General features: G+C 40.3%; 2 protein-coding genes across 10 annotated transcripts; both read left to right on the forward strand.

Moving 5' to 3' along the window:
- Nucleotides 1-677: 677 nt before the first annotated feature.
- On the forward strand, nt 678-13,824 carry LOC134322144 (protein FAM180A). Its single transcript, XM_063004017.1, has 3 exons — nt 678-759; nt 8,452-8,549; nt 13,501-13,824. Exons 1-3 carry the CDS (start codon nt 678-680, stop codon nt 13,822-13,824), a joined length of 504 nt encoding a protein of 167 aa, XP_062860087.1.
- Nucleotides 13,825-20,230: 6,406 nt separating this feature from the next.
- On the forward strand, nt 20,231-58,340 carry upf2 (UPF2 regulator of nonsense mediated mRNA decay). 9 transcript variants are annotated; one of them, XR_010011524.1, is made up of 23 exons: nt 20,442-20,511; nt 26,482-26,856; nt 28,038-28,817; nt 29,738-29,898; nt 30,921-31,112; nt 31,202-31,348; nt 33,211-33,314; nt 36,471-36,556; nt 36,741-36,849; nt 36,970-37,083; nt 38,002-38,118; nt 38,736-38,921; nt 40,658-40,879; nt 42,223-42,498; nt 44,971-45,154; nt 50,156-50,307; nt 52,422-52,523; nt 52,629-52,727; nt 54,048-54,215; nt 54,446-54,587; nt 56,322-56,442; nt 57,513-57,816; nt 57,939-58,340. XR_010011524.1 is itself a non-coding variant. In XM_062994033.1 (22 exons), the coding sequence occupies exons 2-22, from the start codon at nt 26,483-26,485 to the stop codon at nt 57,520-57,522; spliced, it is 3,846 nt and encodes a 1,281-aa protein (XP_062850103.1). In that variant the 5' UTR covers nt 20,231-20,292; nt 26,479-26,482; the 3' UTR covers nt 57,523-58,340. The 9 variants fall into 9 exon arrangements, 8 of the variants coding, with proteins under 8 accessions (XP_062850103.1, XP_062850113.1, XP_062850094.1 ...); XM_062994033.1 differs by lacking the exon at nt 20,442-20,511 and adding an exon at nt 20,231-20,292 and having other exon boundaries at nt 26,479-26,856; nt 57,513-58,340; XM_062994043.1 differs by lacking the exon at nt 20,442-20,511 and adding an exon at nt 20,243-20,292 and having other exon boundaries at nt 57,513-58,340.
- Nucleotides 58,341-72,089: the final 13,749 nt, after the last annotated feature.

Here is a 72,089-nt window from a genome sequence, read left to right on the forward strand (position 1 = left end):
GTCCCAACTTTTTCTGATTCGGGGCTTCTTTTTTTATTCTTCTTCTTAAAACTGTAATTAAGCTTTGGCAATATGAATGTCCCTATTTGTCATGCCAATAAAACTACCTTTGATTTGAAAAGAGTGAGTGAGTGATGCTCTGTAATGGATTGGTACTCTGTCCAAGGTGTATTACAGCATTAAGTGACCTAACTGTGTGGTTTAGGTTGTGCTTAGTTTTGCCAAGGAAACACAAAACATGCAGGATCACTAAGCAAGTCCCATAATACTCAGCCGCTCCACATGTTGCTTGTAATGTTTTTTTATTCATCTGTAAGCTGATTTAAAGAACCTGCCAGATGAACTAATGTAAATGTAACCAGGCTTTGATTCGATGAATGATTAAATGTATAAGCCAGTAAAGAAAGCAGGCAGGTCTTTTTAGTTCATGATGAGTTCCAGATGAACATTACTCTCCATCTGCTTCCTGAACAACATATCTTTCTCTGACAGAAAAAGAAAGAGAATGTGTGTTGGAGAGGATGAATTGGCGAGCAGGGCAGGGAAAAGGAGGAGGATGGAATTAACAGTTAGTGGTGTGAGTGAACTGCAGGCATAACATGTTTGACGTTGTGGATTAAGGCCCTATAAAGCTGCACTGGTGACAGTGAGTAAATTCTTGAGAGACAGAGGAGAGTATGGAGTCCACAACAGCTCTTGTGATTTTGTCTTTGGTTCTCTGGCATTTTTCCATATCTGCAGCACTTCAATGGAGAAAAGGTAAATACTAATAGAGAGGTTTGTCATATAATGCTGATAAATAATTTGATGTTGTTGTACCAGGTGCCATTCACCCTTAAAAACAAATGTGAAAATGCATTTTTTGTCCTATTAACCAACACATTAAGCATATTATGTATAGCAGCAGGTTTCTGCACTATTTAATTTGAACATAAAAGAAATCTATCTTCTGTTTTTAATATACAAACCCAAAATTCCATAAAAGCTGGGGCATTTTGTAAAATGCATAAACATAATCTGTAATCTGTTAATTCTCTTGCATCTTTATTCAACTTACAAAAGTGGAAGAAACTTGCTTGTATTTTGTATGCAGCAGCTTTCCTATTATTGACTATTTTAATGATTTGGGAACAGTTGTTAATCTGAAGCTTTATTGGTTCTGTTATTTCTGGACCCAGACTTCTAAAGCAATGTAGGTTTGGCTACTTCTTTGGAATGCAAACTGCTTTTCAAAAACACACACACTGTCCCAAATAAACATCTACAAAATGTTAAGCCAATCCTGCACTAACTGACGCTAACTGATTCAGTTTTGCAAGTGGAATTTTTCTCCATGCTTGCTTCTGCTCAACAGTCTGTAATTGCTGTTGTCTAATTGTTCTCATGTTGTACCATACATTTTTAATAGGAGACAAATCTGAACTACAGGCAGGTTAGTCAAGCACATGCACTCTGTCTCTATGAAGTCACGTTGTTGTAGCATGTGTAGAATGAGGGCTGGCATCGTTTGTTGAAATAACTGTGGACTTCCCAGATAAAGACATCGCCTTGATGGCAGCAGGTGTCTGTCTAAAATTCCAATATACACCACTGAGTCAATGGTACCTTTACACATATGTAAGTCACACATGTCATGGGCATTTATGCACCCCTAAACCATCAGAGATTTTGGTTTCTGCACCTTTTGCTGATAACAGTCTGGATGGTCATTTTAATTTTTGGCACAGAGCACTTGTCCATTCCTTCTAAAAGCAAGCAGATGTACCTATCTTTAGTGCAGTGCAATGCCCTCTGAGGGCTTCAAGGTCATGCACATAGAATATGTAATTTGTCATATATACATAAACAGATGTACAGTGCAATGAAATTCTTTCTTCACATACCCCAGCTTGTTTGGAGGCTGGGGTGAGAGCGCAGGATCAGTCATTGTACAGAGCCTGGAGCAGAGAGGGTTAAGGGCCTTGCTCAAGGGCCCAACAGTGGCTGCATGGCAGAGCTAGGATTTAAACTTTCAACCTTTCAATTGTTAGTCCAAAGCTCTACCCACTAGGCTACCACTGTCCCAACACAGACTGAGATTTCTCCAGATTACCTGAATCTGTCTACAATATCATGTACAGTTGATGGTGAAATACCTAAATTATTTGTAATCTCACATTGAGAAATGTTGTTTTTGAATTGATTGACAACCATTTCGACCCATCATTTCTTGTGCAGATTGAGCCTTTGGTGGATCCTCTTTTTATGCCCAATTGTAATTCTCTTACCTGTCACAAATTCACCTGCTTATTGTGGAATGTTTCATAAGGCTGTAACTTATACTTTCTATATACTTTTCACTCTTATTTTGCTTCTGTCAATAAATATTCAAGAACTAACACATTACATATTCTTTTTTATGACATTTAATAAAATGTCCCAACCCAAATCTGTTATTAATCTGAAACTTCATCGGTTCTGTTATTTCTGGATCCAGACTTCTGAAGCAATAGGTTTTGCTGCTTCTTTGGAATGCAAACTGCTTTTGAAAAACACACACACTGTCCCAAATAAATATGTGTACAAAATGCTAAGCCAATCCTATTGCCAATATCTGGTAATGGAAATAAGGTAGTGAATTCCACGGAACTGTTATACATAATGTCTGGCATCTCTGTATGAGGAACCGAAACTAAAGCATTTTATATGGCTTTAATCAAAAGGCTTAGTGCTTTGCTGCTTTTCTTAATCTGGACACAGCAACAAACATTAATTTAGCAAGAACCAACAACAAAGCTAAATCAGATTACTAATGTAAACACTCAGTAATTAAATCAGGTTGAAAATGAGTGCTTTGTTTGTACAGTTCTACTATTCTAGGTTACAACAAAATTACATATAAAAGCAACATTCACACAACAGTAGTTCATCAGTAAATCTGAATTTGGTGATAGCCATTTTTCGGTAAATACTACTTAAGCACAATGATTTAGTCCTTTAGTCTCGGGGTGTTTTATTGGTTTGAAATCTGAATGATACTGCAAGCATTGTAAACAATTGTGTGCTTTTTGGAAAGGCCCTTTTCTATTTTAGTATGACATTGTTTCCCTAAATAAATGACTACAATGTTTGCCAACAGTCTGTATAGAGCATGGACCTCAACTTTATCCACCCAATAATACATTGAAAAATGTATAGTTAGTTAAATTGCACAACATCAGTACCAAACCATACAAATGCTATTGTAGCTAAATGAAATAAATTTAATTTAGTCCATATTAATGCTAATAAAATGTGATTTAGTGCATGCTAAAACAAGCCAAGTCTAATGTCTGAAGTTGCTTTAGCTAAACTTTTATTCAATTTCATACACATTTTATCATTACATTCCACACAACACTATCAGGGTCAAATGATAGCACTGCTTTATATCAAGCTCACTGTAAAAGCAGAAAATGCACAGTATCAACTGCATTCTCATATCTGTGTTTACATTCCATTAAAAAAAAATGAATATTGCAAGATTTGGCTAAAGGCCATGCTGTAACACTGTTTGGACATTAACTCTGAGTGGAATGTTAGTGAGTGTGTGAAAACATGCTCTTGTTGATGATTTCCAAAATGAATCTGCCATACTGTATTTAAATTTAAAGCTCCCTTTAGACTTTTTACTAGTATTTCACTAAGCTTATACAGCATGTATATACACTGACCAGGCATAACATTATGACCACTGACAGGTGAAGTGAATAACACTGATTATCTCTTCATCACGGCACCTGTTAGTAGGTGGGATATATTAGGCAACAAGTGAACATTTTATCCTCAAAGTTTATGTGCTAGAAGCAGGAAAAATGGGCAAGCGTAAGGATTTGAACGAGTTTGACAAGGACCAAATTGTGATGGCAAGATGACTGGGTCAGAGCATTTCCAAAACTGCAGCTCTTGTGGGGTGTTCCCAGTCTGCAGTGGTCAGTATCTATCAAAAGTGGTCCAAGGAAGGAACAGTGGTAAACCTGCGACAGGGTCATGGACGACCAAGGCTCATTGATGCATGTGGGGAGCGAAGGCTGCCCCGTGTGGTCCGATCCAACAGACGAGCTACTGTAGCTTAAATTGCTGAAGAAGTTAATGCTGGTTCTGATAGAAGGTGCAGAAAACACAGTGCATCATAGTTGCAGGGCTGTTTTGGCAGCAAAAGGGGGACCAACACAGTATTAGGAAAGTGGTCATAATGTTATGCCTAATCGTTATATATATATATATATATACTGTATATATATATATATATATATATATATATATATATATATATATATATATATACAGTATATATACAGTGAGGAAAATAAGTATTTGATCCCCCTGTTGATTTTGTAAGTTTACCCCCTTACAAAGACTTGAACAGTCTATAATTTTTATGGAAGGTTTATTTGAACAGAGAGAGACAGAATGTCAACAAAAAATCCAGAAAAAAAAACATTAAATAGAAGTTATTAATTCATTTGTATTTAATTAAGGGAAATAAGTATTTAATCCCCTACCAACCAGCAAGAATTCTGACCCCCACAGACCGGTTATGTGCACAAAAGGCACACAAATTAGTCCTGTCCCTGTATAAAAGACACCTGTCACAGAATCAGTTTCTTTCATTCAAATCTCTCGACCACCATGGGCAAGACCAAAGAGCTATCAATGGACATCAGGGACAAGATTGTAGACCTGCACAAGGCTGGAATGGGCTACAAGACCATCAGCAAGAAGCTTGGTGAGAAAGAGACCACTGCTGGTGCGATAATTCGAAAATGGAAGAAATACAAGATCACAGTCAATCACCCTCACTCTGGAGCTCCATGCAAGATCTCACCTCGTGGGGTAAGAATGATTCTGAGAAAGGTGAGGTCAGCCCAGAATTACACGGGTGGAGCTTGTCAATGATCTCAAGGGAGCTGGGAGCAGAGAAATGCTGGATATGACCCCAAGAACACCATCCCCACTGGGCATTTCTCTGCCTCCAAACACGGTGAGTGGAGTTGATGCCAAAGAGCTCAATTTTGGTCTCATCTGACCATATAACATTCTCCCAAGCTTTCTCTGAATCATTCAGGTGTTCATTGGCAAACTTCAGATGGGCCTGTACATGAGCCTTCTTGAGCAGAGGGACTTTGCGGGCACTGCAGGATCTCAATCCATTACGGCGAAGTCTGTTACTAATGGTTTTCTTGGTGACTGTGCTCCCAGCTCCCTTGAGATCATTGACAAGCTCCTCCCGTGTAATTCTGGGCTGACCTCACCTTTCTCAGAATCATTCTTACCCCACCAGGTGAGATCTTGCATGGAGCTCCAGAGTGAGGGCGATTGACTGTGATCTTGTATTGCTTCCACTTTCGATTTATCGCACCAGCAGTGGTCTCTTTCTCACCAAGCTTCTTGCTGATGGTCTTGTAGCCCATTCCAGCCTTGTGCAGGTCTACAATCTTGTCCCTGACGTCCTTTGATAGCTCTTTGGTCTTGCCCATGGTGGTCGAGAGATTTGAATGGAAGAAACTGATTCTGTGACTGGAGTCTTTTATACAGGGACAGGACTATTTTGTGTGCCTTTTGTGCTGGTTGGTAGGGGATCAAATACTTATTTCCCTTAATTAAATACAAATGAATTTATAACTTGTTTTTTTTCTGGATTTTTTGTTGATATTCTGTCTCTCTCTGTTAAAATAAACCTTCCATAAAAATTATAGACTGTTCAAGTCTTTGTAAGGGGGTAAACTTACAAAATCAGCAGGGGATCAAATACTTATTTTCCCCACTGTATATATACATATGTATATATATACAGTATATGTATATATATATATATATATATATATATACAGTGTATCACAAAAGTGAGTACACCCCTCACATTTCTGCAGATATTTAAGTATATCTTTTCATGGGACAACACTGACAAAATGACACTTTGACACAATGAAAAGTAGTCTGTGTGCAGCTTATATAACAGTGTAAATTTATTCTTCCCTCAAAATAACTCAATATACAGCCATTAATGTCTAAACCACCGGCAACAAAAGTGAGTACACCCCTAAGAGACTACACCCCTAAATGTCCAAATTGAGCACTGCTTGTCATTTTCCCTCCAAAATGTCATGTGATTTGTTAGTGTTACTAGGTCTCAGGTGTGCATAGGGAGCAGGTGTGTAGTACAGCTCTCACACTCTCTCATACTGGTCACTGAAAGTTCCAACATGGCACCTCATGGCAAAGAACTCTCTGAGGATCTTAAAAGACGAATTGTTGCACTACATGAAGATGGCCAAGGCTACAAGAAGATTGCCAACACCCTGAAACTGAGCTGCAGCACAGTGGCCAAGATCATCCAGTGTTTTAAAAGAGCAGGGTCCACTCAGAACAGACCTCGCGTTGGTCGTCCAAAGAAGCTGAGTGCACGTGCTCAGCGTCACATCCAACTGCTGTCTTTGAAAGATAGGCGCAGGAGTGCTGTCAGCATTGCTGCAGAGATTGAAAAGGTGCGGGGTCAGCCTGTCAGTGCTCAGACCATACGCCGCACACTACATCAAATTGGTCTGCATGGCTGTCACCCCAGAAGGAAGCCTCTTCTGAAGTCTCTACACAAGAAAGCCCGCAAACAGTTTGCTGAAGACATGTCAACAAAGGACATGGATTACTGGAACCATGTCCTATGGTCTGATGAGACCAAGATTAATTTGTTTGGTTCAGATGGTCTCAAGCATGTGTGGCGGCAATCAGGTGAGGAGTACAAAGATAAGTGTGTCATGCCTACAGTCAAGCATGGTGGTGGGAATGCCATGGTCTGGGGCTGCATGAGTGCAGCAGGTGTTGGGGAGTTACATTTCATTGAGGGACACATGAACTCCAATATGTACTGTGAAATACTGAAGCAGAGCATGATCCCCTCCCTCCGGAAACTGGGTCGCAGGGCAGTGTTCCAGCATGATAATGACCCCAAACACACCTCTAAGACGACCACTGCTTTATTGAAGAGGCTGAGGGTAAAGGTGATGGACTGGCCAAGCATGTCTCCAGACCTAAACCCAATAGAACATCTTTGGGGCATCCTCAAGCGGAAGGTGGAGGAGCGCAAAGTCTCGAATATCCGCCAGCTCCGTGATGTCGTCATGGAGGAGTGGAAAAGCATTCCAGTGGCAACCTGTGAAGCTCTGGTAAACTCCATGCCCAGGAGAGTTAAGGCAGTTCTGGGAAATAATGGTGGCCACACAAAATATTGACACTTTAGGAACTTTCACTAAGGGGTGTACTCACTTTTGTTGCCGGTGGTTTAGACATTAATGGCTGTATATTGAGTTATTTTGAGGGAAGAATAAATTTACACTGTTATATAAGCTGCACACAGACTACTTTTCATTGTGTCAAAGTGTCATTTTGTCAGTGTTGTCCCATGAAAAGATATACTTAAATATCTGCAGAAATGTGAGGGGTGTACTCACTTTTGTGATACACTGTAAATCCAAATGTTTATGTTTTTGTGACCATAGCTGCATAGCAGCAGGTATTTATTCTGACTAAATAATCTCAATCATAAACAGCAGTTGTTTATTTTTACCTCCTGAACAGAGGTGTGTCAGGATGCGGTTTCTAACACAAAGCGCAAGCTGCATTTGGAGTATATAGGCAGGGATTAGCTGTAGCTTTGTTCAAGGTGTAGGAGCTGTCACACATGTGGTCTTTTACAGTCAAGGTGTAAAAGGGTTTTATGTCTGTTCTGCTTTGACAGAGCAATTTGATATACAGTGCTGTAAAAAGCATTTGTGCCCTTCATAAATTCTTTTGTTTTCGCATATTTTCAAACTGTTTTGTGCTTAATATTAAACTACTTTTAATATTAAATATAGTCTAATTAAACACAATGTTTTTAAATAATTATTGTATTTATTGAAGGAAAATGCTGATCAGCCCTACTTTAACCAGTTAACCAAATAAAATTGACTGAAGTTGTTACTTCACTTTTCTTAAAAAATATATTTTTTATTTGTTTGTAAACTGAGGATACTAATTATTGTAGTTTGCAAAAGAAATTAAAGAAATAAAACTGTCTATGAAATACTTTCTGTATAAAAAGCAATGAGTCCTTAAGGGTGAATGTAGAGCTGTGGGGTACATCAGTCTCTGCTTTTGCAATATTGTAGGGTTGATGTGAAACAGACTCATAGCCAAAGGTCTGTCACACAGATGTCTGCTTGTTTTGAAATGTTAAAGTCATGTGAGAGACATATAAAGTAGACCGTCACTTTTGAGAAAATGAGGCATATGTTTTAGAAACACAACAAGGTTGGTTTAAACCAAACGCTGGCATTTATACATGTCAGGCAACGTACCTAGTAAACATTTTAAACATTCAGTACTGTACTGAATGTACTGTGACTTAAAGAACTAAAGAACTAAAACTGCTGCTTAACACTTATTTTTCCTCAGCATTGTACCCATCTGCCTATCGAATAAAGAGAGGAACACCAGCTCTGCTCAATCCATCTATTCAGAAGTCTGTGGAGGATGCCAACCTGCTTTACGAGGTATGCTTTTTATAACACAGATTTCCTCAATAGTTTGGCAAGCCTGCTATGTTTTGAATGACATCACAACCACAATATGTGAGAAGTATTTAACCCATTTTTTAACTTTAAAAAATATAAATTGCTATATCTGCTCTAATTTTACACACAATGTATTTTGATTATGTACATTTAATCATAAAGTACTATTAACATTTATTAGCATAAACAAATATTTTAGTTTTAAACTGATTTCATGCAAGAATTGAAAATAGTTAAGGTGATGACATTTCTTAAGTATTTTAGGGACAAAGAACACTTGACAGGGAAAAGCTACAAATTCATAACCAACTCCTTAAACAACTATATCAGTACTACCTGTTATCTGGTTGATAATCTGCAAGTTCATAGAATCAAAGGTTTTCAGTGGACATGTGCCAGCTGAGAATGTTTTTACATTAATGACTTGATACAAATTGTTTATGGTAATTGATGTACTTAATAATGTGACGCTAACAGTTCAGTGATTGATTAACCCTCCTATTACCTTTGGGGTCAATTTGACCCCATTCAATGTTTAACGTCTTTAAATAAATGATTGACATAATTTTTTTTGCTTCATATTTGATGACTTTTCCTAATTTAATGGGGACAACTGGGTAAACATAAAATTAACATGATGTTATGTTTTCAATGTCCTGTACACATGTTGTACGCATCGGTGTTCTTTGGGGTCAATTTGACCCCAGGCTGTTTTAGCTGTATAAAACATATAAAAAATATCAACATTTTACACACATTTGTTTTGGTTGTTTAGGAAGATATTGTGGCCCTAACCTCACATAACCATAACTGTAGTAGTGCGAGAACCATTGATAGTTCACACAACATGGGGGAGGGGGAAACATCATCCTCGCAAGATTTTTCATATTTCCCATGCTGTGGGGACAGGAAAATATGGTTTCTGTGAATAGAGGCAGAGGATGATGTTGAGGAGGACCCGGATTATTAGGCATCCTCCTCTGATAAGAATGAGACCCTCAGTGTTGACCCTTCTTTTGTCTCTCAACCACCAGCAAACACACTACCTTCCAAAACTGAAAAGTTATTATGGTCTGTCTCCCCACTGGAATAACAAGGCAGACTTAGTGCTGCTAATGTCAACAAAATGCTTCCAGACCCCACCAGATACGCTGTCAGTCACGTCCAAGACATAAAATCAGCATTTGAGCTCTTCATGACACCATCAATTGAAAAGGATATACTTGAGATGACAAAGTTAGAGGGGAGGCACGTGTATGGGGACAGTTGGAAAGACTTGGATGTGACCCACTTGCAAGCCTACATTGGGTTGCTTATTTTGGCGGGAGTGCACAAGTCAAAAGGCGAAGCAACAGCAAGCCTTTGGGCTGCTAACACTGGAAGGGCAATATTTCCAGCCACCATGTCTCTAAACACATTCCATGTTTTCTCCCGTGTCATACGCTTTGATGACAGAGAAACAAGGCAGGGCCGACGAGAGCGTGACAAACTTGCAGCAATATGGGATGTATGAGACAAGTGGGTTCAGCGATTACCCTTTCTTACAATCCAGGCCCCCATGTGACTGTGGATGAATGTCTAATTGCATTTTGTGGGCTCTGTCCTTTCAGACAATACATGCCCATAATGATGATCTGTTTTACAAATAAAATCCTTCTAAATTTTTGAAATTGTGTGTGTCAAATTGACCCCAAACAGGTTACTATTCCATATAACAGAAATTGTTTTTCATTCCAAATGTTATAGATAACAAAAATATGTCACTCATATAAATCCATTAAAACACCAAAAAGATCTCTACTTCCAATTTTAGGTCAATCAATGAGATTTGATGGTGATCTGCTTATTTCTCCATAGTCGTGCAACAGGTATTCTGGATGTATAAGGGGGTGGGTGGGGGGCTTGTTTATTTTTTAAAAGGCTATTTAGGTGGTCAATGAACAAACAAAAAGTATGTGACATAAATTTGGGTATCAATTTTAATTATAATCATTTTCTGGAGATTTAAATTGCTGGGGTCAAATTGACCCCAAGCATAAAAGGTGTTAGTAAATTTGAAGGTAATAGGAGGGTTAACTTCCTAAACTACTGGATAAGCAAGAGCAGCTTCAATTGCCCTAAAAGATTTAGCTAATATTGCCCCCTATCCGAAGGCTGCCGTAGACCACTGCATCCACAACCCATGGTATGGGCAGGTCGTCCAGCTTAGCCAAATTATTCTACAGCCTGCAGCCTGTTGTTTTACCTGAATGACTGTTAAACATGTTGAGAATGCATTTTACATCTACTTCTAAAATACTGATAGCAGATATAATAGGTTGGTTTCACTGCTTACTTTATCTACAGTATTATTAGTACATTACATTACATTATCATTATCTAGTATTAGGTTAGCATTCTGCTACCAGTGTAAACAGATGTCAGGTACTGTATTATGATAGAGTGCAATGCAGTGGGTCTGCCTAACAGGCTTCATAGAAGCTGATCATTTGTTTGGATCAGCCCTATCATATACAGGGTAGAGATTTTGTCTGCAAAGCGGTTTTGCATGTCCTTCCCAGGTTGTTCTGGGTACCTCATGTGGCTGTAATCTGAATTTGTTGCAAATCTCAAATGATGCAAAAAGGAAGACCTGAAATTATTGACTTTACATCCACCTGAGTTGTTTCTATGGAGAGAAATGGTCTAGACTCCCTGAGAGTGGGAAGGAGAGACCAGTATAACTAAGTCAAGTTAGCAACATGAAAAAAATCATTCAGGTACTTTTTGAGAAGTACTCTTGTGTTCTCAGATGTTCTTAGATGTGATTTAAGAGTTTCCAGGGTGATTAAATAATCTTAATGAAAGGAAGTATTTCCAGGACACCTGACGTTGAGCTTGTTGCACAATGGCATGAATATACTACCACAAGGTATATTTAAGCCATTGTGCAACTATACTGTATGTACTTCTGGCCATATAGTGTATATAAATGGAGATACTTATGAAAAACAGGTGTATATATACATTGACAAGGCATAACATTATGACCACTGACAGGTGAAGTGAATAACACTGATTATCTCTTCATCACGGCACCTGTTAGTGGGTGGGAAGAAGGTGGCCTGGTGTGATGAATCTCATTTTCTTTTACATCACATGGATGGCCGGGTGCGTGTGCATCACTTACCTGGCGAACACATGGCACCAGGATGCACTATGGGAAGAAGGCAACCCAGTGGAGGTGTGATGCTTTGGGTAATGTTCTGCTGACCCTTGGGTCCTGCCATCCATGTGGATGTTACTTTCACACGTACCATGTGTGTACGTACTGTTATGGAAACAGTATTCCCTGATGGCTGTGGACTCTTTCAGCAGGATAATGCGCCCTGCCACAAAGCAAAAATGGTTCAGGAATGGTTTGAGGAGCACAACAACGAGTTTGAGGTGTTGACGTGGCCTCCAAGTTCCCCAGATGTCAGTCCAATTGAGCATCTGTGGGATGTACTGGACAACCAAGTCCGATCCATGGAGGCCCCACTTCACAACATACATGAGTTAAGGGATCTGCTGCTAACATCTTGGTGCCAGATACCACAGCACACCTTGAGGGGTCTAGTGGAGTCCATGCCTCGATGGGTCAGGGCTGTTTTGGCAGCAAAAGCAGGACCAACACAACATTAGAAAAGTGGTCATAATGTTGTGCATAATCGGTGTATAAATGAGGGTTCTTCAAAAAGTTTCAGCACTTTTAAAAACTTTTAATCACTTTTCTACATAGTCAGCTTCCCATGCATTTTTCTCAGTGTTGTACCAACTTTTTAATGCCATCAGCAAAAACTGCTTTTGGTTGAGCGTGTAGACACTGATGCTGCACTGCTTTCACATCATCATCACATGAAAATCTTCTCCTTATAAAGCTTCTCTGAGCGGTCCAAAAAGATGGAAATTGGATGACACTAAATCTGGACTATAAGCTCTCTCTCTCTCTGTCTCTCAGACACGACCAATTACTATTGAAGATCCTTCGTACTTAAATAATATTCCTTCGAGGATCAATATAATCAGTACACATATAAAAAAATTTTTTATCACTGATTTTACACACCAGTGAAAAAATGGACGAGCTCTTCTTGTATAGTAAGAGGAGTATGGTCTTACAGGAGTAACAACCATATTTTGCTGATGTATGAACAGAAGCTAATCATACAGGTACTGCAGAACTACACTGTCAGTAAAAAAGGGACCTCTGTATGTTTGCCCATAACTTTGGAAAATGATGATCAATCAAAATTAAAAATTCCTTCACTGTTACATTCAGAATTAAGTTTGTGACAAAATGATTACTATATTACCACACCTTAAGCGTGTAGCTTCAATACCTTGTGAAGTAATAACTGTCACAATCATATATTCATATTAACTATTCAACTTTAACTGTCAACCATACTATGTTAATTCATGACCAAATTCAAAGTTAAGGACAAAAGTATAGAAATCCCTTTCTGACTTACAGTGTATGTTCCCATAGTTAAAGCATTAGGCAAAATATGGGCCAAGGACAATAGTAACATTCCACCATTGGAGTTTCTTTTTGTTTGTTTAAAACTAAAAAGGAAACCATAATCTAATGAGTTTTTGCATATCCTTAGTTTGTGTTTCTTAATACACTGGTTCATGGAAAGTGTCAAATTATTCAAAGACAACAAGTAAGACAACACAAAGTATCATAGATAAAAAGTATTATACAGTAGATGCAAAAACTTCCACTGCCTACCCATTGTTGAGAAACTTCTGTCTACTAAATGTAATGAAAGAGTAAGTAAGTCATTGCCCCTCATTACCCATCAGTGGTCAATTCTACTGTTCACAAAGGGACAGAAGAAAAACACTTGTATTTTCTGAATAACATTTCAGCCATTATTGATGTCTCTCTCCATCTATGTGTCAGGTGCTGTGGACAGGGCTGTATGAGGAAGAAGGTGTTCTTCACATAGCTGACGGGGAGCTGGCCTCCTTGAGGAGACTTAAGCCTCTCAAGGTGGTGTGCGAAGATGTTTTACCAAGGACACTGTCTGACATCCGCCGCCTCTGCCATCAGTTAGAACAACAACGGTCTCATCTGAGCAGTGAAGACTTTGAGCGGACAGTGCTCACCATGGTCTACACAGTTCAGCGACTAGCAAAGAGCAGTCAAGGCCATCAAAGGGAGCTGTGGGGTGATGTGCTCCTTCAGCTCTATAAAAGCATTAAAAAGGATCTGGGAGCAAAATGAGGACATTACGGCTAAATCCAAAACTGCACAATAACCAAATACGTAATATGTCAAAGCAGTACGCGGCTAAACTAACAAATAAATAACATGCTACTATTTATCTTCAATAAGCACTTCATCCTGGATTGGGTTGTCGTGTGTTCGCAGTCTATCTCAGCAAAACAATAAACCCTGAAATTGTAAGGCATCATTCAACACCTGCCCCATTATGTTGCCCAAAATTATACCAGTCATACTAAATATGTCAGCCAAAAAACTTACATATTGTAAGCCATCTAACAAATCATCCACCATCCTAAAATTCTGTTACAGACTCATTCTATAATAGATTGAGTTCATTTTTTGCCTCAAACATCTACACACAATCACCAGTAATTACGAAGTGAAAACTGGGTTTAGAAAATATGCTATTTTATTTTACAGACAAAAATCTTTTATTCAGGAGGTACAAATCTGTACACACCCTTAGCCTAATACTTGGTTGATGCACCTTTGGCAGCAATTACAGCTTCAAGGCGTCTTGGTAAAAGAAGCTACGAGCTTGGCACACTTGTTTCTGGACATTTTTGCCCATTCCTCTTGGCATATCCTTGCAAGCTCTGACAGGTTGGATGGGAGAGTCGGTACACAGCCATTTTCAGCTCCTTCCACAAATGTTTGATTGGATTCAGGTCTGGGCTCTGGCTGGGCCACTCAAGGACATTCACAGACTTCCTCCAGAGCCACTCCTTTGTTCTCTTGGCTGTGTGCTTCGGGTCATAGTCATGTTGGAAGGTAAACCTTCACCTCAGTCTGAGGTCCAGAGCACTTTGGAGCAGGTTTCCTTCAAGGATCTCGGTGTACTTAGCTGCATTCATCTTTCACTTTATCAGGACTAGCTGCCCTGGTCCTGCTGCTGAAAAACATCCCCACATCATGATGCTGCCACCTCAATGCTTTAGCCAGGTGATGAGCGGTGCCTGGTTTCCTCCAGACGTGACGCTTGGTATTCAGGCCAAAAAGTTCAATTTTGGTTTCATCAGACCAGAGAATCTTGTTTCTCATGGTTTGAGAGTCCTCTAGGTGCCTTTTGGCAAACTGCAGGCGGGCTGTCATATGCCTTTTACCATAAAGGCGTGATTTGTGGAGTGCTGCCTGGAGTGCTGCCCATCTCCACAAGAATACGCTGGAGCTCTGTCAGAATGACCATCGGGTTCCTGCTCACCTCCCTGGCCAAGGCAGTTCAGTTTGGCCAAGCGGCCAGGTCTAGGAAGATTTTTGGTGGTTTTTAACTTCTTTCATTTATGAATGATGGTGGCCACTGTGCTCTTTGTGACCTGTAAAGCTGTAGCAATGTTTCTGTATCCTTCTCCAGATCTATGCCTTGACACAATCCTGTTTCTGAGGTCTGCAGATAATGTCTTTGACCCCATGGCCTGGAGTTTGCTCTGATATGCACTGTCAACTGTGGGACCTTACATAGGCAGGTGTTGCCAATCCCCAATTATGTCCAATCAATTGAATTTACCACAGATATACTCCAGTTACATTGTAGAAATGTCTCAAGCAGTATCAGTAAAAACAAAATGCACCTCAGCTCACTTTTGGGTGTCATATCAAAGGGTGTGCACTAGGGCTGGGCGATATGGATCAAAAATCATATCTCGATATTTTTTCGCTGAACGACGATATACGATATATATCTCGATATTTTTTCATCCCATAAGGTAAAAACAAAAAGACACTTCTGAGACAAAGCTACATGTTCCAAATTTTTTACAGGCACTTTTATTAACATTCAGTCCCACTCACATGTTTGGACATTGTTTTACATCACCGTCGCCAGAACATTAACATTTGCATTATAATATTTTTTTTTACCGTATAAAACTCAGTTCTGTAATACAGGCATAACTAATCGTTCATGTTACTGTGTAACTATTACAACATTTAATGCATTTTAATCAGCGTTCTGCTTAATGCACTTATTATTATTTAACAGCTTTATTTGTTGGTTAATTGCTGTTTGCTCCTTGTTTACTGCAGAGTTTGTTCATGAAATTGTATTAATTTTTGGTTGTTTATTGGCCGACAACAAGAAATATATAATAGAAGATAAATAAATAAATGACGTGTCGGACGTCGGGCGATCATCCAGTATAAACTAACACGTCCACGTACAACATCCAGTACAGAAATCACTTCCCCATAATCTTTGTTTTTTACAGATAGAGCAAATATATGCACGTCACATATACAAACACACAAGTCAGAACAACAGGAGACGCACCATTATGTTATTATTACTTTCTCAACACTTGCATACACTGTTTATATATAAAGTAAATACGTGCATGTCAGCGCGTGCATGCGCTTGTATGTATTTCCGTTTTCCAATATTGGTTTTTGAAACGAATAACGACCCATTTTCTTGTTTTTCAACTTTGGGATTTAAAGTGAAAAACGAATGACCAAAGGTACACAGAGCTGGAACCTTTTGTCTGGACTTGTTTTCGGCATTCTCTACAGAATACATTATTCTGCTGCTCATCTGACACTTCTCCACCACTGAATCCGAACCATCTCCAAATAATTGAGCCATTATTATTATTTTTACTAACCAGCTCCTCAACCGTCTCCATGCTATCATGGGAGTTTTACTCACAGAAATGTGTTCTGAGGGCAGAAAGAATTGGCGGTGGGGAGGGCTGAGTTGTGTTCAGTGAGGGAGAGAGGCGGGGCAGGTGAACATGTGCAGAGACAAACTGGGAGAAGAGAAAGACGAACTGTCGGATCTAACTGGAACGCAACATCTATATCGATATAAGCGATATTGTCTTATCTTATATCGCGTATGAAAATATATCGATATTTTATAAAATCTCGATATATCGCCCAGCCCTAGTGTGCACACTTGTGTACATATGATATTTTACATTTTAATTTTTAATAAATTAGCACAAATGTCTAAAAAACTGTTTTCATTTTGACATTGTGGCTATTTTATGTAGAATTTTGTTATAGAATGAGTTAATTGTTATAATAATTGTTATCTATTATAGAATGAGTCTGTAATGTAATAAAACGTGGAGAAGGTGAAAGCTGTGTGCAGACTTTCCGGCTTGACTGTATGTAACTTTTGATCCTAATGTTTACAGGTCTTCATGCAAACCCCTTTGAGTTACAGCTTGTTTCTCTCTTACCTTTTTTACCATTAAGCCAAGTTTGCATTGTGCAATTTTAGTGAGCTTAAAAGTTGCTAGTTTTCACACTATTTAAATTATCTAGCACAGAGAAGTTGACGTCCCTTTTCCTGAAAACAAGCTGAAGCATGAACTCATCTGACCACAGCACACTTTTTCAATGTCTTTGGGTCTATCTAGGATTAGTTAAGGTCCAGAGAACTGATGTATGGCTTTCTCTTCACAATATAGAGTTTCAGGTTGCATTTATTGATGCAGCAGTGGACTGCATTAAGTGACAACAGATTTTTAAAGTACTTCTGTAAAGTACTTCTAAAGTAAAATGTGGTTATATTTATCACAGCAGTATGACAGTTTCTCAAGCAATGGCTTCTAAAGGCTTGAAAGTCACGCACATTTGACAGTGGTTTCAGGCCTTGCCTTACACTGACTAAGATTTGTATTAGTTCCTTGGATCTTTTGACAGTATTATGTATATTGGTACCATTGGTATGGTTCAACAAGAAATGTTTTTTTTAACTGACTGTTAAAATGTTTCCCACAAAGTGGTAAAGTCTCTCATTAAGTTTGCTACAAAGTGTTGAGCCACGGCCCATCTTTGCTTGCAAGGCCTTTGGTGGATGCTTCCTTAATACCCAATCATAATACCATCACCTGTTACCAGTTCATATGCATATTGTACAATGTTTCAAAATAGTGTTACTTGAATATTCTATGCTCTGTATTATGAATTCAGTAATTAAAGGAATTAACAGAAGTGTCCCAATATTTTTTTTATTTACTGTATGTCTGTGAATGTATTTTATTTGTTTTTTTTTCTATGTCTATGATGTGCAAAAACAATACTAGTGAGTAATAAGACAGTGACGACCACAGACTGCTAAGTGGCTGAAGTCTTATATTTTTAGTTCCCATTCCCAAATCATTAAAAAGTGTATTAATAAGAACACGAGTGCTACACATGCCTCTGTTCCAACAAGTTTGTTGCATGTCAAAGTCAAGTCAAAGTGAACTTTATTGTCGTTCAGACTATACAGCTAGGAGTGCACAACTGAACGAGATTGCGTTTCCCAAGCTCCAATGTGCAGAATATAAAACAAAAAAGAGCATATACAAGACAAAATATACATTAAGTTTTAAAAAAGATATACATTAAGTAAAAAAAAAAAAAAACACTATTGCACATACATTGTAAACACATAAAATACACGTTAAGTAAAGTAAAAAATTTATACACATTAAGTAGGAAATGTTGCACATAATTTGCAGTGATGAGGTACCGGTGTAAAAAATAAATAAAAAAGCCTGGTGTTAAACACTTAATTTATTGCACAGAATATAATAGAAGAGTAGCAGCATGATGTAGGTATTTAAATCTTAATAAATAAATGTGGTTAGAAAGTCCGTAAGTGTGAGCAGGTATGTTGTGTGTGCTGTTATAGGGAGTTGAGTAATCTGGTGGCTTGTGGAAAAAAGCTCTTGCTGAGTCTGGCGGTCCTGCATCGCATGCTGCAGTAGCGTTTGCCAGAGGGCAAGAGACTGAACAGTCCATAGGCCGGGTATGTGGGGTCACCAACTCTTGGCTCTTCTGAGGCAGCGTGACTGGTATAGTTCTTGTATGAAAGGGAGTGAGGTTCTGATGATCTTCTCCGCCGTCCTCACTACTCTCTGAAGGGATTTCTGGTCAGAGGCTGTACAATTTCCATACCAGACTGGGAGGCTGTTGGTCAGAATGTTCTCTATAGCACCTTTCAAAAAGAAAGTTGTGAGGATCGGAGGGGGAAGGTTTGCCAAATTATAAACGTGTAAATATTTACAAGATGCACTTTTCTAGGTTAAATAAAGATATAATCAAGACACGCAAACACATACATAGATACATACACTGATCAGCCATAACATTAAAACCACCACCTTGTTTCTACACTCACTGTCCATTTTATCAGCTCCACTTACCATATAGAAGCACTCTGTAGTTCTCCAATTACTGACTGTAGTCCATCTGTTTCTCTGCATGCTTTTTTAGCCTGCGTTTACCCTGTTCTTCAATGGTCAGGACCCCCACAGAGCAGGTATTATTTAGGTGCTGGATCATTCTCAGCACTGCAGTGACAGTGACATGGTGGTGTTGTGCTGGTATGAGTGGATCAGACACAGCAGTGCTGCTGGAGTTTTTAAATACCGTGTTCACTCACTGTCCACTCTATTAGACACTTCTACCTAGTTGGTCCACCTTGTAGATGAAAAGTCAGAGATGATCACTCATTTATTGCTGCCGTTTGAGTTGGTCATCTTCTAGACCTTCATCAGTGGTAAAAGGACTCTACCAACAGGGTGCTGTTGGCTGGATGTTTTTGGTTGGTGGACTATTCTCAGTCCAGCAGTGACAGTGAGGTGTTTTAAAAAGTCCATCAGCATTGCTGTGTCTTATCCACTCATACCAGCACAACACACACTAACACACCACCACCATGTCAGTGTCACTGCAGTGCTGAGAATGATCCACCACCATGGCTGGATTACTGACCGGGCCAGTGGGGCCAGCGCCCAGGGGCCCTTGAGGTCAGGGGGCCCCGAGGGGGCCCTGGCCCAAAACATTTTGCGATGCCTATCAACATTTATGATACAATATATTTTTATTTCCGAGGGCCCTCCATTTTAAGGATCCTCTGACTATTAGGGACTTTGACCCCAGGGCCTCTTGGGGGCCCTAGCCATGCTTTTGGGGCCCCTAGCCATGCTTTTGGGCCCCTTATGAAAATGGATGAGGCGTTGTGGCACTGCTGACTTCGACTTCTGGCTATTAGGGGTCCTAGGAAAGAGGGGGGCATATTTTTAGAGGGCCCTGGTTATGAGAGCCAGGGGGCCCTAGAGAAGAGCAGGGCATACCATTAGAGGGCCCTAGAGAAGAGCAGGGCATACCATTAGAGGGCCCTTGATCACAAGAACCGCCTGAACTCACTGTCACTTCTGGCCATTGAATCAGATTTGGTCAGACAGCTTAATTTTGATGAATTAGTGGATGACTTTGCAAGAAAGAAGAGTAGAAAGAAACTTATATGAAATAGATTCTTGTGTTAGGGTTAGTTATTGACAGGTTGTTTTATGTATAATTTATTTATGGGTTTTTTTTGGGGGGGCAGACTATCCTTAATCCGTCCTTGTCCACCACCCAAATAATACCTACTCTGTGGTGGTGCTTACCATCGAAGAACAGCATGAACGCATGCAGAGAAACAGATGGACTACAGACAGTAATTGTATAACTACAAAGTGCTTCAATATGGTAAGTGAAGCCAATAATAGAAACAAGGAGGTGGTTTTAATGTTATGGCTGATCGGTGTATGTGTGTGTGCTTTCAGTAAAAATACACATTCCGTTTGGTATTGACCATGCTTTATATAGTGTATGTATGTTGGACCGATTGGGCGACGTACTAAATTGTATCGAATACTCCGACAACTCCTGTACAGTGGACTGGTTACCTGCCATCTTCATAATAAGGTAGAGTACTGTTTTTTTTTATATGTAGGCTGCGTCCCAAACCGCACCACACCCCATACTTGCTAGACGCTCAAAACTGTAACTACACTAATGTTTGTGCACTAACTAGACGCACTACGTAGTCAGATGGTATGAGGTTTGGAACACAAAACAAAAGCGTTTGCATTTTGTTCAGGCGCTAGAGTTGGGGTCCTGTCTGCAAAAAGCTAGTTGAAAGTCAACCATTTTACCAAAAACAATCGTATGTTTTCTATTTCACTTTGTGAAGGTAAGATAAAATGTTCATTTATGTCAATATCAGCTGAGGAATGTGTGGCGTGGTGTGTTTGTTTGTATTCATAATGGCGGAGTTGGTGATGCTGCTCAGTGTTTACATACAAACCGAGTTCAATGGCCTGAGACTGACATCAGCTAAAGCTATCACTAGCTAAAGCTAACACTGACAGTTCTTCATGAGAAACGGTTTTAGAAATTAGCGCATTATTGCTTACCTCTTTTTAACCTAAAATATGGTAACCAATATTTAAAACTTAAAATACATTTGTTGTTAGTTGTAATTTCTGCATTTGTAAATATAATGGCGCGTGAAGTTTCAATACTTATTGATAGCTGTTAGCTAACAAACTTAGCCAACGTTAACGTTATCATGTAGTGCGCAGTATAAAGTTGTTAAAGTAGAAACTATTGAATGAACTCAGACAGATACGCAAACAAAGAGTTTATAGATTTATAATAAGCCATATAAGTCATATCTCACACATAGTAACGTAACTTCGTCTCTACAGGTAGCTAATTTACCTTTACATGTAGATTGTTTGTTTGTTTATTAGGATTTTAACGTCATGTTTTACACTTTTGGTTACATTCATGACAGGAACGGTAGTTTATCTTCACACAAGGTTCATCAGTTCACAAGTTTATATCGAACACAGTCATGTGCAATTTAGTATCTCCAATTTACCTCACTTGCATGTTTTTGGACTGTGGGAGGAAACCCACGCAGACACGGGGAGAACATGCAAACTCCACACAGAAAGGACCCGGACCACCCCACTTGGGGATCAAACCCAGGACCTTCTTGCTGTGAGGCGACAGTGCTACCCACTTAGCCACCGTTTACATGTAGAACTAATTATTACAAAAGGTAACACGTTGTGTGTAGTTACTATTTGATATTTTTATCAGACAAACAAGTTTATGGTAGAAAAAAGAAAAATATAAAATAGTCTGTTTCCTATTGTTATGTATACATTTGTAAGTGTTCTGACAGTAATCTATATGTATCTGTAATCCGTACGTCGCCTCACTTGATCATTGAATTTGATATAAATTTATGTAGATAAGTACATAACAGTGCAAATTAGAGATGGGACGATCGATCGGCTACGAATCGGTATCGGCCGATTTTTAATCAAAATATGCTATCGGCGATCGGCCGATATTTCCTAAAAGTAGCCGATCCGATCGTGTGATATATAAAGACCATGTTAAGTTAACAGCTCAGTGGATTGATCCAGACTTTGAGCTACAAAGCACCAACCATCACGTCACCATTCATCAACCATCGTACAGAAACCACAGTGAAAGCTCTTCATGACCTCTTCGTGATCATTAACGTTGTGCATCATACATACGATGTAATTTTGCTGATTGTAATATTTACTTTAAAAAGATAATTCAACCCGGTCACATCTGAGTCGATTCTATCAGCACGTTATATAAACTCGTGGTTCACTTTGGTAAATCGTGAGCGGTTCTTACTTGTGATGTAGATGAGAACAGAAGACGTTACAGAGCCAATCAGAGGCAAAAGTTTATTCATTAGCAAATTCGTTAGTTCAGGATCATCTGCTGAACTTCTAGGATCAGAAAACTTTTAGCTCCTTAGACGAGTCTGACTCGGTTACAGATCTGTGGTAATAACAGTTTAATTAAGCTTTTTAATTAAGCTTTTTATTGTAAGAGAGTCACACAAAATGTTCTGTAGTAGCTGGTGTTTATTTAAAACCACGACATTTAATTAATAACAGTAAACACGGAGAGATAACTGAGAAGAGAAACTTACGCTTCACATAAAACGAATCAGCTCATGAATCAATGAATCACTTATAGCGATACTGTGAACAAAGCGTCTCTTCTAAAGGCACACACACACATACACACACGCACGCGCTGCTCCGGTTTATCTTCACTGTGAGGCTCTTTTTAAGTTTATTTATTTTATTTACTGCTAAACCTACACCCCCCCCCCCCCCCCTCCCCGATCGGAATCGGCTATCGGCCATCGGCCGATGTCCCTGAGAGGAGATCGGAATCGGTGCCAAAAACCCCGATCGGTACATCTCTAGTGCAAATGCTGTCTCATTTACACTTTTAATAATGAGACAGTGTTGCTCTAATTGTAAAAATTGTGAAATAAAATCAACTGTATGTAACAGGTGCCTGCGTAATATGGCCTCAAAAACAACTGATACTTGTCAGTAAGTTAGACAGTAGCGAACAGTGGCGGCTTCTGCCAAATCTCTCAGGGGGGGGGGCAATTGTTGTGATGATGGCCAAGGTGACCCGTTCAATGGGTAAATTAAAGCTTAAATAATTAACATCTCAAGTCATCTGTCAGTTTGCCCTCACAAATTACATGGAGACAGACCAGCTTTACCATTAATCATAAAATTAAGTAAAGCCTTCACACTAACAATTTAATTCAGTCTTCATCAAATAGCATTTTATTTTAGGTGTAGCAGATCCAGAATAAAGATTGGCATCGGGGCTGATGTGCAATGAATAAAGAAGTACAAATAAACAGTTGGGGAGATACAATAAGTGCACAATTCAAGTGCAAAAAAATCACAATTCACTATTTAAAAATTACATTACTTACTTGTAATTTACTTGTAACTTATATGATTTTCCCCCCTTTGTAGATGCTTGTTGTTTAAATTTGGTCTGGATGGCTCTAATTTTTAAGTTGCTAATTTATCCTGATTACTGAATGCCATTTCCCTTAATGACACGATGGAGTTGCTCCGAACTGAGGTGATGGTAGTCATGGTGACGAGATCGCGACACCAGGTTACGTGTGACGCAAGCACGTAAGTGCGTGCCCTCCCGGAACCCATTCAGAATGTATTGCAGCGCCTGCAGTTCGAAAAAAAGAGCCTTAACATGAGAGTCTATGAGAGCAATCCGGGGCGATTTTCTGTCAGACTGAAATTGCCCCAAAAGGGGCGGTACTGTACGGAACACAACTCGACGCTGATTGGACTACGATATTCAGAGGCAAGACAGACTGTCCAGAACAGTCACAGCTGTGATAGAAAAATTTCTTCCCTTTCGTCCTTTGGTGGTGCGTCGCCCGATCGCCCTAAGCAACGAGCCGCCCCTGGTAGCGAACCGTGACATTTAAATGTGACAAATTGGCCTTATTATTGTTATTATTATTATTAATACTTTTTTGACCTTAAAAATAACATTTATATTCCGAGAATAAATTTTACAATACTTTCAGAATGAAAAATTCTACAATTATACAATAGAAACAAGTTCAGAGAAATCTTTACCTCTGGGGTCATCCTGATGACATTTTCACTTGGAAGCCTCTTCTCTCAGGTGGGGATGACATCCACAGAAAAAATCAATTTTTGGACCGAAAGGAGACTTTAGCTGGGTCTTCTTCCTCATCAGAGTCTTCATCCTCTGGGTTGTACTCTGTGTCCTCTTCTAAAGCCTCCTCACTGTCAACCTGGCTTCTCTCCTCCTGATCACTGTCATGGTCAAATACGAGGTCCACAGCTTTAACTGCAGTTTATCTCTTGGCCATTGTGCTGCCACAGACTGAACTCAGAAAAGCTTTATATACCAGAGCTGTGAGAAAGTTGTATGATTGAAACAATGTTGCATTTTTCTTTTTCAGCAGGTGAGGTTCCCATGGGATAAAAGGAGAGTAGATATGTGCTTGAACTCTGTTTTATACACTTATTGTAGTCTTACCCATTTATCTTCAATGACTGGTCATTTTTGACCGGGAACACCATGGGTGTATACAAGTTCCATAAAACACAAATTTTTATAAAAATATTTCAGATTCATTTTATGTGTTCAAATACAATGTGTGAACAAAGTCATGGAACCTCATGACAAACAAATGAAATTTACTGCACTTTTTTACTTTTACATTTTCAGCATTTAGCAGACACCTTTATCCAAAGCGACTTACAGTGCAGTTACAGTATACAGTATGAGCAATTGAGGGTTAAGGGCCTTGCTCAAGGACCCAAAAGCAGCAACCTGGCAGTGGTGGGGCTTGAACCAGCGACCTTCTGATCACTGGTCCAGTACCTTAACCACTAGGCTACAGCTGGCCCGTGATTTTTTACAGAGGAAAGTTGTGGAACACAACAGGAGGGTTAAATTCTTAGAAGCACTAGGACCTAAAACACCATAGAAAATATGGAAAATCAATTAAACTCTACACCCTCACAGCCACGCAAACAACATCCTAATCCTGGGGTGGGCAATTTAATTTTGCAAGGGGCCAGATGAGAAGGGGCAGGCCGTAGCCTAGTAGTTAAGTACAGGACTAGTAATCCAAAGGTTGCTGGTTCAAGCCCCACCACTGCTAGGTTGCTGCTGTTGGGCCCTTGAGCAAGGCCCTTAACCCTCAATTGCCCATACTGTAACTGTAATGTAAGTCGCTTTTTGGATAAAGGTGTCTGCTAAATGCCAAAAAGGTAAAAGTAAAGAAACTGGGACTGTTGTGAAGGGCTGAACCAACAGGCTTAATCTTAATTTTGCTCTATATTAATTTTATCTCATTATAACAGGCAGTAAATTGTATGTTTTTGATAAGCTGTTACTGGAAGAAGAGATGATACAGTCAGGCAATGAAAATGCGAAGCAGGCAGAGTAAAAACATCAACATCATTTAACTATTTAATGAACTATAACGAAAACAGTTTTGAACAAAATGTGCAGGTTTTAAATTTAAAAACATGTTTTTTAAATGTGCAGGTTTAAAACTTTACACAAAGTGCTATTGCTATTTTGTTTGCAGTCTTGTTTTTCATCCCTATGTTCTTGTTGGATATTGCTTCTTGATATTACAAAGCTGGTCCTGAATGCTTCGTTCTTGGATGTGTAAAACTTAAAAAAAATCCTTGTTGCTTTTGCAGTTCAGATGTAAGCGTTCTGCATTGTACAAGTTCTTGTCCTTCTCTGTGTTTTTGGTACCGTGATAGCGATTTAAATTCTAATCCTTAAACAGTAATCTGGTCGTCACAAACTAAACACACAGCTTTACATCTGCCTTAAGGGCGGCACGGTGGCTAAGTGGGTAGCACTGTCGCCTCACAGCAAGAAGGTCCTGGGTTTAATCCCCAGGTGGGGTGGTCCGGGTCCTTTCTATGTGGAGTTTGCCCTGTGTCTGCATGGGTTTCCTCCAGGAGCTCCGGTTTCCTCCCACAGTCCAAAGACATGCAAATAAGGTGAATTGGAGATACAAAATTGTCCATGACTGTGTTTGACATCGAACTTGTGAACTGATGAATCGTGTGTAACGAGAAACTACAGTTTCTGTCATTAATGTAACCAAAGTGTGTAAAACATGACGTTAAAATCCTAATAAATAAATAAAAAAAGTAAACATGTTCTGATCAAGGAGAGCTGGATCACCACACTGCGTATAAAGTCGGTGGCCACTTATTATTACCAGCCAGTGTTGGGTTTTGTTCATGATAGCACAGGTCTGTGTTGACAGACACACATTCACTTTATATAAAATATACAGTATAACAAATACCTACAATAATGTGCTGGAATATTTCAAACCTGAACTGCTATGATCCAGTATGGTAGTTTGTCTCAGAAACTACTACTTCACACTGGATTCATGCATCTTTATTGGCATCTGCTGTAAATAATGTGTAATTATTTGGGGAATTGGCAATTAAAGCGTGTTCTGTGTTTCAGCAGAATGCCTGCTGAGCGCAAAAAGTCAATGAACATGGACGAGAAAGAGTCAGCCTCCTTCAGTAACAAGGAGAGAGAGAAGGAGAGAGATGGGGATAGGCGAGCCACCTTCTCCAGAGAGAAAGGTAGAGATGAGAGCAAGATGAGCGCCAAGAAAGAAAGCGGAAAATCTGCAGATGAAAAAAAACGAAGAGCGGAGGAGGAGAAAAAGAGAAAAGAAGAAAAAGAGCGCAAGAAGAAGGAAGAAGAGAAACAGAAGGCCGAAGAGGAGCAAAAGAGGAAAGAAGAAGAGGAGCGAAAGCTGCAGGAGGAACAAGAAAAGAAGCTGCTGGAGGAGGAAGCTAAGCGACAAAAGGAAGAGGAGGCAGCACAGCTCAAGTAAGATTTTTTAAGATGCTTGGAAATAAAAGGATCTCCTCTGATGTTGTCTGACTTTACACCTTTCTGAGATTTTGAAATTCGTTAAATAAATAGTTTCTAAAACTTGAAATCAATATACACTATATTGCCAAAAGTATTCACTCAAATATCCATACCCATCCAAATAATTGAATTCAGGTGTTCCAATCACTTCCATGGCCACAGGTGTATAAAACCAAGCACCTAGGCATGCAGACTGCTTCTACAAACATTAGTGAAAGAATGGGTCGCTTTTAGGAGCTCAGTGTATTTTAGAGTGGGGTCAGCGGATGCTGAGGCACATAGGTCGCTACAGACCTCCAAATTTCATGTGGCCTTCAGATTAGCTCAAGAACAGTGCATAGAGAACTTCATGGAATGGGTTTGCATCCAAGCCTTACATCACCAAGCGCAATGCAAAGCGTCGGATGCAGTGGTGTAAAGCACGCCACCACTGGACTCTAGAGCAGTGGAGACGTGTTCTCTGGAGTGACAAATCACACTTCTCCGTCTGGCAATCCGATGGACAAGTCTGGGTTTGGCGGTCGCCAGGAGAGCTGTATTTGTCTGACTGCATTGTGCCAAGTGTAAAGTTTGGTGGAGGGGGGATTATGGTGTGGGGTTGTTTTTCAGGAGTTGGACTTCCAGTGAAAGGAACTCTTAATGCTTCAGCATACCAAGAGATTTTGGACAATTTCATGCTCCCAACTTTGTGGGAAAAGTTTGTGGATGGCCCCTTCCTTTTCTAACATGACTGCACACCAGTGCACAAAGCAAGGTCCATAAAGACATGGATGAGCGAGTTTGGTGTGGAAGAACTTGACTGGCCTGCACAGAGTTCTGACCTCAACCTGCCAGAACACCTCTGGGATAAATTAATTATATCTAAAAGGGCATTTTGTGCATGGCTACCTATAGTTCACTCCTGCTAATTGAGTCAGAGTGGGGTTCAGGTTTAGCAGATGATTCTTTAGGGATGAGAGATGTATCATATCTTTTATCAATAGTCTTTAGTCTTCAGAATTTGCTAAATGAGTACAGTACGAGATATACAAGATGAAGTAATTCAGAAATAATTCTCATATTTAAATAACTCCCGTCATTTTGTGCTGGATAGTGTGACAAAAACTGTTCTAAATGCTGTGATCTCTTGTCTTTAGAGAGAAGGAAGAAGCTCAACAGCTGCACCAGGAGTCCTGGGAGAGACACCAAAGCAGAAAGGAGCTGCGTGGAAAGAACCAGCACGCTCAGGAGGGCCGTCCTGAGGAAGCCTTTTTTAGCCGCCTGGATTCCAGCCTCAAGAAGAACACAGCCTTCGTCAAAAAGCTCCGTACGCTCACGGAGCAGCAGCGCAGCTCGCTCACTCACGACTTCGACACACTCAACCTCAGTAAATACATCGGCGAGGCGGTCAGCTCGCTGGTCGAGGCCAAGCTAAAGATCTCTGATGTGGGCTGTGCCGTACACCTGTGTTCTCTGTTCCACCAGCGCTATGCAGATTTTGCTCCACTCTTGCTGGCTGCCTGGAAGAGGCACTTTGAAGCACGCAAGGAGGAGAAAGCTCCAAACGTAAGCAAACTGCGCACAGACCTGCGCTTTATTGCTGAACTCACCATTGTGGGGCTTTTCACTGATAAGGAGGGGCTTTCGCTCATCTACGAGCAGCTGAAAAACATCATTGGCACAGATCGAGAAACCCATACCCATGTTTCGGTGGTGATCAGCTTCTGTAAGCACTGTGGAGACGACATTGCTGGCCTGGTACCTCGCCGCGTGAAGAGCGCAGCTGACAAGTTCAATCTAAACTTTCCTCCCTGTGAGATAATCAACATAGAGAAGCAGCAGCCTTTCCAGAACTTGCTCAGAGAGTATTTTACCTCTCTCACCAAGCACCTGAAGAAAGATCATAGAGAGCTGCAGAACATTGAAAGACAAAACAGGTAAGCTTTTTGCTCATCTACAAGCAGCTGAAAAACATTATTAGCACAGATTAAGTGTGTGTGAGGGGGCATACATATGAAAAGTAAAAATTTGTGTAATAATAAGAGCTGTAATTTGCTTGCACTGCAGCAGAGTGAAATATAATATATGTATTAAATACTGATCTCTGCTGCAAACTATAACAAGTGTATTTCTGGACCAAACTGGGCCCATAACCATAGCAACACTGTGTTCCCAACATGGCTATTGATGTGCTTAGTCCGAGGCTGATATAAAACTCTGATTCAGAGACAAGAAGCCAAGAACCTACAGTTGCGAAACTACTAGTAACTTCCACGGGCACAGCTCAAAACCAGCAACCCAAGCCTTTAGTCCCCTATGAGGGGACATTGAGTAAGAGAGAAGGAAGTTATTCTTTCATGAAATTATACCCACAAAATACAACGCTATTGAAATAAAGAAGGAAATAATAATAATAATAATAATTTAAGATTTAAGGGCGAATATACTTGTATTTATAACAAAAAAGACCATTTAAGACATTAGAAAGGTTAGGTAAGGGGGGGTTTGGGAGGTCTGGCACCGATTCTGTTTACATTATTTCCTATGGGAAAAATAGGTTTAACTAACGAACATTTTGACTTAAGAACAGCCCTTCTGAACCAATTAAATTCGTAAGTCAAGGGTCTCCTGTACACATGTACAGTACAATACATTTTTTACATATTACAGCCTGTTTGAATTACAAAGAAAATGGCCATATTTAAGTAAGATGAGACTATGTAATCAATGTTTAATGTTACTGTGTTTGTCTTTTTCCTGAGCACACAGACAAATAAGCATTTCTAAGTTAAAATTGCTGAAGTATGGGCTCAAGAAGCTGTTTTTATAGTAAATACGTCTCCCATCTTCTTTCCAGGCGTATCTTGCACTCTAAAGGAGAGCTGAGTGAAGATAGACATAAACAGTATGAGGAGTTTGCAACATGCTACCAAAAACTGCTGGCTAGCACACAGTCTCTGGCTGATCTGCTGGATGAGAACATGCCTGAGCTGCCCCAGGATAAGACTGTGCAGGAAGGTACAGGCACATTTACACATATTTATATGTTTATTTAATGTCTGGTATCTTTTACGTCAAGGTTCCAACTGCTAAACATGTTATTTATATTGTTAGTGATTTCACTTTGTCAAAGTTTCTGGCATAATTTTTAACTTCAGATCGCTTGTCAATATGCCACAATTTACAATTCAAGTAAATTAATCATTTACTACCAACTTGGAAAATGACAAATTGACAGAAATGTAAAATAATAGTAATAATACATAAACAAATTTAAAGGTTTAGCAGATTTAAAGATTTTAATTATTTATGTTTGATTAAAGCATGTTTGATTATATTGACAAATGATTTTATGTAGATGTTTTTATGTTGACTTGCACGAAATGATTCTGCTTGTTGGTTTCCGATTTCTACTATACATTTTAATGCAGTTTCTCTGATGCGAACTTAGCAGGTGACACTGGAGCATTTACATTAGCATTAATTAGGAGAAAAATACAACCCAAACATCAATGCCAGTAGTCAAGTTTTAATAATAACATATAAAACTAAAAAGCAGAGGTTTTGTACACATACAGAATTTCATAATCAAACTATTCTATTAAGTGGCATGCTGTCCGAGTGTACATTGCTGGGCAATTTCCTAATTCCCAATGATTTGTCGTCATTTGTTGGGCCTTTTAAGGGTGCTTGTGTGGCTTAGCAGCCTATTACGCTAGCCCACCACGACTAAGCTCTGATCGTTTGGGCATCTACACAGACATGATTGTCTATGTTTTGAGGTAGGGGGTCGAAACCCTGAGATATACTGGTGCTCTGTTTAGGTATTCCTGCCTTGCACCCAGTGTTTCCCAATGAAACAGGTCATCCAATGTAACAAACATTACAGTTCGTAGTAAAAACCTGTAGTCATTTTTATTTTAATGAGATCTGTTATTTTCTGTTAGTCCATTTTTCTCACCAATCACAGCAGAGGAAAAAGTTTGAAGCACTATAGTTAGGTTAGTAGTTTTTTTAATACTAGTTTGTGTCTTTTGTAGAGCATGGTCCAGGCATTGATATCTTCACCCCTGGAAAGTCTGGAGACTATGAACTTGATGGTGGGATCTGGGAGGATGAAGATGCACGGAATTTTTACGAAAACATGGTGGACCTGAAGGCCTTCATACCTGCCATTCTGTTTAAGGACAATGAAAAGACTGGTCTTAACAAAGACAAGGACGATAGTAAAGGTAAACAATCACCTACAGATCTGGGACACTTTCTCTTTGTTTATTCCTGTTAGGGTATTATTGATTGTTAAGTTTGATTTGCTTTGCAGAAGCTAAAGAAGGAAAAGAAGCCAGCAGCACAGAAGAATTAGAGCTAGAACTCGAGACTCTGGACATCAACGATGACCCTCTGGAACTGGAGGCTGTTGATGAGGCTGAGAGTGAAGAACTGGCCAAGAAGCTTCTTGATGAGCAAGGTGGGTGGATAAAAAGGAAATGCAAATGCACACACTGATCAGCCATAACATTAAAACCACCTCCTTGTTTCTACACTCACTGTCCATTTTATCAACTCCACTTACCATATAGAAGCACTTTGTAGTTCTACAATTACTGACTGTAGTCCATCTGTTTCTCTGCATACTTTTTTTAACCTGCTTTCACTCTGTTCTTCAATGGTCAGGACCATTACAGAGTAGGTATTATTTGGGTGGTGGGTCATTCTGCTGCAGTGATACTGACATGGTGGTGGTGTGTTAGTGTGTGTTGTGCTGGTATGAGTGGATCAGACACAGCAGCGCTGCTGGAGTTTTTAAATATCGTGTCCACAGCATGAAAAGGGGCTAACAAAGCATGCAGAGAAACAGATGGACTACAGTCAGCAATTGTAGAACTTCAAAGTGCTTCTGTATGGTAAGTGGAGCTGATAAAATAGACAGTGAGTGTAGAAACAAGGAGGTGGTTTTAATGTTATGGCTGATTGGTGTATGTTGTCACACAGAACCCAGGGTTCAAAAAACCCTCATCACTTGTCATCTCGAGCCTGGACTACTGCAGCTTCCTCCACCTCAGCATCTTTAAAAGACGATTAAAGAACCACCTCTTTACTGAGCACTTAAAACTGATATGCACTTATTATTCTTCTACACTATTCATTTTAAAACACTACTTATGTATTTGTTCTACCAGAGTTTAAGCATTTTCATTCTATATTCTTAGACCGTTGTCTGCTTAAACTAGAATAAGGAAATATTTATTGAGCAAACATTTCTGTCAAGTCGCTCTGGATAGCAGCGTCTGCTAAATGCCAAATATGTCAATTGAGATTCGAAGAGTAAAAGGAGTACCTCTGCACTACAGTATTGGTGGCACAGCAGTCTAATACACTAAGCCACCACAACAGAGATCTTAAGTTTTAATCTCAGCTGTACGACTGACCTGGCCCAACATCCAACAGGCAAGACTCGACATGTCTGAGGGAGGGGCTTATTTCAAACATTGCTTTTTTAGTATTCTAAACTGGACCTTGACTTTAGTTTAGTTTTGAAGACAATACGAAGTTTGAAGTGTATCTGAAGCACAGTACTCGGTTCCATATTGTATTTGCTTATTTACCAACATATTTACATTTACATTTTCAGCATTTAGCAGACGCTTTTATCCAAAGTGACTTACATCACAGTTACAGTATACAGTCTGAGCAATTGAGGGTTAAGGGCCTTGCTCAAGGGCCCAACAGCAGCAACCTGGCAGTGGTGTGGCTCGAACCAGCGACCTTCTGGTTACTAGTCCAGTACTTTAACCACTAGGCTACTACGGCTTGCCCCTCAATTCGCTCAGCCAATATCAATTTGCTCAGCCAATGTATTTTTTTAAATTTATGTATTATTTTATTTTATTTCCCCCCCCCCCCAATCTAGTTGTATACAATTGTCCTGGTTATATCTCTTTTCCACTTCTGCAGACGGGTCTATACCTGACACATGCCCTTACAGACACGTATGCAAGGAGGATTTACACAGAAATTAGTAAAATTCATTATCTCTGGTATCTGTGCAGACACCATTGACCAGCCAGCATAGGCCATAATTGCAACAGTGATGAGTAATCCCTCTGGCCCTCCCACGCATTAGTCAATCGTGTCTGCATGTAGGCGTCCGGCCAGCCAGACGTAGCACAGGCTGTATCTGTATTACCTGGGGTTATTTTCACACCTTTTAAATTTGTTGTTAAAAGATGTCATTTGCAAGTTCTCTGTTTTAAACAGAATTTGGTCTTTCATAATGAAAAACTGTAAAGGTTCATTTTTATGTGTCTGTCTGGGTGGGTGTGTTTATAGAACAAGAAGACGAGGAGGCCAGCACCGGCTCTCATCTTAAACTTATTGTTGACGCGTTCATCCAGCAGCTTCCCAACTGTGTCAACAGAGACCTGATTGACAAGGTAAACTCCCACCTTACCACAACATTTAACTCATATTTGATAGTGTATGCTGGTTTATGAATGCTGCATTTACATATGTGGCAAACCGGCTGTGCCATTGTTTTCTATGGAATGAGGCGGTGCTTTTTTCCTTTGATTTGCCGCTTGGACACTCAGTTTTTACTGTTTGTCGCTGCACTTAAGATTTAATCTGATTGAACATTGACCGAGTTGAAGCTGACCTTTTAAATACTATGCCAGTGAGACATGTTTATATGACATAAACAGAAGCATTGCGACTTGGCAGGGAGAAACTGATTCTCACAGTTCCACTAAAACCCTGAACTGTTGCATTCAACCTTAAATTTAGCATACGGTAACATTGTGAGGAAAAACGACGACTAGTTATGCCAAGTTCACACTACACGACCTTCAAGTTGTTCAGATCGTTGTACAGTTCATGTTACACAACTAGATCTCTTGCACTCGGGAGTCTTTTCAGTTGTTGTGATTTTCTCACTACACAACTGATCGGCGATTGGGGGTTTCACACTACACGATCTACCATCAGGAGCAATCAATAAATGCGCGTCAATAAAAGTTGTTTGTGCACTGATGTGCAGCGTAAAAGCAAAGTGGAAAAATAAATGAATCTGATTTGATTTGGCTATGGACCAGCATGGATTGTTCTGTGGTGAGTTGGAGGGTAATAAATATTTTTTGCAATGAAACGTTGGTATTATGGTTTGTCGAGAACGATAAGGTCAGAAATACTGTAAAACGTGTGTGTGCCGATGTATTCTTATAGAAACTACAGGGGTTGGACAAAATAACTGAAACACCTGGTTTTAGACCACAATAATTTATTAGTATGGTGTAGGGCCTCCTTTTGCGGCCAATACAGCGTCAATTCATCTTGGAAATGACATATACAAGTCCTGCACAGTGGTCAGAGGGATTTTAAGCCATTCTTCTTGCAGGATAGTGGCCAGGTCACTACGTGATGCTGGTGGAGGAAAACGTTTCCTGACTCGCTTCTCCAAAACACCCCAAAGTGGCTCAATAATATTTAGATCTGGTGACTGTGCAGGCCATGGGAGATATTCAACTTCACTTTCATGTTCATCAAACCAATCTTTCACCAGTCTTGCTGTGTGTATTGGTGCATTGTCATCCTGATACACGGCACCGCCATTGGATGCACATGGTCCTCCAGAATGGTTCGGTAGTCCTTGGCAGTGACGCGCCCATCTAGCACAAGTATTGGGCCAAGGGAATGCCATGATATGGCAGCCCAAACCATCACTGATCCACCCCCATGCTTCACTCTGGGCATGCAACAGTCTGGGTGGTACGCTTCTTTGGGGCTTCTCCACACCGTAACTCTCCCGGATGTGGGGAAAACAGTAAAGGTGGACTCATCAGAGAACAATACATGTTTCGCATTGTCCACAGCCCAAGATTTGCGCTCCTTGCACCATTGAAACCGACGTTTGGCATCGGCACGAGTGACCAAAGGTTTGGCTATAGCAGCCCGGCCGTGTATATCGACCCTGTGGAGCTCCCGACGGACAGTTCTGGTGGAAACAGGAGAGTCGAGGTGCACATTTAATTCTGCCATGATTTGGGCAGCCGTGGTTTTATGTTTTTTGGATACAATCCGGGTTAGCACCCGAACATCCCTTTCAGACAGCTTCCTCTTGCGTCCACAGTTAATCCTGTTGGATGTGGTTTGTCCTTCTTGGTGGTATGCTGACATTACCCTGGATACCGTGGCTCTTGATACATCACAAAGACTTGCTGTCTTGGTCACAGATGCGCCAGCAAGACGTGCACCAACAATTTGTCCTCTTTTGAACTCTGGTATGTCACCCATAATGTTGTGTGCATTGCAATATTTTGAGCAAAACTGTGCTCTTACCCTGCTAATTGAACCTTCACACTCTGCTCTTACTGGTGCATTGTGCAATTAATGAAGATTGGCCACCAGACTGGTCCAATTTAGCCATGAAACCTCCCACACTAAAATGACAGGTGTTTCAGTTATTTTGTCCAACCCCTGTATATTATACTATGTTTTACACTCCTCCCCTGCCAGTCGCCCGACTGATATCCAGATATTTAACATGCTGGATATCTTTCTGCAGTTGGCGAGCACTCGTCGAGCCGCTCGGATCGAGTCGTTGAACAGTTCCCACATAGCGATTGAGAGCCGAGTTTTGATCTCCGAGCAAGCGCCGAGTTGCCTCAGAGCCGGCAAATCTAGCGGCAATCAGTCGGCGAGCAAAAATCAGGGCAAAAATTATGTCATGTGAACTAGGCATAAGCTGTGAAATGTGGAGACCAAAATTTGCATTTTAAATTTCAATCTCACATTTACTAATCCTGGAATTGCTTGTCATTGCTCCGTAGTTTTTCATAACTTAATTTGTCTTAAATTCAATAAGCCATTTTATTTGTTTCTGGGTTTTTATTTTTTATCACATCTCCAAGTAGTAATTGTTAGCTTGTTTTTAAGTAAATACATTTCATACACAACCACATGTTAATAACCTGTCAATATTGTTCAATAGTGCTTATAAATCCAAGCTTGCTGCTTGGTGGCACAGCCAGCTGAAACCGGTTTTGTTGTGTATCATGTGCAAGGAAGGCTTGAGCGCTGTTTTGGCGTTTTGCGCCCAGCCTCGCAGTAAACGCAAGTGATAGCTGCCTAGATAAGGAAGTAGTCAATTAAGCCCTTTTCTAAGCCTTTGCATGACAAGATTTTGTGTCTTGGAGCTTTAAACATACACAAGTGTATCTAATGGTAAATCGTGAAATTAACTTAGGTTAACTTTACTAAAAACCACAATAGCAGACACAGGAATTGATATTCAAATCATCTGTGATTGAAAATGATTGCACATGTCAAATAGAAATTAGGAATTTTGAACGTTAGGTTGTGTACATTTTAGCTAAAAGTCTAAAATGTAGGTTTGGTCTAAGCATTTAAATAAAATTTTAAATGTTCCAAACATTTTGACATGCTAAAGAATAAAATAGCAGTTCAAGTGTCTGTAAACTCTGCTTTCAAATGTATAGTGTATACACCAATTTAATAAAACCAATATAATATAATTCGTCCTAATTGCTGTTCAGGTTTCACTGTTTCAAGCTTTGTGTGTGATGATTTTTCAGGCTGCCATGGACTTTTGTATGAACATGAATACCAAGTCCAACCGCAGAAAGCTTGTCCGTGCGCTCTTCACTGTTCCCAGGCAAAGGTACGTTTCTCTGTTTGTTTTTTTTTTTTCTTTTTTTTTTTTTCTTTCAATGCTTGATAGTAAACACTAGATGGAACTGTTGTTCCCCTCTTTCTGAAGAGCTTGACTGTTGATCTGCTGTTGTCTAACAGTTAGTCAGTCCAGGGTGATTGTGTTTTGAAATGTATTTATTTATTTATATCAGGTTGGATCTGTTGCCGTTCTACTCGCGGCTGGTGGCCACTCTTCACCCCTGCATGTCTGATGTTGCTGAAGATCTCTGCTCCATGCTTAAAGGAGACTTTAGATTCCATGTGTGTAATGACATTTTAGCCGCTCACATGCACGGTCACAGACACACACTCCCCATTATCCACTCACCCTGCTAAAGCAGCCCATATTGCAAATGTATGTTTGTTTTTTCTATTTCACAGGTGAGAAAGAAGGACCAAATCAACATCGAGACCAAGAATAAAACTGTGAGGTTCATTGGCGAGTTGGCCAAGTTCAAAATGTTTTTAAAAACGGACACTCTGCATTGCCTTAAGGTAAGTAAGAAATCTCAACCTTTTTGTAACCCTGAGAGTTTATCCATACAAAGTATTGGGAAATCCCTTCTAATTATTGAGTAAATCAATGTCATAAATTAGTTATATAAAGGAAATGTTATGTTTAAAACTTTATAGCAAAGCTTAGGGAAGGCCATTTTCTGTTCCAGCATGACTGTGCCACTGTGCACAAAGCAAGATCTATAAAGACATAAGGAAAAGCTTGGTCTAAAGAAAATCTAGTAGCCTGCACAGAGCCCTGTCTCCAGCCCCACCAAACAGCTTTGGAAATAACTGGATCAGTCTTGTAAGAAGCCTTCTCAAAAGAGTGGCTGTTGTTAAAGATGAAACGATCACTTTATTTTAATAACATTTGTTATCTCCAACAAGTTCATGGTCATGTTGTATATCACAATCTAAACACGTGCAAGAGCAAACACTGGAGCCACTTTCTACTCTGCGCATGTATATCAAGTCTAAACAGGCAAATGCTGGTCGGCACTTTGATAATACATTAAAGGAAATATGAAAGTTACACTTAGATCTCACAGACTAAGTGGACCTCAAAAATTAAGATCACTGTTTATACATTTGTAATTTTCAGTGGTTTCATTGACCCAATGCTCTAATGCTTCAAATATTGTAGGGCAGTGAAGAAGTGCCCCTATGTGGTCATTTTAAAGTGAAGCTGTAAATGTAGTTTTGGCTTCTAAGGCTAATCTAGCTCTTTTTTTTTTGTCTTTCAAATCTGTTATCATGTTTGTGTTTCCTTTACCTTGTGGAAATCACTGGGTCCTGGGTTTTGTATTCAATGCACCTCGTGTATGCAATCTAGACTAGGCCAGAAATTACATACACAAAATGTATGTTGTTTTAGCCCTAGTAGCACTTTAATGAGTTTTTGTCTGTGCTCTTTAGATGCTGCTGTCTGATTTCTCCCATCACCATATCGAAATGGCTTGCACTTTACTGGAGACATGCGGACGGTTCCTTTTTAGGTCACCTGACTCTCACCTGCGTACCAGTGTGCTACTGGTAAGTGTGCACACGTAGTCATCATGTGTTTTGCTTGGTCAATATACTGTCCATAACAAGAGTACTGTGGTATTAGAACTATCTAATATCTAACTAGTAGCTGTACTACTCCAATTTATTTTATTTTTTTGATTGTCTGGCCTTCTGTACAAGCCATTAACGTAACTGGCTGGCACAGTGGCTCGGTGGGTAGCACTGTCGCCTTGCATCAAGAAGGTCCTGGGTTCGATTCCCTGGTGGAGCACTCCAGGTCCTTTCTGTGTGGAGTTTGCATGTTCTTCCTATGTCTCCGTGGGTTTCCTTCTGGACCTTCGGTTTCCTCTCACAGTCCAAAAACATGCAAGTGAGATGAATTGGAGATACATAATTGTCTATGACTGTGTTTGACATTAAAAACTTGAACTGATTAATTTAATGTAACCAAAGTATGTAAACATTACGTTAAAATCTAAATAAATAAATAAAAATAAACCATTAATGTAACTGAGTTTTAACGGGAATTGACTTAATTAGCAAACAGAAGACTGAATATACTCCTGTAATATAATCTTTTAATGATTTAATATTTTAATAAAATTTTCTTTCTAAAGACTAATAGTGAACTCTGTGAATTTTAGGAGCAAATGATGCGGAAGAAGCAGGCACAGCATCTGGATGCTCGTTATGTGACTATGGTAGAGAATGCGTACTACTACTGCAACCCTCCACCCATGGAGAAAACTGTACGCAAGAAGAGACCACCACTACAGGAGTATATACGCAAACTTCTCTACAAAGATCTGTCAAAAGTTACCACTGAAAAGGTCTGTGCACGTCTGCTTTATTACTTTAAAGTACACCTGTACATCCTGGAAGGCAGTAGTTTCACAGGACCAGCTCAGTTGCTATTGAGAGAGTTTGCAGAATCATGTAACAGATTTTGGCCCAAGGGTGATAGAATCTAAATAAATTAAGAGTTTTATAAGCCAATCACACCTCATGAAGGTGAAGCTTAAATTAATGACAACAGTTGAAGTAGATTGTGTCCCAAATCACGCACACCTCTACCAAGTAGTATGCCTAATTAGTGCACTGTGTTATAGTTACACACTATGTAGCACACACATGCAACTAGGAAATTGCATTATGATTGTCACTTATGTGTGAAATAAGCTTCCAAGTGAGAGCCCTGCAGTTAGTATTATCTAGGGATGTCCCAATCCAATCTCAAAGATCGGAATCGGGGCCGATCAAGGCATTTTTTAAGTATCGGTATCGGCTTTACTAAGGCCGATCCTAAGCCCGATCCTTTGTTTTACGTCAGCATGTCAGCTGTGTGGAAATACTTTAAATTGGAAAGTGAAACAAGTCCAACAGCGAAGTGTAATGTCTGCAATGCGAGCGTTTCACGAGGCGGTAGGAGCAGAGCTGCGTTCATTACTGTAGAATTTTACTATTTATATGGTGTGTGAGTCAAGGATCACTCCGGTTTACAAAACAACGTAGTGATGCACTCGTTTAATAAAGAAATAAATACACTGTATATTCACATATTGTCGGGAGCAAAACACTTTATTAACTTCTTCTGTTACGGTAAGGAATAGCGGACATCTATCACCGTGTTAGCCAAGCACGCTATTCCATGCACTATGGAAGCCCCAAAGAGTCAAAACACACTAACTTTGCGTAGAAATGTCCATCAAACCATTGTCACAATACAACCACAGTAAAGTTTGTTACAGTTATAACACGCATACAAGTACGGTGGCTCATAAGAAACAAACCAGATATCATTTAACCAAACGATTTACAATTACTACCAATTTAATACGGCACCTAAAAAATAAACACTCAGTCGAATACAGCGAGTTTATTATTATATGATGAGAAGAGGAACCGGCTGTCCGCTAACACGGCAGAGATGCTGATTTTCCTCAAAAAAAACCTTTATTTCATTTTGAGTGTTCTAGTTTTACTACTACCATGCTGCACTAAGTTTGTTTACTTTTATTTTGTAAAAATACAAAACATTAAGCAATAGCTTGGATGCAGGCAATTTTTTCCCTACAGCACTGCAGAGCTATTCAGTTGTTAAACATATACATTGGATTAATTTGAATAACTGTAATGTACTTGAAGTGTGCACTGTGTGAACAGTATTATCAAGTTCTTATCTAGACAATATCTAGAAAATACAAGTATCGGTTTGAGACTCGGTATTGAATCGGGATCAAAATTAATGATCAGGATCGGAAACAAAAAACGTGATTGGGACATCCCTAGTATTATCCGTTGTAAAAAATACGGCAGACTGTGGTATAGTATTAAAGAATTTTTTGTACAGGATGTACAAGAAGTAACAGTGCTTTAAATCGTGCCATCACCCATAACAAAGAATGTCAAAAAGTACAACAGTGTATGGAAACACCTATAAGAGGACTAACAAAATAGGAACTCTATTCAAAATCATTTGCTTTTAATAATTGCTTGTTGACCTAAGTCTGAAACACTGACAGAGCTTACAATCAGTACAGTCACAGTCAGTATTAACATAAATTAGTTTTGTGGGGTTTTTCAGGTACTGAGGCAAATGCGGAAGTTGCCCTGGCAGGAAGCAGATTTGAAGAGTTATCTGATCTGCTGCATGGTGAACATCTGGAATGTAAAGTACAACAGTATCCATTGTGTGGCTAACTTGCTGGCTGGTCTGGTTGCATACCAGGAGGATGTGGGCATACATGTAGTGGATGGAGTACTGGAAGACATCCGCCTTGGCATGGAGGTACTTGAGTGCTTGTGCTAATGTTCATACAGAGATTTTTTTTAGGATGCTGCTTATGTTGACAGCATTTTAGCAAAGCAATTTTTCTCATGATTACACAATGATATCCTAGCCTTTTCTTGAACTATAAACTACGATTTCATTGGTTGATACTTGGTACTTGAAAAGCTATACCTGGTGTCTGTGTAAGAATGCCAGCATGGTAAAATATAACACTTCACTCTTGCATAAGAATCATTTAGGTTTGTCAATGTATGGTTTAATCTTCCCTGAGGTTTTGTTACTACCCCATCGACCACATGCTTTGTCTCCATGCTGTTGTTTTGGTGTCATATAAGCACATCAGTCGCTGCTTGAATCCTGAACAGCACAAGCCATATTCTCGGTCTATGGGCATGCATTAACTTGCTTGGGAACTCTAGAAAGAGAAGAACTTGATATGTACATGATTACCTCTGTAGCCAAAACATGCTTATCAGCACTTCTACTACCCACCAGCCTGATGAGCCTATAATAAAATAACTTATTTTTAAATTGCTAAGCTCTGATTTTAACACCCAACACCTTTAAATTACATAACATATATTGTAGATAAAAAACTCAATTTAAATAATGTAGCTAATGGGCACTTAGGTGGGACAGCGGTCTGTGTTTGAACTTGTGAGTTCGAGTCTCAGCGGAGATGTGTTGGATGTGTTTGATGGAGGGAAGGTCGGATGGGGTTTCTTCTTCCTGCTGATGCAATATGCGATATACAGGACTGCTCCGGTAGCCTGCACAAGTAGCAGGGGAGTTTAGCGTGTCTTAGCGTTATGGCTCTGTGTGGAAACCCAACACTGCAGGTGATAAGAAGCGGCCTTAGATGAGCCATGTGTGAGAGGGGACATGTGGTGACCCAGCTTTTCTTGGTCAGATCAGGGGTTGTGCAAGCAGCCGTGGATTTACAACCGGGAATAGGAAATGACTAAAATGATTGGCAGATAAAGGGGGAAAATAAGAAAAAGAATGTAGCTAATAATTTTGTATGGAATGTTTTTGTTTCAATGAGCGAGTTGATTGGATTTTTCCAAATCAGCCCAAGTTGACTTATTATTAAATGTTTGATTTTTTTTTTAATGTTCTTTCAATAAAAATGTAAAAGGAGAGTTGCTCAACAAATACCCTATTATCCACTAGGCATGTAGTTATATGATTGAAAGCTTTAAATAATGTTTAACCCTTGAGTAATGTCAGCATCTACTTAGGTTAATAGACCCGCAACAAGGTAACCCTCTAAATTCTCTATATTTTCCACTGTAATGTCCACATGTATATTTTAAAATGTGACATCTGTTCCCTTTTAGGTAAACCAGCCAAAATTTAACCAGCGGCGCATTAGCAGTGCCAAGTTCCTGGGTGAGCTGTACAACTACCGCATGGTGGAGTCTGCTGTAATCTTCCGCACTCTTTTCTCCTTCATCTCATTTGGTGTGAATCCAGATGGATCACCCAGCCCTCTGGATCCTCCAGAGCACCTATTTCGCATCCGCTTGGTCTGCACGCTGCTCGACACTTGTGGTCAGTACTTTGACCGAGGCTCCAGCAAAAGGAAGCTTGACTGCTTCCTCATCTATTTTCAGGTTAGTATTTCCTCATACCTGAGCTTAGCTGGGATGTTTTATGCATTTGTTTGCACTGGCTTTAAGATGGACAAAAATAACTAATGTGGATAACTGGACATGAGCTTGTTTGTGGGGATCATAGAGTCTCTGTGGGAATTTGTACCCATTCATGTGAACAAGTAGGGAGGTCAAGCATTTTAAAGCATTATAACTGACTGCATTAACGGAACGGTGTTTTCTTTGTGACATCCTTAGACAGAGGATATCTCTTTGCAGGGCCTGGAGTTCCTCCACACTAAACTCTTGTGCCTTTGTTGATACTGTGATTGACCTTTTTTGATTGAATTTGAAAGCTTTCAACTTACTAAAGTAATTTTAATCATTTAGTTAGGTTGATTTTTAAATAACTATTTAGCCGCTCCCCTAAAACAAATGAAACAAATTCACCACACGAAAAATCAATTATAGTAACAGGTTAGTTGTGCTTTACCACAAACTAGTCAGACAACAATGCAAAGGCAGCGTCATGTCTTTAGCATGCAGTTTTATGGTCTGTAAAAATAACTCCAAACCAGTTCCATTTGGCTGAAGACGCACCTAGTTTTCCAGCCCAGCACTTAATTTATAGTTTGTTTGTAGCATGGCTTTGAAAAAAAGTTTTACTGGGTCCAAGCTGGTTTGCAGAATCATGGATCCCCTCCATTGTCCTTCATGTCCAGCCAACTGTAAAAAGCATAAACCCTCTTCTCACAACACATCCATGTCACAGTTGAGCAACTTTTATAGGGCAAATACATGGGTGTCCTTCTGTCAATCTGTCAGATTTTGGGTGGCACAGTGGCTTAGTGGGTAGCACTGTTGCCTCACAGCAAGACAGTCAGGGTCCTTTCTAGGGGTGGGTTTATAAAATCGATTTTTCGATTCGAATCGATCTTTATTTGAACGATCCGATATCGATTCATATAAACGCGAGATCGATCTTTTAAATACGCCCCTTTTTACGGTGCACACGGAAATCTGTTACCTTCTTTAATTTCGCGTGACCAGCCGGTGTTTTTTCATGCAACGAGATCTGACCTGCACATCAGTTTAGCATGGCAGAAGCTCAAGTTATGACCACTACACAACTTTTTGCACTGATTTTCGCTCGGCGACGGGTCGGTGCTGGATTCGGGAGGAACTCGGTGTTCACTCTGCGATCAAAACTCGGCTCTCAATCAATGTGTGAAACAGCGAGGGGAAACACAGGGGAGAGGTTGTAAACACGTGGTGGAGCGCAATATAGTTTCTATCAGAATACATCAGCACACGCAAGTTTTACAGTATTTCTGACCTGATCGTTCTCTACAAAACAAAATATTGATTAACCTCCAATTCACTATAGAACAAGCCATGCTGCTCGTGTTGCCAAATCCACTCAGATTCATTTATTTCATCAGCGCACAAACTTTGATCTCTCGCTACTTGTTGATGTGCATGTTTGGACGTGGTATCATTAAAACTTTCATCACTTCTCACGTGTGTTTTCGTGACAAAACGTAGTTTTGGAGACCAGAGAAGCTCGCCTGTGATTCCCCCTGGTGATAGATGGTGTAGTGTAAAACCCCCCATCGCCGATCAGTCGTGTAGTGTGAACATTACAGCGACCAGGTGTTAATCAGAGTGTCGTGTAGTGTAAACTTGGCATAAGCTGTTCAACAGCCAGGTGTATGTTTACATTACATTTACAATGTTGTAGCGTGTCAGACATATAAAATAATAATAAAAAATGAATGTTACTGTTTTCTGTTTTGGATTAATTATTTATGTAAACAAAATACACAAATATTTTTAATAATAAATGTTCTTTGTACAATTATCACATTCGTTCTCTGAACATCTGTACATATTTAAACAAAACCTGTTAATGTAACTCAAATATGCCTAAATGTGTTGAATCGAAATCGAATCGAATCGAATCGAATCGATCCAGGAAATTAGTGGCGATACCCAGCCCTAGTCCTTTCTGTGTGGAGTCTGCATTTTCTCCCAGTGTCTGTGTGGGTTTCCTCCAGGAGCTCCGGTTTCCTCCCACAGTCCAAAGACAAAATTGGAGACACTAAATTGTCCATGACTGTGTTTGACATTAAACTTGTGAACTGATGAATAAGCAGTAACTACCTGTGCTGTCATGATTGTAACCAGTGTGAAAAACACTTAAAATCGTTAAAATCCTAATAATTAAATAAATCTGTCAGATTTCATATAGACTATATCGTAGACTAATGCAAGATTATCTTTGTCACATGCGCAGTTATATACAGAATACAACCTATACTGAAATGCATAACCTGGCCCAGCTCCTTAGACTGTGCAAGAATGTTCAAAGTTGAAGAGTGAAGAAAATCAGTCTGGAATTCGCCAGAGAAATATGTGTTCAATAATTGGCAAAAGTATAAAGTACCTGTTGGTCATTGTACAAGATTGGAATGTTGTTATTTGTGTTTGCAGAGGTATATCTGGTGGAAGAAGAGTATAGAGGTGTGGACCAAAGAACACCCCTTTCCCATTGATATTGACTACATGATTAGTGACATGCTGGATTTACTCAGGCCCAAAATGCAGCTGTGCAGCTCGCTGGAGGAGGCCAGTCGCCAAGTCACTGAGCTAGAGAGAGAGGTCCTTAACAAGCTAGGTACATTTTTTGTATATTGTTTGTGTGCACGCGTGTGTGTGTGTGCGTGCGTGCGTGTAATTTGTGTAATTTAGTTAAAGAAATGTAAGGCAGCCGAAGTGAACAAGAATGACAATGTAAACATTGAATGACAAATACTGCTGTAAACTACGCTAACACTGAGAAAAGATGGCTGCTGCACGTTTATTAAGCGTGTCACGTGTGCCCAAGTGAAAAATAAATGTGATGTTTTAGAGAAACCAACAGCACTTCTGGATTGCGTATTCCCATGCCAACATACTTAGGGTGTGTTCGAAAACCTAGTGAGCTCTCTACATAGACAGCATTTTACATCATCCTATGCCCACTCTCGAGAAGTAGGCTGTTCGAATTCCTAGATGCCTTAAAATGCTGTCTACTAAGTCACTTTAAATCTGAACTATATTTTGACAGAATAACGAAGGAGCATCCGATGCTGCCTTAATGGTGAAGGCAATCCTAGCATTGAGTGCGGCACAACTTTTCTCACAGAAAAATAAAAAATACGCCGGACAATGCGGAGAAACGAACTTATGTTGTTTTTAAATGTAAATAAATTATTATTGATTTTTAATTTGTAGAAACTTGTCATTCATTTAAAAGTGCCATTTATTTGCAAATGTAACCATTTTCGGTACACAGAGGGAGATGATAGTTGCCATGCTAGTGCGTTGTGCCACCTCATCCCATTGGTTTGAATGGCATGAGGCTAACTGCGTTAGCTTAATAAGCAGAAACTGAAGGAATTGCTGTCTAAGTAGTGTGTTCGAAAAATCTGCCTTATAAGTCGATGACTTATTGGAATCCTCTCTACTTAGGCAGCTGACTATGTAGGCAGTAAGACAGCAAGGCAGCTCACTAGGTTTTCGAACACACCCCGAGTGTCTACGTTCCCTAAATAAAAGGGTAATGTGTTAAAGTGACAGTCCACACTTCATGACGCTTTTGGAACAAAGCCTATCATTGCTACTGCTGTAAATAGGGTTTTGGTACTGTTTCAGCCCTTATCTTTATTCTGCAGGTGCACAGTAGGGGTGCATGCCACTGCTGCTTCTATTAAGCTGTGTATGCCTTCTGTTGTATTGTCAAATAGCGAGCACAGTTTAGGTCAAATGTTTATGTGTAATGGTACATAATGTCCTGACTGCAGAGGTTTAATGATGCCTGCTGCTGTTTTTTGTGGGTTTTTGGAAAGTATTACAACGTCTGCTAGAGGCCTACATATTATACATACAGGAGACCTCTCATTCTAAATCCATAGGCATTAATAGGTAGGTAGTCCCCTTCTCATCTATAACAGCTTTCACTCATCTGGAAAGGCTTTCTACTTTTGGAGTATTTTTGCCCATTTATCCAGAAGAGCATTTAGGTCAGACACTGATGTTGGACGAGAAGACCTGGTTCACAATTTCTGTTTTTGTTAATCCCATAAGTAATTGATGGGGTTGAGGTCAGCGATCTGTTCAGGTCAGTCAAGTTCTTCCACATCAAACTCACCCAACTATGCCTTTATTAACCTTGCTTTGTGTACTGGGGCACAGTCCTGCTTTATGCTAAAGCATTAAGATTTACCTTCATTAGAACTATAGAGCCTAGGCCAACCCTTGAAAACAACCCCAGAGCATTATTCCTCCTCCATCTAATTTTACAGTTGGCACAAAGCAGTCAAACAGATAATGTTCTCCTTATTCTCTTTATTTGCCAAACCCAGACTCATCCATCAGACTGCCAGATAGAGAAGCGTGATTCATGGCTCCACAGAACACATTTCCTTGAACCCAGAGGGAGGAAATTTCATGAACTGACCTGATGCAGAAGACATCAGAGAAGTCAGAGTTTAATATTGAAATGACATGTCCTGTGACATACTCATGACCTTAACAGACCTCTTGAAGTAATTAAGCAATGAAGTAATAAATATTTATGCCTACTTCCCATTTTCTTTGACAAGAATTAGAAATACTGACTATTAAGTGCTGCTGAGGTGGCACAGCAGTCTAATTCTCGATCTAACCACTGCTGAAATTTAAGTTCAAATGTTAGCTGTGCCATTAACTGGCTGGGTGCCTACACACTGGCATGATTGGCTGAACCTGTATGGGAGTGAAAAGGTCAAACATTCTTTGCTGCAGTATAGTTGATGTGTGTTTTGTCTGGTCGAGGCGGAAAAGATAATCTGGAGAGCTTAGCGTGTCTGTACGTAAAGCAGCTTTTTGTGCATTGGAGGTCTCAGCTCTCCAATGCCCTGCCAGCATGAGAGTGCGGTGCTAGGTGTATGATTCCAGTGGGAGGGAATTGGAGACTACTTAACAGAAAGCAAATGGGAAAAAATAAATATTAGCCATGGGGTAGAATAGATTTCTTTATGTTGTCTGTCAAGGTTCAAAAGATGTAAACATTTTACATCTGTTTGTTTATTCCTGAATAGCACCAGTTGTATCATTCACCACTAAGTGATGCTGTTTTAGCTGAAGTTAAATGTTCTAAAATAGTACAATTTACACTGAATTATGAGTCACTGCTTTTTATTTCTCATGTATGGCAAGAAACTGAACACGCCCTACCCTGCTCAGTACTACTACGTGTGTGACGCTATCATGCTAGTTATCCCTGTTCTGTGTTTCTGTTGTCCCTGCTAAGCAGCATTCCTGTGTGTGTATGTGGAAGAATCCTTTGCCTTACCAAATCCTCACCTTTATTCCCTTTTCACACCTACATACCTGAAGAGAATGTCAGAATGTAACATTCCCTGAGAAGATTGAGTGACATCAGATTGGCAGGGGTCATGATGTCTTTTGTGTGCTGTTTTGACCTGGAATCCAGACAAACCTGTGCGTGCATGTGTGCACGTGCTTCTTCTAGTTAGTGTCGGTTGTTAGACAGCATTGTGTAGTGAGAGATGCTTCCTGAACCACTTGCGCTACTCAAAAGGACAGTCTTATTTTTTTTGTAGATGCTTTTGCGCTGACATTGCCATTGTTTTGTATTAAGTGAGGTGGCCTGAGCACAGATTTCTACCACTTGCTGCTGTGATCAGAGTGTACAGTAAATACAGTCAAGCCTGAAAGTCTGCACACCCATTTAACCTTCTCCATGTTTTATTACATTACAGACTCATTCTACAGTATAATAGATTGAGTTTATTTTTTGTCACAAAATTCTACATTAGATAGCCACAATGCCAAAGTGAAAGCAGGTTTTTAGACATTTGTGTTAATTTATTACAAATCAAAATGTAAAATATCATGTATACAAGTGTGCACACCCTTTATTATGACACCCAAAAGTGAGCTGAGGTGCATTTTGTTTTTACTGATACTGCTTGAGATGTTTCTACAATTTAATTGGAGTCCACCTGTGGTCAATTCAATTGATTGGACATGATTGGGGATTGTCAAACATCTGCCTATATAAGGTCCCACAGTTGACAGTGCATATCAGAGCAAACTCCAAGCCATGGGGTCAAAGGAATTCTCTGCAGACCTCAGAAACAGGATTGTGTCAAGGCATAGATCTGGAGAAGGATACAGAAAAATAGCTGCAGCTTTACAGGTCCCAAAGAGCACAGTGGCCACCATCACTCATAAATGGAAGAAGTTTGGAACCACCGGCCAAACTGAGCGATCAAGAAGACGGGCCTTGGCCAGGGAGGTGAGCAGGAATCCGAGGGTCACTCTGACAGAGCTCCAGTGTATTCTTGTAAACATAGGAGAGCCTATGAGAAGATCAACCATCCAGGCAGCACTACACAAATCACACCTTTATGGTAGAGAGGCCAGACGGAAGCCACTCCTTAGTAAAAGGCACATGACAGCCCGCTTGGAGTTAGAGGACTCAGAAACCATGAGAAACAAGATTCTCTGGTCTGATGAAACCAAAATTGAACTTTTTGGCCTGAATACCAAGCGTCACGTCTGGAGGAAACCAGGCACCGCTCATCACCTGGCTAATGCCATCTCTACAGTGAAGCATGGTGGTGGCAGCATCATGATGTGGGGATGTTTTTCAGCAGCCCGACCGGGTGACTAGTCCTGATAGAGGGAAAGATGAATGCAGCTAAGTACATCGAGATCCTTGAAGAGAACCTGCTCCAGAGCGCTCTGTACCTCAGACTGGGACGAAGGTTCATCTTCCAACATGACAACGTCCCGAAGCACACAGCCAAGAGAACAAAGGAGTGGCTCTGGAGGAAGTCTGTGAATGTCCTTGAGTGGCCCAGCCAGAGCCCAGACCTGAATCCAATCGAACATCTGTGGAAGGATCTGAAAATGGCTGTGTACCGACTCTCCCATTCAACCTGATGGAGCTTGCAAGGATATGCCAAGAGGAATGGGCAAAAATGTCCAGAAACAAGTGTGCCAAGCTCATAGCTTCTTTTACCAAGACGCCTTGAAGCTGTAATTGCTGCCAAAGGTGCATCAACCAAGTATTAGGCTAAGGGTGTGTACAGATATGTACCTCCTGAATAAAGGATTTTTGTCAGTAATATAAAATAGCATATTTTCTAAACCATGTTTTCACTTCATAATTATTGTTGAATGTGTGTAGATGTTTGAAGCAAAAAATGAACTCAATCTATTATAGTCTGTAACGTAATAAAACGAAAAGAAGGTGAAAGGGGTGTGCAGACTTTCTGGCTTGACTGTATGTAGAATGCTCTTGGGTTGTCAGCGGTGCTATTGTCAGGGCTGGTCCATGAAGTGGATTTGCTCCTGGGGTAGAGGAAGGTAATGTTTAGATTTGGGTTCAGACTTTAAAAGCTATATCAACCAAATGTGGGGCAGTATTGCTTCAATAAAAGGGGAAATCAGAAAAATCCAGATAAGCTTCTGAAAGTAAAGTATGTATGTGGGTTAAAGTGCATAACAAAGATAAAAGACTTGTTTCAACAATTACAGTGGTTGGGTGTGTCAATATGACCACTTTCTGCTATTCCTAAGTACAACATGACAAACGTTGTGTGTGTGTGTGCATGTGTTCTAGGCTTTGCCAAAGAGAAGGATGGGAGTTGCTCCAGCACAGGGGGAGATGGTGAGGCTCTCGATGAAGAGGATGAAGATGACGAAGATGAAGGTGGAGCAGAGACAGAAGAGCAGTCTGGAAATGAGAGCGAAATGAATGAACCAGAAGAGGAGGTAGGTCCAAAACAACATGATACAACAGCAGTCCTTTTACTTACCTTTACCTTTTACCAGTAAAGTGTTACATAGTGGTGCTGCAGTGAAGAGGTTCTGTATGCGCTCAAATTGTAATGTTGCACAAATTTAATAATAATAAAGAAATGCATCATCATTGATGCTCCGCAGTGAAAAAGTTAAATGTTAAGTTAAATGCCAAAAATTTTGATTTTGATTTTAAAAAATTTGGTACCTTGAAACTCAACGTCAATTGGTTCTGGGAGTGGCGTTGAGTTTAAAAGGCATCAAGTTTGTTTGTTTATTAGGATTTTAACGTCACGTTTTACTCTTTTGGTTACATTCATTCAAGGTTCATTCATTCAAGGGTGTTGAGTTTCAAAGATTTTGAGTTTAGGGCACGTTGAGTTACAAGGTACCACTATACAGTGGGGCCAAAAAGTATTTAGTCAGCCACTGATTGTGCAAGTTCTCCTACTTAGAAAGATGAGAGAGGTCTGTAATTTTCATCATAGGTACACTTCAACTATGAGAGACAAAATGAGAAAAAAAAATCCAGGAAATCACATTGTAGGGTTTTTAAAGAATTTATTTGTAAATTATGGTGGAAAATAAGTATTTGGTCACCCACAAACAAGCAAGATTTCTGGCTCTCACAGACCTGTAACTTCTTCTTTAAGAAGCTCTTCTGTCCTCCACTCGTTACCTGTATTAATGGCACCTGTTTGACCTCGTTATCTGTATAAAAGACACCTGTCCACAGCCTCAAACAGTCAGACTCCAAACTCAACCATGGCCAAGATCAAAGAGCTGTCGAAGGACACCAGGAAGAAAATTGTAGACCTGCACCAGGCTGGGAAGAGTGAATCTACAATAGGCAAGCAGGTTGGTGTGAATAAATCAACTGTGGGAGCAATTGTAAGAAAATGGAAGACATACAAGACCATTGATAATCTCCCTCGGTCTGGGGTCCCACGCAAGATCTCATCCTGTGGGGTCAAAATGATCATGAGAACGGTGAGCAAAAATCCCAGAACTACACGGAGAGACCTGATGAATGACCTGCAGAGAGCTGGGACCAAAGTAACAAGGCTACCATCAGTATACACACTACCCCGAGAGGGACTCAAATCCTGCAGTGCCAGGCGTGTCCCCCTGCTTAAGCCAGTACATGTTTAGGCCCGTCTGAAGTTTGCCAGAGAGCATATGGATGATCCAGAAGAGGATTGGAAGAAGATCATGTGGTCAGATGAAACCAAAATGGAACTTTTTGGTAAAAACTCAACTCGTCGTGTTTGGAGGAAGAAGAATGCTGAGTTTCATCCCAAGAACACCATACCTACTGTGAAGCATGGGGGTGGAAACATCATGCTTTGGGGCTGTTTTTCTGCAAAGGGGACAGGACGACTGATCCGTGTTAAGGGAAGAATGAACGGGGCCATGTATCGTGAGATTTTAAGCCAAAACCTCCTTCCATCAGTGAGAGCATTGAAGATGGAACGTGGCTGGGTCTTCCAGCATGACAATGATCCCAAACACACCGCTCAGGCAACGAAGGAGTGGCTCCGTAAAAAGCATTTCAAGGTCCTGGAGTGGCCTAGCCAGTCTCCAGACCTCAACCCCATAGACAATTTGTGGAGGGAGTTGAAAGTCCGTGTTGCCCAGCGACAGCCCCAAAACATCACTGCTCTAGAGGAGATCTGCATGGAGGAATGGGCCAAAATACCAGCTACAGTGTGTGCAAACCTGGTGAAGACTTACAGAAAACGTTTGACCTCTGTCATTGCCAACAAAGGTTATGTTACAAAGTATTGAGTTGAACTTTTGTTATTGACCAAATACTTATTTTCCACCATAATTTACAAATAAATTCTTTAAAAATCCTACAATGTGATTTCCTGGATTTTTTTTTTCTCATTTTGTCTCTCATAATCAGTGGCTGACTAAATACTTTTTGGCCCCACTGTATATGTTTTTAAATTACCAGATTCTACAGTGTGCCAAATTAATGTCAAAGCTTTTTGAATTTAAACATATATTAAATATAACTGGAGTATTTCTTCTAAACAGCTTTGTGTAGTTTTCGGTTGTAAACTTGGTCTGTGCAAATGCAGGAAGGCTCAGAGAATGAGGAAGAGGAGCATGAGGAGGAGGAAGAGAATACAGACTACCTGACCGATTCCAATAAAGAAAATGAGACGGATGAGGAGAACAATGTAAGTTTGCTCTGGCTTCAAGAATGAGGACTGGTCACAAAGGAAATGGCTAGTTAGATATTTAATTGTAGAGTTTGTCTAAATTTGTGCATGTTTGCTGTGCAGGAGGTGATGATTCGAGGTGGAGGTCTGAAACATGTCGCCTGTGCTGAGGACGACGACTTTATTCAGGCTCTGGACAAAATGATGCTGGAGAACCTGCAGGTAAAAAAAATAAGGCTGAGATAGATAGGTGCAATTCTGTTAGTGTTATAAGTCCTGACTGCCTTCAGCAAGTCTTTTCTGGAGAAAAGGGTAAAACAGTTTTTTGCTTGATACAACACTTCTAAACAGTTTGGGTTCTCTATAGTTTGACATTGTTATTGAAATGAGCTTGTGCCCAATTAAGTCGGCAGCGCTTCTGAATGTTGTTAATAAATGGCTTAATATGCAACTGTAGATGCAAAGACAAACTGTGTTTAAAAGCTTGTACATTTATTTGAGAAATATAGCAGTTTTTAATGCAGTGAGGGATTAGAGGTAATTGGCATTCACCATTGTTTTTGACCCTGTCCATTTATTTTTTTTGCATTTTTCCCAATTTTCCTCACAAATCTAGTCGTATCCAATTACCCGATTGCATTACGCTTCCTCTCTACTGATGCTGATCTCCAGTTCTTATTGAGGAGAGCGAGACTGACACACACCCCCTCCGACACGTGTGCAGTAGGCGACTGCATCTTTTCACCTGCATGAGGGCGAGTTCATATGCGGATCAGCTTTGTGTACGGAGAGACACACCCTGATCAACGCATTATTCCCCAGCTCTGTGCAGGTGCCATCAACCAGCCAGCAGAGTTCGTAATTGCATCAGTTATGAGGTCCCTATCCGGCTCCCCACCCAGTGTGAACAACAGCCAATCGTTGTTCATGTAGCCGCCCAGCCAAATGGCAGAGCTGAGTTTCAAACAGACGAGTTCGAAATGTCAGCTCTAATGTGCTAGCGTGTTTTACTGTTCTCTGGGTATTTAAAAAAAAATTTGTACTGTAGATGGTAAAAGGCCATAAATTTCCTACAAGTGTGTTTAGAAGTGTTGTTCTTGAACTATCGGATTATTAGCATACGCCTTTCCCCCCCCACAAACAGCAAGGGCAAAAATCAACACATCCTCACCTCTTAACAAAAAGGCTGTTTGTATTAATTTTATACCCAGTTTTGCTTATCTTCCACTGCAGCGTTCCTGTCCCCGTTTTGGAATGTGTTGCAGTAATCAATTAAGGAATCGGCTTAGGTTGTTTACAGATCACTGTTATTTTACCTACAGTACCAGCTTTTTTGGAATTGGTTTGGTATCATACTATAACGTTGTACTATTATAAACAATGAGGAGTTAAAATTTTATTTAAGCAGTTCCGACAAATAATGCACTTGGGAATTGTGTAGTTCCCAGTGTAGTTCCGAAATCATTTAACAACCTTAGTAAAAACATGCCTGGTAAATAGCATTTATTTGCTTCTGCTTGACATTTCTCTGTGTGTAAGCAGCAGCGCAGCGGAGAGGCGGTGAAAGTGCACCAGCTCGACGTCGCGATCCCACTGCAGCTAAAGAGTCAGCTAAAGAAAGGCCCAACCCCCTCGTGCACGGCAGATGCAGAAGCCGACATAGACACCATGCAGTTCGTCATGCTGACCAGAAAAGGCAACAAACAGCAGGTCTGTGAGTCCAGGAGTGTGTGTTGACTCTGCAACGTGTGGTTTGGCCCAACGCTGTAGGGTGTGTTCAGGAAGTGGCTTGGGAAACATAAACTAGCACACAGATGTGCACACTGTTCAGCCTCTACACTACTCTACTGTAGTCTGTCCTTTAATTTTTTATTCCTGCCTCTTACTGCTGTCCTCCCATTTATGCATGTCTGTGTATTGACTGACTGTGTTCTTTCTAGTTTAAGATCCTCAACGTGCCACTGTCATCTCATCTGGCTGCCAATCACTTCAATCAGCAGCAGGCTGAACAAGAGGAGCGCATGCGGATGAAGAAACTAACTCTAGACATCAATGAACGACAGGAGCAAGAGGATTACCAGGGTGAGGGAAACCAAAGACACTTTAGAAGTTAACCTAAGTCTGAAAATAGTCCAGTTTCTTTTTTTTAGGGATGAACAAAATAAACATTAATATACTAATATTAATCTGGGGATTGCAAAAGCCATAAAAGATGCACTGCTGATCATCTTAAATCCTAATTTAAATTATGGGTACATCAGATGGTTGACTTTGTCCTGTCAAATATTTATAGGCAGTAACACACTACTAGTTTGTACTTGATGGCTGATAATACATTATAAATCCCCTGTCATGCTTAGCATTTTAACAAATAAAGAAAACATAAAGCTGAATCATCAAACCACTTTTTATTGCTTTATTTCTCAGGTTTTGTGCTGCTTACACAAGTAATTCTGCAGTTTGGTCCTGAATACATAACGTCACCTTTCAATAAATATCAGCCTTGTTAGGGCCATGTCATGCTCATTCTACAGCATGTTCAGCATTCTGTATAAACATGCTCATTCTATGCTGGGTTTTATGTGGCTGTACTTTTAGGTTATTCATTAATGTACCATGTAAAGTGCCCATTGATCTCTGCACAGAGGGTTGTCTGTAAAGAGGACCAATGATCATTATAGGAGCTGTATTTGAAGTAAAGCTTTGTGGGGTTTCATTTGTCTTCCCCCTAAACTGAACTAAAACAGCATTTAAATTGAAGACGGGGATAAAAACAGTACAAATTTATACAAGTTGATGGCTATTACAGGCTTCCATTATAAGTGGGTTTTAAGTGAACGTGTTCTTTCCAGTATGTGGACACTTGTCTTAGTATTATTCTCTAATGCTCTAAAGATGCAGAATGTCATTGTTAGGGTCCTACTAAATTCATGTGCTTAATTTCATGGACCTTGTATTTAAAAAATCACAGATTTTATGGATTTTTAAAGAAAAGTGACACATTTTAAGACAGTCATTGAATAACACTTATTATTATTATTATATAATTATTTATTATTATATATTATTATTTATAACATAAATTGAATGATACAATAAATGGAAGCTACAGTACACTGCACAGCCTACCTTAATTATTAAATATAAACCTAGAACATCCAACATGATGCGAGGCTCTATGTTTAAAAATTCTGCATTCACAGAATTGTTTGGGAGTTTTCCAAACTCAGTTACCTAAGCAGTTTTTTTAGCTGCTTTAGACTTCGTCATCTTGGACATTTTGACTAACCGATTGCTAACTTAATTGCCGTAGGATTGCTAGGGCTGCCCCATGGTGCAAATTAACCAGTAAACGTGAGGGACTTAAATGCTACGTGAATGAAAAATTTCCCATCAATAAACACACACCTTAAATTGTAAATTTCACAACAAATTGCGTATTACACCGGAAACGACTCATTTCACGGTCCGTGACACGATTTTACATTTACATTTACATTTTCAGCATTTAGCAGACGCCTTTATCCAAAGCGACTTTTAGAACTGTGACATTATACAGTCTAAGCAATTGAGGGTTAGGGGCCTTGCTCAAGGGCCCAACGGCAGCAACTTAGCAGTGGTAGGGCTTGAACCAGTGCCCTTTTGATTATTAGTCCAGTACCTTAACCGCTAGGCTATAACTGCCCTCAAATGCCTCAATTTTCATGGCCGTAAGTTAGGTAGGGCCTTGGTCATTGCATTACAAATCCCAGCGTTTTTCTTCAAAGCTGGCTTTTTACTGTTCTGTTGACTTTAACTATTTGTGTGCGCACACAGAGATGATGCAGTCGCTGGCTCAGAGACCCGCTCCGGCTAACACAAACCGAGAGCGCAGACCACGATACCAGCACCCTAAAGGAGCTCCAAATGCAGACCTGATATTCAAGACTGGGGGGAGGTAAGACATGAAAAGATGTCCTAAGTGCACTGCAGTTCCATATGTTTCTAAATACATCTGTTCCTGTTATGTGGTTGCTGTGGTTACACTCATTGTACAGTATTACAGTTATTGCTGGCTGCTGTGTATGTGAGCAGAAAGCAGGAGAACCAGATTTGTGACCGCTTGAGGAAAATGGAATAAAAGCAGGCAGCACAGCTATTCAAAACAGCCGTTATCCACTTATTCATTGAAATCAGTGTGTTATAAAAAATAATTCTCACTTCTTTTGGATCAAATCAGTTTGTGCTAGTTATTCAAGCATAACTGAGGAATAACACAAAACTCAACATCAGTATTTTCCGGCCCACATATGTGGGCTTTTCTAAGAACTAATGAAGTACGATTTGTACTCTCTGTACACCTGTGGCTCTATTGTGTCCACTATGACGGTACAGTTATACAGGCTGTTGAGTTTTTATATGCATTCACTTGTCTGGTCACGGTTGGTTTGACACCACTGGAAAACTGTGCTCTAGGCAGAAATACACCTTAAAGTGGATGCCATTCCATCACATGGCTAATCACATTCAATCACTTACCCTGTAAGGATAATACAGAGCATGTTATTCATTTGTTTTTATAACCATCTATGTGGTTTATTTACTTTCCTGTTGTTACCATTTTCAGATGTTCATATGTAAGCAGTCATATGTGCTGTTAAATCATTTACAACAGAAGGATGAAAAATTCTTAAGTCACAGCCCTAGGTTGTTTACAAGTCCAAGCTAAGTTTGGAAATTGATGGTCTGACACACATGTTTAAAGTTCCTTGATGAACTTGGATAAATTTGGTTAATAACAATAGCAAGTTGACCAAATAAGACACTAAACACTGCGCTAACAGTTGATTTGTCTTCTGAAACTACTTCAAATGTCATTGCAAATGACTGACTTGCAAACAGTCATGGCACATTGCAGCCAGTGTGCATGGGTTCCCTGTAGCTTAGCTTACTACTTTTTTAACACTGATTGTTGGTGGTGTTTAGTCTTAGCCTCCACATGCTATAACCACCTGCTCTGCTTCGTAGGAGACGCTGAGCGAGTGGGCGATCACGAGAAGGAGAGAGAGAATAAAAGTGAGAGCACGGTGCACTCACCCTCACTGACAGGGTAACGCACCCGCTAGCGACCTACAGACTCCAACTACACCAACCTGAGAGGAGAGCAAGACAACGCAGATGAGTCCCATCAGCTGTGGAGTTCCATGACCAGTACAGTTCAAACAAGAGGATAAAGGATACACATACAGACAGACAGACAGACAGACAGACAGACAGACAGAAATACAGACCCTGTGATGGACAGACGGGCTTCAGGGCACATATTAAAAAGGTAATCGATTGCAGGGGGATAGTTTGTGATGTTAGGCAGTTTGATTGGTTCAGCAGACACATCACTACTTCGAGGAGAAAGCGTTAACCAACTTCATATGGTTTGGAACTCATGCTTTACAGGCAAAATGCGAGTGGAAGGAAACATGGTCGGATTGTAAACGTCATGTTCACAAAAGAATCTTGAGAGCTGAAGTGTAGGAGTGCTGTAGGACTGCTTTGCTCGGCAGGAGCAGAAGAGGAGTTAAATGCTTGGTAACATTGTTTCGATTTGTTTTTTGGGTTGTAGATTTTTTTGCACTTCAGATTACTATGATACTTTTCTTTGCTCTGTATCAGTTTGAACGATTGAATGCATCTCATGTTTGGCTGGTTTCAAACTTCTGGCAAATGTGTTTCCTTTAAGATTTTCTCTCTGTTTAGCAGCTTATACAAATATATAAATGTGTTCTTTGAAACAGCATAGACCTCACTGTATGTTCTCTGTCAGTGAATATTAATACTATTGCAGTAAAGTGATTTAATTCCAGTAATTCTGTTTTTTTGTGTTTTTTGGGTGATTTATATCTTGGGTACAACATGTCCAGCATGGACAAAAAGTTTCATTAATGTTAAGCACCAGTTGAGCACTGGTTCCTACCATAAAATGTAAGAGAAAACATGTTAGGTTGAATGGATTGGCAAGCAAGGGAATCCGAGCGGGTAAAACAGTGTGGATGGTTAATCAGGAGATTATACACGCGTATAAACAATTGAGAAGGTCCTTGAACAAGTGTGTGGATGTACAGTCAAGCCAGAAAGTCTGCACACCCCTTTCACCTTCTCCACATTTTATTACATTACAGACTCATTCTATAATAGATTGAGTTCTTTTTTTGTTACAAAATTCTACACAAAATAGCCCACAATGACAAAGTGAAAGCAGATTTTTAGACATTTGTGCTAATTTATTAAAAATCTAAATGTTAAATATATGTACACAAGTGTGATATGACACCCAAAAGTGAGCTGAGGTGCAAACACCTTCTTAGACCTGACCGCCCGGCCAAACTGAGCGATCAGGGAAGACCGAGGTGAGCAGGAACCCGAGGGTCACTCTGACAGCTTCAGCGTATCCTTGTGGAGATGGGAGAACCTATCAGAAGATCAGCCATTCAGTCAGCGCTCCACAAATCACGCCTTTACGGTAGAGGGGCCAGATGGCAATGTGACAGCCCACTTGGAGTTTGCCAAAAGGCTCCTAGAGGACTCTCAAACCATGAGAAATAAGATTCTCTGGTCTGATGAAACCAAAATTGAACTTTTTGGCCTGAATACCAAGCGTCACGTCTGGAGGAAACCAGGCACCACTCATCACCTGGCTAATGCCATCTCTACAGTGAAGCATGGTGGTGGCAGCATCATGACTTGGGGATGTTTTTTAGCAGCGGGACTGGGGCGACTAGTCCTGATAGAGGGAAAGATGAATGCAGCTAAGTACATCGAGATCCTTAAAGAAAACCTGCTCCAGAGCGCTCTGTACCTCAGACTGGGACGAAGGTTCATCTTCCAACATGACAACGACCCAAAGCACACAGCCAAGAGAACAAAGGAGTGGAGAAGGTGAAAGGGGTGTGTAGACTTTCCAGCTTGACTGTATAAGCAGGTAAGTAAACAGGTGGATAAGCACAAGTATCAAGGGTTGAGCAGGTAGATGAGCGAGTAGAAGAGTACGAGTGTGAAGGATCGAACAGGTGAGTGAGTGCTAGAGCGAGAATGGGTAAGCAGGTAAGTGAACAGTTACAAGTAAGCTGCAATAGGGGCCTACATTTAGAAATACCAGATCATTTGAAGTGGGTGGTAACAGTTGTTTTTTTTGTTTTTTTTAGCATTTAAAATAAAAATAAAATTTTTACTAGAATATTGTCTTAAGAAGCCTTTTAGTGTTTGAACAAACAGCATTATCAAAGTGGAACAGTGGTCCACTTTCCAGAGCTCTGTCTGTACAAAGCGCCTTAAGAAAATTAAAATAAGGCATTTTCAGACTAGAAAGATATAAACATAAAAATGTGTTTTTTTGTGCCCCCAGCACAGGTTGTGCTGGGGGCACGAAGGAGCATCTAGGACAGGTGTAGTCTAATAAATTGCATCGGTAAATAATCCCAACAGTTTAACAACATTATTTTCTTAGATAATTTACCCTTTAGGCGGCTCAGTGGGTAGCACTCGCCTCACAGCAAGAAGGTCCTGTGTTCGATCCCCATTCTGGACGGTCCGGGTCCTTTCTGTGTGGAGTTTGCATGTTCTCCCCGAGTCTGCGTGGGTGTCCTCCAGGAGCTCCGGTTTCCTCTCACAGTCCAAAAACATGCAGTCAGGTTAATTGGAGACACTGAATTGCCCTATAGGTCCAGGGTGTTACTGTGTGCCTTGCGCCCATTGAAAAGCAACCCCCCCCCCCCTTTCCCGACTGGATAAGCATGTGGAAATATAATTAAAAGATTGTGAGAATCTAAAGAAAAATCTTGTTTTTTGGCACTGCCGCCTTAAATACGCATGGGCACAGAATGACATGTTTGTCAGTGCATCCTAAATTATGACAGTATTATGCACCACCCTATGTCAACCACATGCAAAAACTTCTCTGGGCTCAAACTCATTTAAAAACGTATGCCCTCTGGAAACATGAATTGTGCTTTTACTGGTCAATATTTGAGATGGAAATAATATACGTTGTGTTAAATATTTACCAGCCTAAAGTTTAAATGCCAAGTTTAAGTGTGTCATGGTATCGGTGTGAGGGGTGTAGGTGGTTTGTAATTGCTCATGGCATTGTTAACTTTCATATCTATAAGTGCACCATACAGATGTTTACACTACATGAAGTACACACGTTGCCTTCTGGTCAGCTTCTTTTTCAGGGACGTTCATGCTTTTTTGACCAAGTCTTTCCTAAGTTATATTCTGCAGGTTACTTAAGTATGTCTGCATAATGGGAGAATGTAGATGTTAGAAAGGCCTAAGCACTATGTATTTACACCAATCAGCCATATCATTAAAACCACCTCCTTGTTTCTACACTCACTGTCCATTTTATCAGCAATACTTACCATGTACAAGTACTTTGTAGTTCAACAATTACTGACTGTAGTCCATCAGTTTCTCTGCATGCTTTGTTAGCCCCCTTTCATGCTGTTCTTTAATGGTCAGGGTCCCCATAGGACCACTACAGAGCAGGTATTATTTGGGTGGTGGATCATTCTCAGCACTGCAGTGACACTGACATGGTGGTGGTGTGTTAGTGTGTGTTGTGCTGGTATGAGTGGATAAGACACAGCAATGCTGCTGGAGCAATGCCAAAAATATCCAGCCAATAGCGCCCCGTGGGCAGCATTCTGTGACCACTGCTGAAGGTCTACAAGAAGACCAACTCAAACAGCAGCAGTAGATGAGCGATCGTCTCTGACTACATCCACAAGGTGGACCAACTAGGTAAGGGTGTCTAATAAAGTGGACAGTGAGTGGACACAGTATTTAAAAACTCCAGCAGCACTGCTGTGTCTGATCCACTCATACCAGCACCATGTCGGTGTCACTGAAGTGCTGAGAATGATCCACCACCTAAATAATACCTGCTCTGTGGTGGTCATTTGGGGGTCCTGACCATTGAAGAACAGGGTGAAAGCAGGCTAAAAGTATGCGGAGAAACAGATGGACTACAGTCGGTAATTGTAGGACTACAAAGTGCTTCTATATGTTATGTGGAGCTGAGAAAATGGACAGTAAGTGTAGAAACAAGGAGGTGGTTTTAATGTTACGGCTGATCGGTATATATACAGTGTATCACAAAAGTGAGTACACCCCTCACATTTCTGCAAATATTGTATTATATCTTTTCATGGGACAACACTATAGACATGAAACTTGGATATAACTTAGAGTAGTCAGTGTACAACTTGTATAGCAGTGTAGATTTACTGTCTTCTGAAAATAACTCAACACACAGCCATTAATGTCTAAATGGCTGGCAACATAAGTGAGTACACCCCACAGTGAACATGTCCAAATTGTGCCCAAAGTGTCAATATTTTGTGTGACCACCATTATTATCCAGCACTGCCTTAACCCTCCTGGGCATGGAGTTCACCAGAGCTGCACAGGTTGCTACTGGAATCCTTTTCCACTCCTCCATGATGACATCACGGAGCTGGTGGATGTTAGACACCTTGAACTCCTCCACCTTCCACTTGAGGATGCGCCACAGGTGCTCAATTGGGTTTAGTCCATCACCTTTACCTTCAGCTTCCTCAGCAAGGCAGTTGTCATCTTGGAGGTTGTGTTTGGGGTCGTTATCCTGTTGGAAAACTGCCATGAGGCCCAGTTTTCGAAGGGAGGGGATCATGCTCTGTTTCAGAATGTCACAGTACATGTTGGAATTCATGTTTCCCTCAATGAACTGCAGCTCCCCAGTGCCAGCAACACTCATGCAGCCCAAGACCATGATGCTACCACCACCATGCTTGACTGTAGGCAAGATACAGTTGTCTTGGTACTTCTCACCAGGGCGCCGCTACACATGCTGGACACCATCTGAGCCAAACAAGTTTATCTTGGTCTCGTCAGACCACAGGGCATTCCAGTAATCCATGTTCTTGGACTGCTTGTCTTCAGCAAACTGTTTGCGGGCTTTCTTGTGCGTCAGCTTCCTTCTGAGATGACGACCATGCAGACCGAGTTGATGCAGTGTGCGGAGTATGGTCTGAGCACTGACAGGCTGACCTCCCACGTCTTCAACCTCTGCAGCAATGCTGGCAGCACTCATGTGTCTATTTTTTAAAGCCAACCTCTGGATATGACGCCGAACACGTGGACTCAACTTCTTTGGTCGACCCTGGCGAAGCCTGTTCCGAGTGGAACCTGTCCTGGAAAACCGCTGTATGACCTTGGCCACCATGCTGTAGCTCAGTTTCAGGGTGTTAGCAATCTTCTTATAGCCCAGGCCATCTTTGTGGATAGCAACAATTCTATTTCTCACATCCTCAGAGAGTTCTTTGCCATGAGGTGCCATGTTGAATATCCAGTGGCCAGTATGAGAGAATTGTACCCAAAACACAAAATTTAACAGCCCTGCTCCCCATTTACACCTGGAACCTTGACACATGACACCAGGGAGGGACAACGACACATTTGGGCACAATTTGGACATGTTCACTGTGGGGTGTACTCACTTATGTTGCCAGCTATTTAGACATTAATGGCTGTGTGTTGAGTTATTTTCAGAAGACAGTAAATCTACACTGCTATACAAGCTGTACACTGACTACTCTAAGTTATATCCAAGTTTCATGTCTATAGTGTTGTACCATGAAAAGATATAATGAAATATTTGCAGAAATTTGAGGGGTGTACTCACTTTTGTGATACACTGTATATATATACATATATATACTGTATATACAGTGTATCACAAAAGTGAGTACACCCCTCACATTTCTGCAGATATTGAAGTATATCTTTTCATGGGACAACACTGACAAAATGACACTTTGACACAATGAAAAGTAGTCTGTGTGCAGCTTATATAACAGTGTAAATTTATTCTTCCCTCAAAATAACTCAATATACAGCCATTAATGTCTAAACCACCGGCAACAAAAGTGAGTACACCCCTAAGAGACTACACCCCTAAATGTCCAAATTGAGCACTGCTTGTCATTTTCCCTCCAAAATGTCATGTGATTTGTTAGTGTTACTAGGTCTCAGGTGTGCATAGGGAGCAGGTGTGTTCAATTTAGTAGTACAGCTCTCACACTCTCTCATACTGGTCACTGAAAGTTCCAATATGGCACCTCATGGCAAAGAACTCTCTGAGGATCTTAAAAGACGAATTGTTGCGCTACATGAAGATGGCCAAGGCTACAAGAAGATTGCCAACACCCTGAAACTGAGCTGCAGCACAGTGGCCAAGATCATCCAGCGTTTTAAAAGAGCAGGGTCCACTCAGAACAGACCTCGCGTTGGTCGTCCAAAGAAGCTGAGTGCACGTGCTCAGCATCACATCCAACTGCTGTCTTTGAAAGATAGGCGCAGGAGTGCTGTCAGCATTGCTGCAGAGATTGAAAATGTGGGGGGTCAGCCTGTCAGTGCTCAGACCATACGCCGCACACTACATCAAATTGGTCTGCATGGCTGTCACCCCAGAAGGAAGCCTCTTCTGAAGTCTCTACACAAGAAAGCCCGCAAACAGTTTGCTGAAGACATGTCAACAAAGGACATGGATTACTGGAACCATGTCCTATGGTCTGATGAGACCAAGATTAATTTGTTTGGTTCAGATGGTCTCAAGCATGTGTGGCGGCAATCAGGTGAGGAGTACAAAGATAAGTGTGTCATGCCTACAGTCAAGCATGGTGGTGGGAATGCCATGGTCTGGGGCTGCATGAGTGCAGCAGGTGTTGGGGAGTTACATTTCATTGAGGGACACATGAACTCCAATATGTACTGTGAAATACTGAAGCAGAGCATGATCCCCTCCCTCCGGAAACTGGGTCGCAGGGCAGTGTTCCAGCATGATAATGACCCCAAACACACCTCTAAGACGACCACTGCTTTATTGAAGAGGCTGAGGGTAAAGGTGATGGACTGGCCAAGCATGTCTCCAGACCTAAACCCAATAGAACATCTTTGGGGCATCCTCAAGCGGAAGGTGGAGGAGCGCAAAGTCTCGAATATCCGCCAGCTCCGTGATGTCGTCATGGAGGAGTGGAAAAGCATTCCAGTGGCAACCTGTGAAGCTCTGGTAAACTCCATGCCCAGGAGAGTTAAGGCAGTTCTGGGAAATAATGGTGGCCACACAAAATATTGACACTTCAGGAACTTTCACTAAGGGGTGTACTCACTTTTGTTGCCGGTGGTTTAGACATTAATGGCTGTATATTGAGTTATTTTGAGGGAAGAATACATTTACACTGTTATATAAGCTGCACACAGACTACTTTTCATTGTGTCAAAGTGTCATTTTGTCAGTGTTGTCCCATGAAAAGATATACTTAAATATCTGCAGAAATGTGAGGGGTGTACTCACTTTTGTGATACACTGTATATATATACTGTATATGTGTTTAACTTCATGAATACGTTTCTGATTTAATGGTCAGTAATGTAACTGGGCAGCTCGGTGGGTAGCACAGTCGCCTCACAGGAAGAAGGTCCTGGGTTTGATTCCCAGGTGGAGTAGCCTGGGTCCTTTTTGTGTGGTTTGCATGTTCTCCCTGTGTCCGTGTGGGTTTCCTCTGAAAGCTCGTTTCCTCCCACAGTCCAAAGACATGCGAGTGAGGTGAATTGGAGATACAAAATTGTCCATGACTGTGTTTGACATTAAAAACTTGAACCAAGGAATCTTGTGTAACCAGTAACTACCTGTTCTGTCATGAATGTAACCAAAGTGTGTAAAACATGATGTTAAAATCCTAATAAATAAATGTTAACTACACATTTCTATGTCTTGTGTGGAAACCCTCCCAGAAGGAGTCACTCCAAATGAGGAAGGTCAGGGGGATGTCCATCAACTTGAAATGGGATGGTCCGGTGTCCGCATACTTATGGTTGCATTGTTTACTCCTGTGGCTTAGTACCTTAATATGGCACTTGAATGAATGCCATTCATTCAAAACGTAAATTATTCTGCGTTCATTTCTGAATTCTCAACTTACCTCCAGTCAACAGAACGTATACAAGCTCACACAATAACACCTGAAGCATGTTAATTACATCTCCTAGATGCAGCTTTCACTATTGAGTTCCAGACTTGATCTAGAAGCAACATCAGTCCAATTATTTCTTGTTAGGACATTTTTAGATTTGGTTTCCTTGGCTACGCAGCCACCCAAGCTTAAGAGCAACCTTGATACTATGAAAGGGATACAAAGCACATTGGAGTCTAGAGCTTTGGGAGGTGGCTTAGTGATATTTATCAATCTTTGCTCTGCTGTGTGATACTGTAGGTGATTACACTATACAGTACTATACAGTATATAGTGTGCTTCGAAATTTCTGACAGTAGTTTGGGGAGGACATATCTTGTTCCAGTTTGACGATCCATATTAAAACATGGAGGCGTAATTGGTAAAAACTGACTAGTCATCCTTGTATGAAGAGCAGCTCAGCGGACAGGAAACACTGCATGTATGAGATTCTGTTAAATGCTGCTGCGGTGATTGAACTTGTCTGAGCGAGTTGTACTGCATTCTGTTCTGATTTTTTACGATGTTTACTAATCAAACAAAGTCCGAACTAAAGCAACAACCAAAATCAAATGTCATATGGTAGTTGATCACACGAGTCAGAAGTTGGGGAAAGCTTCTAAAAGGCAGCTAGTCCTCAGATTATATTTGCCATAAATCAAACAAAAAGAATATTGGACAGCTAGCAACAAAACACATTTTTAGTAGTTTAGTTATCAGATGTTTGATTTATCTGTGTTAACTCTCCCTTTGTAGCTGTTAGAAAATGACCAATGTCTCTGCACTTAATACTTTGTTTTTTATCTCCTCTCTGTATAATCTTAATAACTACTAAGTACTAATAATGAACTTAATTACTTAAAGTATGGGACCTGCAATCCAGAGCTGGTTTTGAGTTCTATTCTTCCTGCCCCTCATTTTCAACTTTAAACTGTTTCTGTGAACTTTCACATGCTTCGTACGTTTTCAGAGTAAATGATTTAGAAGTTACTGATGAACAGGTGTTCTTCTTCACAGTAAAGTGATTCTAGTGGGCCTAGTGGCTTCCCTGTTAGAAAGCAGCCCCTGCTCCAGAATTAGCACCTTAGAGCTACACTGAATTTTGTTGTTAATTACATGGACAAAACTCAAAGGCTTTCTTTTGTGAGTTTTATAGTCAGATAAAACAATGATTGGCTTTGGCAATGACCAGAAGTATGTTTAAAGGGAAAACAGTAAGGCATTTAACTGTTATTGACTGTTTTTTGAGGCAAAGGTCATTTACACTTCTGTGATGGCAGCATTAATGCAGAAAAGTACATTGAGATCTTAAAGCAACATATGCTGCCTTCAAGACATCATCTTTTCCAGGGACGTCCATGCACCCCCCCCCCCCCCCCCCTCTTTTTTCCCCCTAATTTTTATCCCCCAGTCATGTCCAATTACCCTGATTACGTCCTCTAAACTGATTCGACCCTTCACCTCTGACTGAAGACGCTTCTCAACTGACATGCGCCCCATCCGGTACACACAGTCAGTACAGATTTTCACCTGCACGAGTCGAGTTCATATACTTGACAGGCACTGTGTACGGAGGGCCACACCCCCATGAGCATTATTCCTCAGCCCTGTGCAGGCGCCATCAGTCAACCAGCAGGGGCCGCAGTTGCACCATTTATGAGGACCTATGATCCGAATTTTTACCCCCTAACCCTGAACAACAACCAATCGTTGTTCATACTGCCACCCAGCCTAGTCGGAGAGGCAGAGCTGAGGTTCGATGTACTCGAAACCCCAGCTCTGGTAAGCTAGCGTACTTTACCGCTGTGCCACCTAAGCGGCTCGTCCATGCATTTTTCAACAAGACAATGCAAAACCACGTTTCACACATTACAAAGGCATGGCTGCGGAAGAAGAGGGTACAGGTACTGGACTGACCTGCCTGTCAGTGAACAGTGAGGCATTTATACTGTTTATTGAGACAATAGTTTTCTGTGGAACGGCGGGTAGACTTATAAAGAAAAAAGATGCAGTTTTTGGTTGATGGCAGCTGATCACAGTAAAGTGCTATGCACAGTTTATGCAAAAATGACACTCTAGTCAAGTTTTATGTTTTGTTGGGTTTTTTTAATGAACACATTAAATTGAACAAATTTTTTACATGAAACAAACCGCTACACATTTTAACTACATTTACATTTTACATTTACATTTTCAGCATTTAGCAGACACTTTTATCCAAAGTGATTACAGTATACAGTCCAAGCAATTGAGGGTTTAGGGCCTTGCTCAAGGGCCCAACAGTGGCAACCTGGCTGTGGTGGGGTTTGAACCAGGGATCTTCTAATTACTAGTCCAGTACATTAACTGCTAGGCTACAACTGCCCCATACTACAGTGTATTATATTTATCTAAATATACTAAATTGTAAAAAAAAAAATTTTGTACATCCAAAAGTCATAACACATTTTGACTATGTTGCAATGTGCAAATGAATAGCAAGTATGCAGTAAAAATGTGTGCAAGTTTGTAGTGGATGAAGCATGCAAGTAGAGAAATGGTTATTACTTAGTCAATTATTCGTAAATTTGTAAACCCAAAAAAAATTTTGTCCTGTAAATATAATATACAACTTATTAAATCATCAAAACTTCATTTTGAGCAAAAAGTGTGTTGCATAAATTACAAGATTGCCATGACATTTGTCTCTTACAAGTGTAAATTAATGTTTTACTTCAAATATTGCACTGTTGTAGACTAATGTAAACCTTCTTTTTTGCTTTAGCAGTGAGGTTACTGGATCAAAAATGAAGTATTCTTCAACTTACAAAAAGAACGGCAACAGGCAGCTGGATAAAGAACAAAGAAGCAAGAAAAAAGCTCTGAGGTGCAAAAAAGATCAAAGTTTGCAAAAGACCATAGAGGACTGGAGTAAGATCATCCAAGTTTAGTTTTCAGCTTAACCCAACATCTGGTTAGTTAATGGTTAGACCAAGACCTGGAGAGGCTTACAAGCCACAGTGTCTCCAACCCACAGTGAAATTTGTTGGAGAATTGGTGATCTAGGGGTGTTTTGGCAAATCTGGTGACATTGGCAGTTTGTAAAAGACGTATGTCAAGCCACATTGAATTTATTTATTTGTTTGTTTTTTATTTATTGTTTCTTTGCTGTTACAATTTGTTGTGCCAGTAGTGGCATAAAGTCATCCTAAAGCAATGTGATTTACCAAGTCACATGTAAGATGTCACATGTAAGATGTCATTAAAACTCACCATATAATTATGTTGCCTTCTTTAGTTTAAACAGTAGTGTTGTTTTTTTAAGTAATATGAACTTGTTTTTTTTCTGTATTTCTAAACTCATTTTACCAATAATCATTTAATATAAATATGCATTTCACAGCATTATCCTTTACAGTAGTGTTCAAAAGTACAGTTTTTAAAAAGTGAATAAAGTGCAAAATCATTATAATAACTTTTATTTCCATAAATGCAAATGCACTGGTAATACTACACTTTCAATTCTAAATCAAAATGTATTCAGTTTGTGTTAATCCTTTATAGAAAGGAAAAAAATATATATTATGCATTTTTAGGTTTTGATGTCATCCTATAAGTTCTCTATGGGATTGAGGTTAGGGAATTGGGCTGGCCACTCCGTTACCTCAATCCTCTTTATCTGTAACCAAGATGTTGTCTGCTTACTGGTGTGTTTTGGGTCATTGTCGTGTCTTTTTTTCAACAACAGGACTTTATGGGGAGTTCCTGGCTTCACTTAATCATTTTCTAATTGTAGCTGTACTCACTGGTAACTTCAGATCTTCTTTGATCTTTCTGGAGGTGATCATTGGCTGAGCCTTTGTCATTATGGTTATTCTTTAATCCATTCGAACAGTAGTTCTCTGCTTCCTTCTGCATCTTTCAAGTTTTGGTTGACACTTCCAAGGCATTTGAGATCATTTTACCTGAGCAGCTTATAATTTGCTGCACTTCTCTGTGTGTTTTTCCCTCTACTATCAACTTTTTAATCAAAGTACACTGTTCATCAGAACAATGTCTGGAACAACCCATTTTACCCAGTATTTCATAAGAAAATGACCAACATGTAGCCAAAATTGTGTAAGAATTACAGCATGGACCCAATTATGACTGATTTTACCTAGCTGCACTCAATGGCATTATTATCATAATCAAGGTCTAAACCAGGGTGTCTCTCCCCAAAGTTGCTCTCTTGCTACTGCTTCCTGTAATAAAGATTGACCATTTTTCATCAAGTTCGGAGAGATGCCCTTCCTTTTTTCCTTACAATTGACACCTGTTCTTCCACAGAATGAATGACTTCACCAATTAAACTCCTCACTGCTATCATTTTTAACACACCCCTTTCAATCAATGCTTCAATTACTTAGAATGAGTGGCATTCATGTCCTAATTGTTGGGTTTGTTTTTTTTCCATTACACTATTACACTTACAAGTTAAATACTTGCTATGTAGAAATATAATTTCCACCAAAACAGTGATTTATCAGGTTAATGATGTTGGACTGCTATTTTTTTAACACTACTGTACCTTACTTAACTAAATGTCACATATATTTAAAATGTAAAGATGTAAATTCTCTGAACAATTACATGTTAACATTCCCAGTTTCTAAATTCTGTATAAGTTAGCTATCTATTCAATCTTTATATATATATACAGTGTATCACAAAAGTGAGTACACCCCTCACATTTCTGCAAATATTTTATTATATCTTTTCATGGGACAACACTATAGAAATAAAACTTGGATATAACTTAGAGTAGTCAGTGTACAACTTGTATAGCAGTGTAGATTTACTGTCTTCTGAAAATAACTCAACACACAGCCATTAATGTCTAAATGGCTGGCAACATAAGTGAGTACACCCCACAGTGAACATGTCCAAATTGTGCCCAAAGTGTCAATATTTTGTGTGACCACCATTATTATCCAGCACTGCCTTAACCCTCATGGGCATGGAATTCACCAGAGCTGCACAGGTTGCTACTGGAATCCTCTTCCACTCCTCCATGATGACATCACGGAGCTGGTGGATGTTAGACACCTTGAACTCCTCCACCTTCCACTTGAGGATGCGCCACAGGTGCTCAATTGGGTTTAGTCCATCACCTTTACCTTCAGCTTCCTCAGCAAGGCAGTTGTCATCTTGGAGGTTGTGTTTGGGGTCGTTATCCTGTTGGAAAACTGCCATGAGGCCCAGTTTTCGAAGGGAGGGGATCATGCTCTGTTTCAGAATGTCACAGTACATGTTGGAATTCATGTTTCCCTCAATGAACCGCAGCTCCCCAGTGCCAGCAACACTCATGCAGCCCAAGACCATGATGCTACCACCACCATGCTTGACTGTAGGCAAGATACAGTTGTCTTGGTACTTCTCACCAGGGTGCCGCCACACATGCTGGACACCATCTGAGCCAAACAAGTTTATCTTGGTCTCGTCAGACCACAGGGCATTCCCGTAATCCATGTTCTTGGATTGCTTGTTTTCAGCAAACTGTTTGCTGGCTTTCTTGTGCGTCAGCTTCCTTCTGGGATGACGACCATGCAGACCGAGTTGATGCAGTATGTTGCGTATGGTCTGAGCACTGACAGGCTGACCTCCCACGTCTTCAACCTCTGCAGCAATGCTGGCAGCACTCATGTGTCTATTTTTTAAAGCCAACCTCTGGATATGACGCCGAACACGTGGACGCAACTTCTTTGGTCGACCCTGGTGAAGCCTGTTCCGAGTGGAACCTGTCCTGGAAAACCGCTGTATGACCTTGGCCACCATGCTGTAGCGCAGTTTCAGGGTGTTAGCAATCTTCTTATAGCCCAGGCCATCTTTGTGGAGAGCAACAATTCTATTTCTCACATCCTCAGAGAGTTCTTTGCCATGAGGCGCCATGTTGAATATCCAGTGGCCAGTATGAGAGAATTGTACCCAAAACGCCAAATTTAACAGCCCTGCTCCCCATTTACACCTGGGACCTTGACACATGACACCAGGGAGGGACAACGACACATTTGGGCACAATTTGGACATGTTCACTGTGGGGTGTACTCACTTTTGTTGCCAGCCATTTAGACATTAATGGCTGTGTGTTGAGTTATTTTCAGAAGACAGTAAATCTACACTGCTATACAAGCTGTACACTGACTACTCTAAGTTATATCCAAGTTTCATGTCTATAGTGTTGTCCCATGAAAAGATATAATGAAATATTTGCAGAAATGTGAGGGGTGTACTCACTTTTGTGATACACTGTATATATATATATATATATATATATATATATATATATATATATATATAAAAGGGTGTCCCAAAATTCACGCAAGATTTGAATTTGGCGCCATTTGTGCGGTACAGTGTTTCCAACAAAAAAAAAAGACAGCGTGACAGCTCACAGTTCAGGGTTATTAAAAATAAAGCGCTACACGAAAGAACAACGCGTTTTCATTGTTGAGCAATATTTTAAAAATAATGAAGGTTTGGCAGCTACAGTTCGCAATTTTCGTACAAAATATAGTCGGAATAGTGATTTAACTTC

This window comes from Trichomycterus rosablanca, chromosome 1 (genome assembly GCF_030014385.1).
Source record: "Trichomycterus rosablanca isolate fTriRos1 chromosome 1, fTriRos1.hap1, whole genome shotgun sequence".
NCBI lineage: Eukaryota > Metazoa > Chordata > Actinopteri > Siluriformes > Trichomycteridae > Trichomycterus > Trichomycterus rosablanca.

What these genes read in the sequence shown, in the direction of transcription:
- LOC134322144 (XM_063004017.1), top strand. Translation starts at nt 678, where the DNA reads ATGGAGTCCACAACAGCTCTTGTGATTTTGTCTTTGGTTCTCTGGCAT. An exon ending in AGCACTTCAATGGAGAAAAG is followed by an intron (nt 760 to 8,451) that starts GTAAATACTAAT and finishes ATTTTTCCTCAG; the next exon opens with CATTGTACCCATCTGCCTAT. An exon ending in ATGCCAACCTGCTTTACGAG is followed by an intron (nt 8,550 to 13,500) that starts GTATGCTTTTTA and finishes TCTATGTGTCAG; the next exon opens with GTGCTGTGGACAGGGCTGTA.
- upf2 (XM_062994033.1), top strand. Translation starts at nt 26,483, where the DNA reads ATGCCTGCTGAGCGCAAAAAGTCAATGAACATGGACGAGAAAGAGTCA. An exon ending in ACACTCTGCATTGCCTTAAG is followed by an intron (nt 37,084 to 38,001) that starts GTAAGTAAGAAA and finishes TGTGCTCTTTAG; the next exon opens with ATGCTGCTGTCTGATTTCTC. An exon ending in TGATGCTGGAGAACCTGCAG is followed by an intron (nt 52,728 to 54,047) that starts GTAAAAAAAATA and finishes GTGTGTAAGCAG; the next exon opens with CAGCGCAGCGGAGAGGCGGT.